Source organism: Capsicum annuum, chromosome 3, assembly GCF_002878395.1.
Source record: "Capsicum annuum cultivar UCD-10X-F1 chromosome 3, UCD10Xv1.1, whole genome shotgun sequence".
Lineage (NCBI taxonomy): Eukaryota > Viridiplantae > Streptophyta > Magnoliopsida > Solanales > Solanaceae > Capsicum > Capsicum annuum.
This window is the reverse complement of record NC_061113.1, coordinates 240,852,693-240,924,383: the sequence shown is the minus strand read 5'-3', so window position 1 is coordinate 240,924,383 and position 71,691 is coordinate 240,852,693. Positions and strand designations below refer to the sequence as shown.

General features: G+C 33.8%; 3 protein-coding genes across 5 annotated transcripts; all 3 read left to right on the top strand.

Annotated features, from left to right (window-relative positions):
- Window positions 1–15,321: 15,321 nt before the first annotated feature.
- LOC107862747 (UPF0426 protein At1g28150, chloroplastic) lies at window positions 15,322–18,455 on the top strand. 2 transcript variants are annotated; one of them, XM_047409618.1, is made up of 4 exons: window positions 15,323–15,519; window positions 15,610–15,753; window positions 17,673–17,753; window positions 18,108–18,455. In XM_047409618.1, exons 1-4 carry the CDS (start codon window positions 15,469–15,471, stop codon window positions 18,288–18,290), a joined length of 459 nt encoding a protein of 152 aa, XP_047265574.1. In that variant the 5' UTR covers window positions 15,323–15,468; the 3' UTR covers window positions 18,291–18,455. The 2 variants fall into 2 exon arrangements, with proteins under 2 accessions (XP_016563882.1, XP_047265574.1); XM_016708396.2 differs by lacking the exon at window positions 17,673–17,753 and having other exon boundaries at window positions 15,322–15,519.
- An 8,658-nt stretch (window positions 18,456–27,113) lies between these two features.
- On the top strand, window positions 27,114–40,525 carry LOC107862745 (beta-galactosidase 10). Its single transcript, XM_047409617.1, has 19 exons — window positions 27,114–27,525; window positions 27,939–28,034; window positions 28,124–28,236; window positions 28,467–28,533; window positions 28,673–28,765; window positions 29,231–29,374; window positions 29,872–29,960; window positions 30,262–30,367; window positions 30,514–30,601; window positions 30,726–30,844; window positions 31,161–31,325; window positions 31,870–32,078; window positions 32,591–32,700; window positions 32,870–32,979; window positions 33,999–34,106; window positions 38,956–39,066; window positions 39,178–39,389; window positions 39,690–40,026; window positions 40,216–40,525. Exons 1-19 carry the CDS (start codon window positions 27,310–27,312, stop codon window positions 40,324–40,326), a joined length of 2,604 nt encoding a protein of 867 aa, XP_047265573.1. The 5' UTR covers window positions 27,114–27,309; the 3' UTR covers window positions 40,327–40,525.
- Window positions 40,526–65,475: 24,950 nt separating this feature from the next.
- Window positions 65,476–68,118, top strand: LOC124897125. Of its 2 annotated transcripts, XM_047409616.1 has the most exons (4): window positions 65,476–65,635; window positions 66,912–67,127; window positions 67,208–67,351; window positions 67,446–68,118. In XM_047409616.1, exons 2-4 carry the CDS (start codon window positions 67,113–67,115, stop codon window positions 67,569–67,571), a joined length of 285 nt encoding a protein of 94 aa, XP_047265572.1. In that variant the 5' UTR covers window positions 65,476–65,635; window positions 66,912–67,112; the 3' UTR covers window positions 67,572–68,118. The 2 variants fall into 2 exon arrangements, with proteins under 2 accessions (XP_047265572.1, XP_047265571.1); XM_047409615.1 differs by having other exon boundaries at window positions 65,476–67,127; window positions 67,446–68,093.
- The last annotated feature ends 3,573 nt before the right edge of the window (window positions 68,119–71,691 follow it).

The window sequence follows — 71,691 nt, the reverse complement described above, 5'->3', positions numbered from 1 at the left end:
GCAGGTATATGAATCACCAGTCAAATGAATAACCTGTATTTCCAATTGTTTTATATAAATCATCAATATGAATCTCCATTTATATGAATATCCATTTACATGATTAATAATTAGTTATAGCCATCACCATTATGAATCACCATATATATATATATAAGCTTATTGATGACAAATACAAATATGAATCACCTGTTATTTGTAACACCAGTGACATAGAGTAACTTACAAATGTATCACTTCATCTTCCAGATATATCAAATTGCGAAATAAATCAATTATTGTTCTTAAAACTCAAAAACGAACCTCTGCTTGTCAGATCTCTCAGCTCTGAAATTGAATCTGTGCTTGATTACATAGTTACGCATTACCGAGACAAGTGTAGCTCTGTTTGTATACTTTTGGTTCACCTTTACAACACTATTTTAGCAATCACTTATCAGTTCTACACCACCCACATTACCAATTTCCAGTGATTCAACGCTATCAACTTCAGCAACTGCAAGTCCAGATGGCTCAACAAAATCATAACACTCAATCATCAAATCATCCGCGTCAACAACATCACTGTCAATTACAAAATCACTCGTTGTAATACACAGTGGATACTTCTCAAATATAAATTCAGCTTTCAAAATCTCAATAAAAAGTTTCACAGTCATATCATTATGAATCTCCAACGTTGATGAATTGCATTGAACAATGTATTTGGCATGAATTTTTTTTCTTAGATAAGTCATTTTTCAATTGAGTTGATATGGCGTCCATTAAATCGCGGTACGACATTTTTTCATGAATTACAATACCGTCTACCCGATAGTTATCGTACCTTATTTCAAAAACTCATTCCCCAGAATGACGCAACAACACAGTGACGACATCCATTGAAGTAATTCAGAAAAAAAATTGAATATCAATTTGTTTGTTTCAAAAAGTGTAAAACTTTGACCTGCTAATGTGGTTTGTTCAATGTTGAACTCTACACAAACGGAATAACGTTTTTAATGCTTGAAACTGTTTAGGCGAAATTTACGTTAATAGATTCAGAAAAATCAGTTTCTTCCAAAAATAATTACCTGATTTGTTACATATGTAACACTAATAAATATGTATCACTGCTTACTATATGTATCACCTATTTAAAATTCCGGGATAACATGTAATTAGAAAAATAAATGGAATTTTATGTAATATTGCTGAAACTATCAGGGATTTATGTAAGTTACTCTTTTTTTAACTTAAAACAAATTTTTGCACTTCAAGCTAAAATGGCTAAATTTAGGAAAATGAAAAAATTATAAAGTTAGACCGTGGATGAAATGACATCCCAAAATTGACAATCTGGGTACCTCAAAATTGGCAATCTGGGTACCTCGGCCCATGTAAAACCAACTAGAAGCAGGAGTGTATAAGCCCAAATAAATAAGCCCATTTTATTTTTGGTTATTTATGCAAACTCTATTTAAAAAACATTCTATCAGAAAACTCTATTTTTGATTATTTATGCAAACTTTATCTTTCAGAATATTGAATTTTGACTTGTTGTTTTCACTCAGTAAATTTTTAAAAAATAAATTTAACTTGAAAAAAAAATGCTTGAAGATTAAAGTAACAACTTAAAGTGTTAACGATGGCTCAATTGATGAAATAACCGGAAGAAGCCCATTTATTTTTCTTACCCATTGTATTTTTGTATTTCTCATTTTAATGTGTAAATATAAATACCTTGGACCCTTCTAGAATTTCTCTGTTGAATAAGAAATGATATTTGTTTCTCTCTCTTCGTCTCGATAGCTTCTAGGGTTTTCTGCTTACATTTCAATGGCGATCTTGAGGTATGGAGCTTTACACGAATTGATCTTGAATTAATGATGGTTATTTATGCATCAGCATAAGTATATTTCTGATCTGCTAGATGAATTTCTTTGTTCCAATTTCATTCATGTTGCTTCTCCTTTGGAACCTTCTGCGAAGCTGGTTCCAGACATAGGTGATTCATTACCTGAGCCATCTGTGTTCAGGCGCCTTGTTGGTAAACTCAATTTTTTGCAACATACTAGGCATGATATATCTTTTGTTGATAGCACATGAGTCAGTTCTTACAGTTCCATTGTGTTGCTCGTATGAAAGTTGATATTCATGTTCTCCGGTATCTGCTGAATGCTCTAGATCAGGGCATTTTTTTGCCTGCCACTCCTTTCTCATTGTCTGCTTTCTCTTTATTTGCTGACATGGGTCTCAATATTTCTTCTCTTGTTCCTATTTTTTTGGTGATAGCCAGGCTGCGTTGCACATTGCCAAGAATTCTGTTTTTCATGAACGGACTAAGAAAATTGAGATTGATTGCCACTATGCTCACGATTGCCTTGCTACTCAGCTTATTTCCCTACCTCATGTTTCTTCTGCTAATCAGCTAGCTGACATTATGACTAAATCACTGAGTGACCTACTTCATCATCACTTTCTTTCCAAGCTGGGCGTGCACACTCCCTCCAACTTGAGGGGGTATTAACGATGGCCCAATCACTTAGGCCCAATTGATGAAATAATCGGAAGAAGCCCATTTATTTTTCTTACCCATTGTATTTTTATATTTCTCATTTTAATGTGTAAATATAAATACCTTGGACCCTTCTAGAATTTCTCAGTTGAATAAGAGATGATATTAGTTTCTCTCTCCTCGTCTCCATAGTTTCTAGGGTTTTCTACTTATATTTCAATGGTGATCTTGAGGTATGGAGCTCTAACATAAACTTCATCCACAACAGTTTACATTGTATTACTAAGTTAGACTTATAATATGAGATACTATAACTTTCATTTTAGAGGAAAAATTTAGCTGAGACATTTTACAAATGAAAAAGGCTTAAAAATACTATTGAACTATCTGAAATAGTCTAAACATAGACCTCGTTAGTGTTTTGACTCAAAAATATTCCTCCATTAAATATTTGACTCAAAAATACCCCTTCCTCTAACAAAATTCCACTAAAAATGCCATCTGGATAAAAAAAGAAGTCATCTGAATATTCTACATCACTGTCCTCATGTATAATTCTTCTTAAAACTCATCAGCCCATATGCTTAACAAAGATACCTCTACGATGGAAGTTCAGAAGGAAAGCGAAAAAATGTAGGTGCTACTACTGATTGTTGAGAGATAAAATATTTGAAGGGGTTGAAATACTTTATTTTTTATTTTTGTAAATTTTTGGAGCACCCATATAATTCTAGCATAGAGTATTGTGCAATTCCTTTAAATTGTATTTTGAGTGAAGAACCTTCACTACTTTAGTCTACTACTTTTAATTTGCATGAGGAAGAAAGCAATGATGTGAATAGCTTTTATTTGCGGTCTGTGTTTTCCGAAATTTTATATGTTTTTGAATACAAATTTTAGGAGAAAAAAGTTTTTTTAAAAAAATTGGAGAAGAATAAATACAATTCTAAAAGGAATGGGAAAGTATCATTGTTTAGCTAAGTGAACTAAAAAGGAACTCTAGATTGATTTTTCAAGATTTAACGATTTCTTTGAGAAGTCAAATGAGAGATTCTAATCGATAATATCTTTTTTTATTCGCTGATTGAATTGGATCTTTTGGCTATTGGGCCCAGAAGGATCCATCTATTAAGCTAATGGGCAAATGAATTTTAAAAAGTAAAAATTACATATATATATATATATATATATATATATATATATATAACGACGTGTTTACTAGTATTTACTAAAAATTCCAACTATTTCCAAAATCTCATAAAAATTCCAACTTTTGACCGTTGATGATACATGTTAATTAACTTAGATACATACTACGGATACATGTTTTAATTAAACAAACTAGCACCTTTTAAGGAAGCTAACGGATAACATAACATTAAACAACAATTAAGCTAACAAATTATGGTAAAAATAAAATAAAATTCTACGATTTATGGTAATTAATTTTTTATTCCACTATTCTAAACAAAAACCTTTCCATAATCTGTTTTAAAATTGCAAAAGCTTCATATGGCTTGTTCAAAAAAATCATACGATCATTTTTTTGTATTTGTTAATTTTATTTGTGTATTTGAAATAAATATTTCTGTGTTGTTACATCATTCCAGTATTTGGGTTGACAAAATCAACTATGTGGGCTACAAGAGCGATGGAATCACGATCGGTGAATATGTAACTTACGAAAAATTGATTTCGACAATTGCTAGAGAACTGAAAATCGATGAAATCCAAAAAAAATTGAGGCTCGTTACATTGTTGAAGGAAATGCTTGTCCGTTGTTGATTCGTAACGAAATGAGTGTGAAACTGTATGTCAAAATTAAGAAAACTGAGCGTGGGTTGGGGACGTATCCACTTATCATCACTACATTAGATAAGTCTGCTAGTGAAATGTTGTTTGTTGGGAAAGTTGCTGCAGTAATATGTTTGGAAAGTCCATCAGCAAAGTTGCAAAATTAATTAGTTATAAATGTATTCTTCTACTCCTTTGCCTTTGTTGGATAGGAAGGGGAACAAGATCATTACTGATTGCAAACATAGTGATGTTAAGTTTAGGCAAATCTACAAGGACAAGTGTACTCTGATTTCAGTTATGGCATGGTTTGCAATTGAGCACTCCTTCAATTTCTATGTCAAACGATCGGACAAGAAAAGATATGTTATATTTTTTATGTATCAGTTGTTGTTAATTATCTGTACGTTAATTTAATTTTGTATCTAACGTTTCGTTGATTATTGTTTTACAATTTTTTTTTGTTCTAATGTTAATAAGGCTGAGATACATTTTTTTATGTTAATGATACATTTTGCTCATTTGTATATGAGTTTATATAGTTCTGCTTCATTATGTATCTCATTATGTTTTAATTTTATCTATATAAACATACGAAACAAACATAATAGTTTTGTTTTAGATACATGTTGTACAAGTTTGTGTAGCTCATGTATCTAGTAATATATTTTTTTCGAGAACGTGAAGAAAAATAAGTTGAAGTTTTGTTTTCATTGATTCAGCTATGTCATACGATGTCGTTCAAAGAATTGTGTTTGGATCTTTGAAGCATCATGTCGGCGGGAGACTGGACTTTTTAAAGTTAGATTTTTTTCAAGATGTCCATACATGCCCATTGACAGATCGAGTTTTTACTCAACTTCAAGCTACAATTGAGTTTGTTAGTGATTTTGCTACTCCAAAACTTGTCAATTATAAGAGTATACACACCCCGAATGATATAATTGAAGATATTGAAAATGCTTTCGGCATAGACATTAACTATCAGAAGGCTTGGAGGGCTAAAGAACGTGCGATTTAGATGTTAAGGGGAAATCTGCGGATGGTAATCGACAAATGGCTAGATATATATACATGTTAAATTCTGTATATCCAAGCTCACATATTAGAATGCATAAATCAAAGGATAATAAATTCATGTATTTGTTCGTTGCATTGCAACCTTTGAAGAGTGGATTCGAGTATTGCAGGCATGTAGTTGTGGTTGATGGTGTACATTTGAGTGGAGCATATAAAAGTACATTTGTTTCCGCAAGCACTCTTGATGGAGCAGGTAATTAATATTTATGACTCCTCTAGTCTGGATTTTCAGTTGATGATGGCATCGAAGATGTACCTGGATGATCAGATGCAAAACTAGCTGGCGGCAAATCAAGTTTTTCCAACTCCTCCGCAGTAGGAAAAATGTTGGAAAATGAACATTATGTACAAAAATTTTATCCATTAAAAATGATTACAATTAAAACTAAAAATAACATAACGCAATGTATGAAAAAATTTAATCAATATTGTACCTTGCTAAACATTCCGATCATAAACTGATTATACTGAGGCCAGACTACAACAACCCTGCAATTCAATATACGAGGTATGTTATTACCCTCCTTCACAGCAACTTTGGTATCAACATTTGAATAGAGTTCAAACATCTATACATTAAAAACCTGAGGGATGCCACCCAACATATAAAGCTGCTTCTCTACAAAAAATTCTTGCATAAGTGAGGTCATCAACCTGGAGAAAGAAACTTTACCTCAAGAAAAGAATTCATACTTTTCATCTTCAATCATTTTGAAATCAAAAAATGAAACGAAAGAAGCATTCAGCTGTGAGTAGATGAATGTGTGGATGAAGTATAGGATTGCCATCTGCAGGGCATCCTCTATGGTTTCAAAATTTCCATTCAAAAAGCATTCCACCAATGCCTCTTTATCAACCGCATTCATTGATTGGGGAAAATACCTTCTCGTAAGTCGATTCAGAGAAGAATCATCATATTTGAAATCTTCAACATTACCAAAACAGTTTAAGCCAGTTATCAAGGCAAATTCGTAGATGAAAAATCTAAGAATATTGTCTTTGACAAACACATGCATCTCTTCTTCATTTAGTTGCTCGATCTCGAGCATAAGAAGATATTTTGTTATTTTTCCAATGTAATTTGAAAGAGGGTTGTTCAGATAACATCCAAAAATAGTGTTTTCAAATAAGTCTAAAACTTTTTGGCCGACGACTTCTTTAATATCATCCTTAAATTTTAAATTACATGAACTTCCAAATCTAAGAGGATGAGGTGGAATTTTCTTTATAACGTAACTCAATCCCTAAAAAAAATTAAAAAATATAACAACATGAGATGCAACAAATCTAGAATAAGACAGTACAATATATACAAAAAACTGTAAAAATATCATACAATAGATACAACAACAAAAACAACAACAAACTCCGTGTATTCCCATAAAGTGAGGTCTGGAGAAGGTAAAATGTACGCATTCCATACTCCTACCTCTGAAGAAGTAGAGAGGTTATTTTCGATAGACCCCCGGTTCAGGACAAAGAATAGTAAACAAGGTCGTAATGAACATGAAGCATGATGGATGACATAACATAAATAATGAATGAAGAATAATACAAATAGAGATCAGACAAACACGAAATAAGGGAAATACGAGCATAACGCAATATGAAATAGGAAGTAAGAAAATAAGAAATAGGACTCCCACCTAGCAGTAACATACACTCACAAGCCCAATGGCACCCACCCCACCCAAACTCTCCTGGCTAGTGAGAATGCTGCGTTGGATGTGTGGGAATACTAGAGGGGATAGAGTTAGAAATTAAATTATCCGGGAGAAGGTGGGAGTGGCTTCGGTAGAAGAGAAGATGCGGGAAGGAAGGCTGGGATGGTTTGAGCCTGTGATGAAGAGGAGCACAGATGCCCCATTTCACGGTGTGAGAGGCTAGCCTTGGACAGATTCAAGAGGAGTAGAGGTAGGCCCTAAGAAATACTGGAGGGAGGTGATTAGACATGACATGGAGCAGCTTCAGCTTACTGAGGACATGACCCTAGATAGGAAGGTATGGAGGTTACGGATAAGGGTAGAAGGCTAGTGTGAATGTGTGAGTTGTAGCTAGTAGTTAGGAGAGCCCTTGTGTAGCCAGGTTAGTAACCCTTGTTGATTGGCCAACACTCCGCCCCATATAACATGGTCGGACGGACTGCCACTCTGTAGAATTTTTCTTTAAGCTTAAGGGGCACCTTCTTATCACACAACACTCCCGAGGCGAGCCTCCACTTCATCCAACCCACTCCAATACATTTAAAGACATCCTACAATAGATACAAGATAATACAAAATGTATCTTCAAGCTTAAAAACATGTATCTTTCATTTTCTTATTTCAATAAAACTAATAAAACATTAGATACATTAAAATGCATACTCATTTAAATATATATACAAGATAGTAAAATATGTATCTGGAAGAAATAACAAGTATCTTTTGTAATACGTCTTTCAATAAAATTAAAACGACACTAGATACATATCAATGCATTAACAGTCTCACGGATACAAGTTAACACAATATGTATCTATAAACTAATAAACTTGTATCTTTTGTTATGTTAATTTCAATAACACATAAAAAATACAAGATACATAGAAAACTGTAATCAATGAAACAGAAAGACAATAAATTTTAAGACATATCATGCAAGTGAAAAAATGTATCTCGGCCTAATATTCAACAAATCTGAACATGCAATTACCTTAGGAAGCTCATCTCTGGAAATAACTTCAACAACTCTTCTTCTCTTGGCGAGAGCTTTACTTGCAGAACTATTAGATCTTTTATTCTTAGAACCATGAATTACTTTTTTCTTATCCTTCTTAGCATGTTTTTGCTGCAATTTCTTCATAGTGTGTGGATCGTTTCTGTGTTTGGATCTATTTTCAGCAAAACCAACAGATTTGTAGTCAAAACTACCAGGAACGAAGTTTACAACGTCTTCATATTCTTTGATAGTTTGTAATTGAGAAAATTCAAAACTAAAAGATGGTCCCGAATCTCTATTCATACTGTTAATTCAAAATAATGTAGCCTGAAAAATGATAATAAAAGAAATTGCACAACAAGAACACTGAAAAATTACTTTATAAACCTAAGCACAAAATTATTTTTAAAAAAAGCATAAAATAAGATTAGAAGAAATTGAAGATGATTTTAAGGAAAAAATTTACTCTAATTCAAAGGTTTGAATTAGAGGAAAAAATAGGGTAGAAACTGTTGCCGGAATTAAGGCTTACAAAGAGGAGAAAATGAGTTAATTTTTGGTAAAGTAACGATTTCTGAATACGAGGTTTTAACTTGTATCTCAACTTTACCAAAAAGTTATAAATGTTGGGATTTAAGTAATATTTTAAAAGTGGAGGAATTTTTAGTAGTTTAGGAACTTAAGTTGTTCATTTAGGTAATTTTTTCTTTTAAAAAGGGATTATATAAGTGGACCAGTGATATGGAATGTCCAGGTGACTATTTTGAGAAAATGATCAAATGTCCCCCAATCTTTACCCCAAATCCCAACTACACACTTATACTTTGCGGGGGTCCTATGACCCCCCTGAACTATTTAAAAATGAAATTATTACACCTTCGAAAGCTGACCTGACAAGAAAGTGTGTTTCACTCTCTTTTAAGAGAGTGAGAACGAAAATATATATTAAAAATTTATTTTTAATATTTTCTTTACATAAATATATATAATTTTAATTATTATTTTACTTTATTCATTTTCTTTCTTCTTCTTCAAAAACTCAACAATGACATCCAATCCAAGACTAATTTATCATCTTCCTCATCTCCTCTGATACCAAACTCCCCAAGAACACAACAACATAAATACCAAAATCAGTCCATTAGTTCAAGAACTATGGACCCTTTTGATGACCTCTCTCGGATTCGCAAGAAGAACAAGAAGGGAAGTGATATCAAGAGTAAAACACACTAAAACAGCAACAACACTTGATGAACAAGATGCAATAATAACAACACACGGTTACAAGACAATCACACAAACGGATTACACTAGATATAGACAAACGATTACAAGAAAGTAAAGATAGATAGATAGACAAAGGGATGCCATAATATTAACAACCCAAAATCTTATTCCACTTTTGGACCTTTAATATCACACACAACCTAAACCTATCTCTTATGTGACCTCAAGGGAACCGGAATTACCAAGCAATTTCCGTTTCTAAGCAAATGATTAACACAAGAATTTCACCTTGCCCAAGGATTCCTCCTTGCTAAGAGGCTCTCAAAAGAGGCTACAAATATCATAAAAAATCTGGCCCAAAATGACCTAATAAGGTTATATTTATAGCTAGGACAACTTATTACAAATGACCAAAAAACCCTTGCAAAGGGGCGGATGAACAGTGATGGATGAACAATAATGGATTTGGAGTGTGGGATTTGTTCTCTACACTTCAAAGCTTGTTCCTTGAATGGGCAGACCCATAATCTCGGGTCTTTACTCACGTCTTTATGTCCTCGAGTGCTAAGATGCCTCTTTGACCCGTATCATCATCTCCTCCTTAGAAAGGATTCGTCCTCGAATCCGAACCTTGCAAAACGATAGAAAAGACAAACAAACACAAGTTTCTCAAGGTATGAGGGTTTGGGTTAGTGTAATGAATCATAGCATTACGCCAAGGTGGCTCAAACTTCACGTATACCCAAACATCCCTCGGGTTCTCAAAAATGATACACCAATTACGGGAAACCTGAATTACATACAAGACATGCTTAGCATCAACATAATCATGATCACATAATGCACACATGTCATTCCCGAATATGGTTTGAAATGAATCAATATCACACCTCAAGTAATCAATGGGATCAAAGGGGTAGGGTATCCATGGACATGGGTGGAGGACATGATTCCTTTCCCCGAGACTACCACCAATACAATCACATATCTCGTCTATGCTAGGATGATCTACAACAAAAGCAACTAGAGGGTCATGTTTAGTCAATTGTCCAACTTGTTCAACATCACTATTTTCACACATAAGTTGGTTGTCATGACTTCCATAAGACAATGTAATATCACTTGCCATAATGGATTCAACACTAGGTGGATCAACTAGTATATCGACAATTTCAAGTTGTACATTATCATCACAAAATAAAGGCACATTCGGCTCACTTAAAGACAAACTATCATTCACACTTAGTTGGCTATTATCCTCATTCACTAGAGTGCAAAAGTTAGTTTGATTACCTTGTAGATCATGTAGAGCATGACCACTCACAGAAATTTGATTAGGAAGGCTTTGATGCTCCATAAAATTATCCAACTTCTTGCAAAGAGAGCCTTCCGTCCCTTTCAGTCTGTCTATTATTTAACTATCAATGGCATCAAGCTTTACCATGATGGATTTAACCCAACTAGGCATTTCAGCTTCATTCGTCATTGTATCTATCAAGAGCTACTAAACAAACAACACAAAAACATCAAACATATTAAAGGTTAGAAAAAATCAGTCCGCACAATGTATAAAAACAGTCCGCACACTCTCAAGCTCACACTTTTGAAGTTTTCACTTTATTGGCCTCACAAGTGTTGATAACTCACTTGTACTCCAATGAGGTCACTTGGTTCCAATTGTGGCTAGAGGACGGATTAGATTCTTATTTTAAACGACTCAAAAAGTAATGTACGAACTTGAATCAAAAAGAATACTAAGACTCAAAAACTAGAAAAGCACACAACAAAAGCTAAATACGAATGAACGAACACAAAGACTAACTAACTATCTAGTAGACGAGTACTAGTTTGCCAATTAGTATTGGAACCAACGAAATTGAAAATAAGGAACAATAAAAGGAAACTACAAAATCTAAAATTTGAGCTTAAGTATGCTGCGTGAACAGTAAACGTGATGAACGTAGCAGCCACGTATTGGTCTCAGTCCCACACTACTTTTGTTGTCCAATTTCAAGTCTTGGTCAATTTTTTTTTTTCAATTTAGACTTTGGTGGACTTGGTTTTAGGAGAGAAATATAAGTCTTGTAATCCTTTTTTTTCAAATTCAAAAGTGGAAGACTTGACTTTCTTGTACCATTTTCCTAAAACATGGTCCTTAAATCATAGAAGGTTGTTGGAAAAGTGGTTGTTAAAGTCCTTTGAGTGGTTGGAATTGGTTGTAAAAGTCTTGAGAGATCTTAAATTTTGAAAATTTGTCTTTCAAGACTAACAAAATACACTCTCTCTTTCTTCAACTTCCAAGATCAAACATCCACCTTTTTCCCAACAATAGATGAAGATGTGAAGAACACAATATTTTGAATCTTGAAGTTCTAAGTTTCAATTTAGACCCCAAACATCAACAACACCTTTCCAAGCTTAAAAATACAACACAATAACCACCATACACGTTCAAACCTTGAACCAACAACACACCACATGTCCAAGCTTTGAATCTACAACAACAATACCAACAACAATCACAAGGCCAAAGTTTAGGTTCACAACAACAACATCAACAATTAAAGCTCAAATCTAGATCTAGACTTCTTTAGTGTTAGAAGTGAAGAAGCTAACACTAGAAACAATAAAACAAATAAAATGACTCCTAGATCTAGACTCAAAACAAGAAAAATCTCGATCAAGACACAACAAGAACATTGTTTCAGCCAAGACACAAAAATGGACAGATTTGCTTCTTTTTGGAATTTTCAGATTTCAACTTTTTTTTTTGAATTTTCTAACAAGCAATTCCAAGATTGATCTTGTTGGAACAAGATCTAGCCATGTTCTGATACCAAATGGTACCAAACTCCCCAAGAACACAACAACACAAACACCAAAATCAGTCCACTAGTTCAAGAACTATGGACTCTTTTGATGACCTCTCTTGGATTCGCAAGAAGAACAAGAAGGGAAGTGATATCAAGAGTAAAACAGACTAAAACAGCAACAATACTTGATGAACAAGATGCAATAATAACAACACACGGTTACAAGACAAGAACACAAACGGATTACACTAGATATAGACAAACGATTACAAGAAAGTAAAGATAGATAGATTGACAAAGGAATGGTATAATATTAACAACTCAAAAGCTTATTTCACTTTTGGACCTTTAATATCACACAAAACCTAAACCTATCTCTTATGTGACCTCAAGGGAACCGGAATTACCAAGCAATCTCAGTTTCTAAGCAAATGATCAACACAAGGATTCCACCTTGCCCAAGGATTCCACCTTGCTAAGAGGCTACAAATATCATCAAAAATTTGCCCTAAAATAACCTAATAAGGTTATATTTATAGCTAGGACAACTTATTACAAATGACCAAAAAACCCTTGTAAAGGAGCGGATGAACAGTGATGGATGAACAATAACAACTTTGGAGTGTGAGACTTGTTCTCTACACTTCAAAGCTTGTTTCTTGGATGGGCATCTCCACAAGTTCGGGTCTTCACTCACGTCTTCATGTCCTCGAGTGCTAAGATGCCTTTTTGACTCGCATCATCCTCTGATATAAATCACAGTAAACAACCAAACTACAGCGACTATCATTTCATCCAAACTAATAATCACCTCCCTAAAAACTCCATTCCTCGGAACACTTAGATTAGTCAAAATTACATACTCATTAATCGAATTACCATACCAAGACTCATCATTCTCATGAAATGAAACATAAACTTCCAACAATGCTCTATACATATTTTGTGGAATCTTGAAATCTTTTGACTTTACATCAGTTGAATTTTCAATCTCAAACCATAAACCATCATTCAAATCAACATTTTTTTAAATTGAAACAATCAAATCAGCACCAAAATCAAAATCAATACCAATTTTTTTCACAATCATAAATTCAACATCAATTTTCATAGTTGATAGATTAAAAAAAAAAACAAGATTGGAAAACGACATTTTTACTTGGCATTGTATCAAACATTTGTTGAGCATAATCTAACATCTCATTTCTTACATACCCAGAAATCATACAGTTCCTATATTCTTTTGGGGCATTTCATCGAACTATTTGCGTGCTTCCTCAACATCACCTTTCTTGAAAAAAATAGTAATTATTGAGTTTCAATTGAACATCGAATTTGCAATTGAATTCACATAACAAATACATAAATGAGAATTTTCGTTCCTGAAGCAAATGTACGAAGCCCACTTGAGTTGTTTATACATTATACTTAACAAAGGTTTATTTTTTTCTAAATTTTGGGTTTAATAGTCAACTTTGAATTTAATATTTAACAAGGGATCTCACGAGGGTTTGAGATTGAAGAAATTCAAATGAAGAGAAAGGAACACAAAAAAAAAAAAAGAATGGAGAAAAAATTATTGTGGAAGAACATGAATAAAACAAAATGAAAAAAGCAAATTAAATGAAAAAAAAGTGATAAAAACACGTGTAAAAATGTTGTTGGCGTGTGCATCACACCACATCCCAAATAACTGGTTGTCAGTTTTCGGAAGGGGAGGGGGTAATAATTCCACTTTAAAATAGTTTAGGGGGGTCCTAGTAAAGTATAAATGTGTAGTTAAAATTTGGGGTAAAGGTTTGGGGGGGGGGGGGGGGGTATTTGGCCATTTTCTCGACTATTTTTATTCAAGTGGCATCTTTGGTGGAATTCTGTTAGAGGAAGGAACATTTTTGAGCTAAATATTTAGCGGAGGGGTATTTTAGAGCCAAAAATTTAACAAGGGATATTTTTAAGCTATTTCAAATAGTTTAAGGGTATTTTTGAACCTTTTCGTTTTACAAAAGTTTACTTGGGTCTCATGAATTGTTTATACTATATAGTTAGGTCTAATTTATGAGGTACTCTATGGTATTTAATGGACAAAAGTTAAAACATACTATATGTTTTTTAGTTATAAAACAAAACTTCTGATTAATTACACAAGTTCACTATTTTGAAATAACTTAAATATGTGTTTTATGAGAAAAAGTTAAAACGTCATTCATATAAAAAGGCAAAAATATTGAGACCACCTTATAAAGGTTATTTTTGTTTTTTTTTTTTTACAATAACATAAAAATACATCTTAAATTATTATATTATATAAATCTTGGCCCTTATAAAGTAATTATAAAAATTCCAATTAATTCTGAGAAAAATGTATCTTCAATCTTCATATATCAGAAGCTAATTATGTATCTCGATAGATTCAAAATCAAAAAAAATATATCGAAAGCTAATTATGTATCTTTACAAAGGAAAAATATATTTTCATTGAATGCATTAGGAGCTAATTATATATCTCGACAGATTTAAAATGATTTTCAGTGATTATGTAAAATGACAAATTTTTTCGTAATTAAGCTTTAAACTGTGGAGATTTATATTATCTGACCTTTTTTTGGGTGGGGGTGGGGGGTGGATGGGGGCGAGGAGGGAGATACCACATGACCAATTTTAAAACAAATAGCTCAAGTTTGACATTTTACCAAAAAATAGTCAGTCAACTAGTTTATTTTCACATTATAGCCATCCTAATTTGGAACATTTTGGCCTATATAGTTCAGATACAGTTTATATACCATATTGATATAGTCCATATACAATACTGATACAGTTTCCAACTTGAGTCATTTAGTCTTTTTCTAAAAATATTCAATTTTTTTTGCTATAATTTTTTTAACTGAAAAACATTCTATTTTTTTCTTTTAAATAATTATTAAATATAATTATATAAAAATAGTATAATTGTTATAAAAATATGTATGTATATGAGATATATGTATAGAAATTGTATAATTCTATCAAATATGTATATATATTAAATATGTATAGAAAGTGTATACAAATTATATAATTCTAATATAAAATATGTAAAAACTCTATAATTATTGTATAAATTATGTATTAAAACTATATAATTTTCATATAAAATATTTATATGTATAATATATGTATTAAAATTGTATAGAATAAGCCAATAAATTAAAATGTCTGGAAAATGAAATTTGAATTTAGACATTTTCGTGTAATTAATTGTCTTATTTTTTATTTTTTTTTGGAGAAACAAGCTAGTCCGTTACATCCATTATAGGCGGACATCTAGTTGGCTTTTGGGCTCGGTCGAGCCGGATTTGAGCCAATAGTTGGAAGAAGATGTCGTCTATGGTTCTGATTTCTGCAGCGGCAGCAGCTTCTTGTTCTACAGTTACTTAATTTCATTGTCACTCTCCACTGTACTGTTACTGTTTGCTTCTTGTTAATTCTGCTGACTCATATTCATTTTTCCGTCTACAGACGAAATGGAAAGCTGCCGTATTTGGTAAACGATTACCTTGTCGAACATCACCGTTATCAGCAACTGCTAAGCCTTTTGGTTTTCGTGTCAATGCGTTTTTCTTCAATCCCTTCCAAGAACCCATTCTCAAACAAGCTGTCAAGGTAATTTCTATAAACCTATAAATCTAAAGGTAATTCCTGTAGTGTTCTTTCTGTTATCATGAAGATTCCAGTTCCGCCAGGAGTACGAAATGGTGCTGTATGTTCACAACCAAAAAAAGGGGGATTTTTGCAATTGTTTAGAGAAGTTCTTAGTTAATTCGTTTCATACAAGATGCTATCATATCTGCTTCTTAGAAAATTGTAATTAAAGCTAGTTAATTTGTTTGTGTTGTTTTAACTTGACTTGGATTTTAAGAAAATAGTGAGACTTTTGAATCTTGTAGTCTTAAACTAAAGATATGCGAAATGTATCAAAATGTTCTTTAATCTTATGGTATTAAACATGTCATGTGGGAAGTTAGAATTAGATAGTTGCCAAAATGGACATTCTTTTTTAAACAGATTAAAAAAGAAAGTAAGGCAAACAAATTGAAAATGAGGGAAAATTGTTTTGAGCCTTACACGACGGTTAGTATTACTGGTGAGTGGTGGGCATTACTTGTGTAGGTCAATATTTTTGGTGCCCGGATTGGAGTGGAGGAAGGGTGTTCCTACTGTTAATATCTTCTGTAGTGAAAGATATAGGAGCTCATCCTGGTTGGTTAGCTTTATGTAATTCTTAATGGAACATCCTAGAAGTTCCAAGCGTACTCGTGGGTATCAGAATTCCGAGTGAGCTGCTTAACTTATGTTCATTTCTACTCGGAACTCCAGAATACCAAGGTTGTTCACTTTTATTATATAGTTCTCCAGTTTAGCAGTATTTGACATGGTGTAGTATGTGGTTGCTACCAAGATGAGGTGTATGCTGCCGAGCTAGTTTATTGCTTAGCTCCTCTGAACAACAAAGAAACCTAAGGCTCGGTGTGCTTGGTTACTGGATTGAAATCCTTAACCAGAAAGTAAGAACACAATGCAGAGTGCATACACCGAAATCCATGACAGAAGCTGTTGAACTCTTCAGCTCTGCTGGGAAAGTTAGAAACTCTAGAAAGACAATTCTGATGGACATATCGCCTCATTAAGGAACTCTAATCATAATAAGCAGAAGTTAGATTAATTCCGAAATGTTGATTTTCAGGCTTAATTTTTTCCTTAAAGCTCAACATGATTGGAAAAATTTGAGACATTTGATTAGTAGTTATGCTTAAGTATTTCTTCTGCTACTAGAGCCTTTTTTTTTATGTGAGATGATGCAGTTCTTATTGAGTTGTTATTGTTCCCATCTCATGTTGTTCTCTTCTTAGTGCCCTTCAAAATCTGACAGGTGCATCTGCTGGGAAGTTGAGATAATGACATCGTGCTGATTTTCATTAGTATTATAAAAATTCTAGAAGTCCAGTCCCACAATGACTTTTCTAAAGTTATGCCCATGTTACTTTATTGAAGAGTTCCACACTGCCTTGTAACTAAATCATCTGATGTCACTAGTTTGTGCCAGTGGTGTCACTGTTAAGCTTTTGTGTTGTTCTCATATCTAGAAGGCTCTGAATCATACTATTTTGATAGCTAATGACATCTGTGCTTATTGATACAAGTAGATTTTGCATCATATGATATCACACAAACAATATGAATGGCATTTTACATTATTATCACAGTTTCAAATTAAGTTAAAAAGCTTGCGTGTTCTTGCTGATGGTTGGTAGTTTGTATGGCATCTCTGTGTGTGTGTGTGTGTGTGGGGGGGGGGGGGGGGGGGAAGCGAAGAGAGAAGGAAAAACTGTAACAGAATAAAATCGTAAGAGCAAAAGTAGAGGAGGAAAGGTTCTTTTGTATTACTTGGCCATCTAAACATGGTAGCAAACTACTATATCTCCCCAGACCATTCAAGAAATAAAAGTTCTCTGTCTTCAATATTTTCTTTGAGCCAATATCAAATCTAATGTTTCTGCTATTCTAATACTAAAATTCAATAGGGCTCGGTAGTGGAAGAAAAGCTAGAGCATGGTGAGGAAACTCGAGTCAACTTTGTGAAAATCATCTCTTTGGAGGAGAAGGTTATCTTTTGGAGGCTTAGATCATTTCTCCGTGTTCATTGTGGGACTAAATAGCCTACTACCTAGTTGAATTTACTGTCATTTTCCTACATCAAAGGTAGTTGCACAAATCCATGTATACACTCTTTCACAGAAGGGGATGCCAGTAAAGAGTGGGGAAGCTGGACTGTATGATGTTACGAAAAATAAAAAACAAAAAGAAGATTATGCATTTAAGATTTGATGCTCTAAATTTATGTCTGTTTCTACATTACGGATGATGATCAGGTCTTTAATTGCCTGGAAAATCCCATGTGTTAGACACTTGTTCTGTCGAGCTTTCTCATTTGGGAACTTTTCCCCCAAAATATGCAGGAACCTGTTGCCTTTGCGGGAGGGATATTTGCTGGGCTTCTAAGACTTGATTTGAATGAAGATCCTCTGAAGGAATGGGTTGCTAGAACAGTTGAGGCCTCAGGAGTTACAGCTGAAGAAATTGAGGCCAGTGATGACCAAGCAGAGGAGGACACCACCCCACAACAGATAGAAATTGAATGACTCGTCTTTTCCTTCTTCCCGCATTGACACTACTCTTGTAAAAATACAATATTTAAGGAAATTACGAAATCTACTGAAACATGAACATACATTTCTATTGTTCTGCTGCTCCTTTCCACGAACACTGGAATCTGGAGCTAGAAAGGAGATTATCTCTTCAATTTATCTCTCTTCCCTGTAGCAGATGAGGCGAAGAACACCGTAAACGCCTTGCATTTTTCATACTTGCTTCACTTTCTGTAACTTTAACCACACAACAAATTTATTCCACTCTGCTGTAGTAGATTTATTAGAAAAATTAAATGATTTTGCACCCTTAATAGCTAGTGGAAAATGCTCTGAGAAATAAGGGATCCACAGCACTGGCCTCTATTTGTGCCATTTTGGGATAATCCACTCCCTATTTGTCCAAGTATACCTAACTCCCTGTTGTTTTAAGTTGAGCCATATTTGTATTTACCATCAAATTATTAAAACTGCTTCTTGGACTACATTCCCATTGATTCTGTCATTTCTTGCCCTTAGTTTCTTCATTATCTTTTTGGAGGCAAGCATAAATGTCCTTTTTTTCCTTGCTGAAACTGGACAGAATCCACTGACAGTATTCATGATCTTAATTTCCTAGAGAATAATATAAAATTTGTAACAATGTTCTGTCATCCTAAAGAAAAGAAAGGATAAATAATGAAAGTCGATGACATATCGGAATAGTCTCGACACTTAAAATGAGAGGCGGAACCACAATTTCTACTGGTAGAGTTTAAAATCTAAAGAAAAACTTACCAAGCGAGGGAGGTTTAACATCTATAATATATACATAAAAATCATTTTAATCATGTATTAATAGCATAACAAACCTTCTATTACTAAGTTGGCTCCGCCTCTATATAAAAAGTGGGATTGCTCTATTTTTAATTAGAGATATTGTGTTCACGCATTGTGTATAAAAATTTTATTTTTTTCGTCGGGAATGAAGCCCCTAAATGGCCGCATAGTACGCTATTTAAATTAGTTAGAACTTTAATTTGAATGCCAAATACTGAATAGGAACCCATCACCTAAAAGGAAAAAAAAGAAAGAAATAGTAGTCTGCATGCACTTGCGCTATTATTTGTCTAGTGAATTGTGGCATTTAAGGTGTGCATCGGTCAGTTCAATTTGATTTTATGTGTTATTGATTCAATTTATCAATTTTCGATTTTTAAATATGTAAAATCAATAACCAATCAATAAGATATTTTCTTATCGGTTTTGATTTATCGATTTTTGGTCCTCAACAGCTCGATTTTCATTTTAACCAATAAGAAAATATTTATAGAATAGAAATAGTAACAACTAACATAAAAAACGAAACCTTAGTTACCACCAAAATCTTACGCAATGCATTTTAGTTTACAAAAATCTTCAAACTTGAACTGAATGTTAGTTTGGAAAAAAATTGAATCCTAATTGTTGGAAGCTATAAATGCTTCAAGCTTTTCAATACGATAATAACCGAGTTTTATATTGTGCATTTATTGCCCTGAATAGGTTAATACTTTATGATTCACTGAATTATGAATAAGTAGTGCATATAATATATATATAGAGAGAAAGATATATATATATAACATAAAAGATTTATATATATAACATAAATAGGGATATAAAACAATAATTTAGTGTATCTCCAATCGATAACCCAGTAAGCTAAAACCATAACCGAACTATTTACCCAATAATTTTTTTTATAAAACCAATAAGAAACCGTTAATCCAATTACCCAATAACATTTTTATCGATTCGATTTATCGGTTGGTTCGATTTTTGCACACCCCTAATCTTAATTGAATGAACATAAAATAACTTGTCCCACGAACCCAAATTCTACTCTTTCTCCTGAAGCGACTGTTCAATGTTTCAAGTTGAGATTTTAAAGATGTTAGTAATACAATATTTTTCTATAGAAGGTTCCATATATCAAAAAATATACTCCCTTCCTCTCATTTTACTTGTCTCAAATTGGATGGTACAACAATTAAGAAGAATAATAAATAATATGGCTAGTTTATCAAAGTACTCTTATTAAATGATACTTATATTTTAATTTAAAAAAAAAAAGTAATTAACGTAAAGGGTAAAACATGGAAAGAAAAATTTGTCTTATCTTGATAAGTAAAATGAGATAAGTAAAATGAGACATCAACTTAACCAATTTGAGACAGGTAAAATGGGACGGAGGGAGTATAAACCTACTTTAACGTAAAAAAAAAAAATTTAACTTAAAAAATGAGAAGTGTCCAAATCGCACGTACTCTTTATGTTGTTAGCTGGCGAATAAAAATGCGTAACCATTGTAGTATAGGATTTGACAAAGGCAATTTCTTTGAGGTTCCGATGAAAACAAGATACTATTATGGAACCAATCTTAAATAACAGGTGGCTAGCAATCACCAAAAGTTTTGTAAAGTGATTAATTTTTATTCTTCATTCTTAATTAAAGATAATAAGTTCTATGAAAATATCTTTGACTAAAAATATTTTAGCTCTCACAGTAAAACTTTTTTGATGTTAATGTACATTAGTCAAATTCAAGTGCAGTATACCAAACTAAAAACAAGAAGAAACAGGTGGCAAGGTGGTAGGAGGTAAAAATAGAAAAAGACAGGGAGTTGAAGTGTCACATACAGAGAACAATTCATAGCCCATGGGGTTTTGTAGTAAACCAGATCAGTCTTAGCTGTGCTTGGGAAACAAATCAATAATCTCCTGTGGGCCTCTCCTAGCCCCCACCCCACTTCCCAATGCCATCTTAAATGCTGTAGTAATTTCAGTACTATCATGTGCTGTCTTACAGCTTGTGCTTGCATGATTTCTTACTAGAGAACTTGTTACCTATTGTATATTGCATCATATTTAGTACTACTCCCTCCTCCGTTCCACAATAATTATTGAATTTTCACACATATGTTAAAGAAAAAAAGTAAAGATATAAAACTATTATATTTTTTTATTTTTATTCTTTTTAAATTTCAAAACTTTAATAATGATACATCACTCACAATGCATATTTAATATAGGATAAATTTAAAAAAAAAAATCAACATTTACCTTAAATTGGGAATCATTCACTTATTTTAAACATTAAAAAATACTTCAATAATTCACTTATTGTGAAACGGAAGAAGTATTATTTTGAATATAATAATATTTATTTCAAATATTATTTAAATTTTCTTATATCGCATTGTTAAATTTATTGTCATATAATGGTGAAATATTTTATATTTGGCATTATATAATAGTATTAGAAAATGACACATCTATAATGTCATATTTGTGTATATTGGAGTTTGAAATTAGTTTAGAATGGAAAAGAGAAATGTGAAGAGAATTTGGATAATTATAATAATTGGCCAACGGTATTCAAGATTTATCATGATAGTTAACTTTTCATTCAGAGAGTAACGCTTCTTTCTCGCCAACCGAACACCATCTTGACATCAACATGTTTTCTTATTTAATCATTCCCATCTTCTTTTGTTATTACTACCAACTTCGCTTATAATTTCTTTTATAATTAAATCAACTCAATATCTTATGATATTGATCGGAGCTTGAAATGTTAATAAAGTTGTAGTTATATAATCAAGGGATTAGAATTTAACTAGTGAAATTAAACCTTCATAAAAATGCAAAATAAATTATGTATAATAAATCTTTATGGTTGAATACTTTTTCGAATATAATGAAAGTTTTAGTACACTAAACTATTTTTGCTCCCCTCAATATCTTATGGTTTAAATATAGGTTTCAAAAATTATAGAAAAAAAAATACTACTACATCTGTTTCAAAAAGAATGACTTAGTTTAACTTGACACGGAGTTTAAGAAAATAAAGAAGACTTTTAAATTTTTGGTCTTAAATTAAAAATATAACAAATGTATCAAAATATTCTTCAATCCTGTGGTCTTAAGCATGCATGTGGAAAATTAAAAGTAAAAAATTGCTAAAAAGGAAAAGAAGTCATTCTTTTTTAAACAAACTAAATAGAAAAGTAGATTTTTTTTTAAAAAAACAATTTTATTGATAAACGAGGTGGTTACAAATCAGTTCCCCCTTAATTCTTCTCTCGATTTTCGATCTCTTTACGAATATTCCATGATTTTGTGGAATCTCATTTTTCGATCTCTTTACGAAATCTCGTTTTTCGATCTCTCTATGAATATCCCATGATTTTGTGAGATATTGGAGATCCCGATCTTTTTAATATTTATGGAATATTCAAGATGTCTGTTTCAGGAATATGTTACCCTTTAAATAGTGGGATATGCCTGTTTCAGGGAATATGTTATCCAGACAAAATTTAGGGTAGGGTAAAGTAGTTTCCTAAAATTCTAACAGAATTTGGATTCTTGTTGAAAAGTCCACAAATTTTAGATGTCTACATCTACATTTCAAAAAATTAATCAAAATTTATATTTTAGAATATCACATAAATAAAAACAAAAAAGATAAGTATTATAAATGTATTTATATTATAGTGAATATCTATCAAGATCTAATAAGATCTAGTTGATATCTGTTAGGATTTGAAGTATCTGACTTTTAGTCAGAAACTAGGAGTATTTTTCCCTATAAATAAAGGAGTTTTGTTCATTGTATTCTCAATCTGAGGATCTCTCATCCCCGAGAGAAGAAATAAGAATCACTCTCTCTCTATTTTCTCTACTCTTCTTCTTTATTCTTTATTAGTTTATAGCACGTTATCAGCCCGAGACTCTGCCAAACAAGGTGAGATTATAAATCTGAAGGATTTTAAGGTTAGTAATTCTTTATGTTATATTTCTTTTGCTACTATTAATATAATTATTATTGGATTTGAGGAAAAATAATTGGTTTGAAACCATTTATATTTTAAATTTATTCTTCAAGAACAATATTATCAAAAATGATGATAATATGTTGGGTTCAAGTCCCATCGATTCATGTTTAAGACACTTTTATATGGATAAGATGTTGAGTTTGAATCGTAATACGTCATATTGATAATATTAAGATGGTTAAGACAAAATAATTGGTGTTTAATGAAAAATCATGAAATTCGATCTATTGAATATGCTCCATTCCATGAAGTGAATATGGTAGTAATATATGATAAGTCTGAAATATGACAACTTATTTCATTCTTGAGGTGTATGTGGTAGCAGTGCATAATATGTCTGAAAGAAGACGAAGCGATTGAATGCACGAATATATGCGTGGAGGGACAATATGATAATGATCATAAAAAATGATGATATTTTCACATGCTTATATGATTATAAGATATATTAGAGAAAAATTCCCTACGTCATATGTATGCCTCGATTTGCTTCTGAAGTAGCAAAATCTTGAAAGAGGTTATAATCTATCATAATTTGATAGGCTTAAGGCACGATTATATTCCATTCCTGGGGAATGAGAAACTTATTAATGCAAATGTGTACTTGATTGTGATTGTATCACAACTCACCTCCAAAAGAGGTTGAATAATTTTGAAATCTACTTCTGAAGTAGTAAATCTGAAATTTATTTATATACTAGTAAATCTGAAATTTACTAAAGCAAAAACACATATCATGGTAAACTTGGAGTTTACTAGATTAAAAGTTCATAAGTTTACATGAACGATTGCGATATTACGAAGATGTGCATACTGAGTATTGAACATATATTGAAGAATTAGAAACTTCTTCATGAACTTTAATGTTGCTTGTTCTCATGATAAATTGGTTGGACCAACTAATTTTGGGATTGGATCCCTCAAAATCTGAAAAAGAATAAAAGGTGAATAAGGGCGCATTCACCTATCACATGATATGTTGAAAAGATGCATCAATAAGCTGATCACATGTACATCCATGGTCAACCTACGTTTGACATTCATAAAGTTACTTGTTCAATATAAATTGAGCATAATTTTCAGAATGTGTAATCAAGATAATTCATCTTGATGATGATGGTTTAGCATTAAATGTCTTCCATAAATAGTTGAACCATTACTAATGAGAACGAAGTTTCATGTATTGGTATGAAATATGATATATGCATACAATAGCACTTGTATGCATTAGACCAGTATATTATGATTATTTTTTCCCTATCAATTGGTTCAAGGTCAGGAACCAACTATTTCATCTAATAATTTTGATGTGCGGTATGCGATTAATAAATATATCATGATGCACAAAGATGGATTTCTCAAAGAAGATGGAGGATGTATATTAGTTTTCCTAACATAAGGGAAAGATTATAAGCAGTTATAAAATATGTTAGGAATTATCATCAGATCCTCATTCAAAAGATAATTCAAGTCAAATGCCAAAAGCATCTCATATTTAGCTGCAAGTGCTCATATTTTATGTCCTTAAAGGATAAAGTCTATGCATGCTTGAAGTATGATAGATCAATCGATTCCAAGAAATAATCCTTGAAAAAGATAAGGAGCAAATAATCATGATAAGAAGGCAATGTGCTCTTGAAGAGCTTACAACATAACACTTCATGAAACCTTATGAGAGGTTTAAGTATCTGAAAATAATGAAGTGATGAGATCTCAAAATGTTATGTCACATTGTGAATCGATACAACACAATAAATCGTCGACGGTATCTTTGACATAATATTGGCGCAATATTGTAACAGATTATGAGGATCTGAATTCTACGTTAATTTAAGCATGCCGACGTAGAAATATTTATCAAGTGACCTGAAAGGATGCATTTTGGTAAGCGTAAAACTTATTTAATTTGCAGTCCAGACACTTGAAGATGTCACACTTGACATGTTGGATATTGTTACTTGACAAATATCCATATGAAAATCCCTAAAGGATTCAAAATGCATGAAACATATAAAGTTTCTGGGAAACTTTTTATTATCCTCATAAGATGTAATTTGATGATTTGAGTATCATTGAAACTTTTGGAGAGTTTTCAAAAGCAATAGAATATTTGCTTAAATGAGAAACATGCAAAAATTGAATAAGGATCCATTCCGACCTCAAGAAAAGAATGAGGAACTCCTTGGTTATGAAGTACCACATCTTAGTGCAGTTGATGCACTAATGTATCTTGCAAATACTACAAGGCCTGATATAACATTTTTTTTAGTTAATTTGTTAGCAAGTTTACAGTTCCGATCTTATTGGTCATGTTGATTTTGGGTACTTATATGACCTACATAAATCTCGATCTCAATATAGGTTGTGTGTTCATATGTGGTGGTACTGTAATATCTTGGAGATATACAAAGCAGTCTATCGTAGCCATTTCATCGAATCATGCTGAGATAATAGCTATTCACGAAGCAAGCCGAGAATGTGTATGGTTGAGGTCCATGATATATCTCATTCGAGAACAATATGGTGTGAAATATGACAATCTACCCATAATTTTATATGGAGATAATGCATCTTGCATAGCACATCTTAATGGAGGATTCATAAAAGGAGATAGAACGAAGTACACTTCATTAAAGCTTTTCTACATACATGAGCTACAAAGGAATGGTGATGTCAACGTGCAACAGATTCGTTATAGTGAAAATGTGGCTGATTTATTCACCAAGTCTTATCCAATTACAACTTTTAAGAAGATGGTGCATAAAATCAGGATCCAACGGTTCAAGGATGTTCTCATTAGGGAAAGTTAATACGTGTTGTACTCCTTGTCCCTTATGAGGCTTTGTCCCACTGGATTTTACTTGTAAGATTTTTAATGAGGCAGCCAATATATATTTATTAGAGATGTGTACTCTTTTTCCTTCACTTGATTTTTTTCCTACTATTTTTTTTCTAGTAAGGTATTAACGAGACATATAATCTATCTAGACATTCAAGGGAGAATATTATAAATGTATTTACATTATAGTGAATGTCTATCGATCTAGTTGATATCTATCAAGATTAGAAGTATGAGTATTTTTTCCTATAAATAAAAGGAGTATTTTTTCCTATAAATAAAAGGACTTTATTCATTATATTCTCAATCTGATAATCTCTCATCCCTCAAGAAAAGAAATAAATATCACTCTCTTTATTCTCTCTACTCTTCTTTTATATTCTTTCTTGTTTTATAATAATACGAAAGTTGACCTTTATATTTCCAACTCGATCACATAAAATGCACATGAGTTATTACTCATTATAAGAGCGTCCTTTAGCGACATTAGGAGAAATTAGCGGGCAAAATGACGGTTAATGTTTGTTAATCACACCTTGGGAAACTTAATAAACATTCATCGGGGAGCTTGTACATTGTGCATATGAGATTGTACGTATATTGATACTCCATTGTTTCTAAATAATTGTCAGCTTTTTGGTCGGCACTCCTTTAAGAAAAACATTAATTAGAAAATAATTTGATCAATTTATCCAATATAGTTGTATAGTACATTTATTTAATATTTTTTGCACTATATAAATATATTTCCATATTTATGATTAAAGATAAAGATTAAAGTACTCTTATTTATCACTCATTTTTATTTAATAATTTTCTTTTTTCACTATATTTGTTTGTTTTCTAAAACAACCAGTAGATACCGCACTCATATCTATTTAATAATGTCTTTACCATATTAATTTATTAATTATTTTATCATAGTATTCATATTTACATTGTATATTAAAATTAATTTATAGAAAAAATAATTAATATTAAAAATAAATTTTAAAAAATTATTTTTTCTTGATATATCAAAAATAATAAGTAAAAATAAAAATATAATTAAGAAATTAATGACCGGAAACTGGAGTATTATTTTTGTAATAATAAAGAGGAGAAGTAATAAGAACTGAGGGAGCATAAAGATATCCTACACTGCTGCAGTTCTGAAAGCTAATCACAGTAGATTTCACACGCTTATATATAAACGCCATTTAAGCTTCTTTTTTCCGCATTTCCCTTTCACTTTTCTCCGGTGAACAACACCGGCTACCTACTCCGTCGATGCCAAGTGTCGCCGGCGTTTAAGCTAGCTTTTTCCGTTGCAATAATGAAGATAATGAGTTGTTTCTACTGTAATTTCAAGTTCATTTTCCTTGCTTTTACGGCGATATGGATCACTGCAATGTCGTCGTCGTTAACCGCTGTTGATGCTATTAATGTTAGTACTGGTAGTGTGACGTATGATCGACGGTCGTTGATCATTAATGGTCAGAGGAAGCTGCTCATCTCCGCTTCCATTCATTATCCTCGCAGTGTCCCTGCCGTGAGTCTCTACTGTGTTTTTGTGCTCTGTTTCTGTTCTAATGTATTCCGTGTTCCTTTTTACTTGTCGTGGTTTCCTTTTTGAGAGTCAAACGATATTGACATGAGAAAAATTGGAAGTTATAGTACTTGAACTAGTTAAATTGACTGTTGAAAAGCCAAATATGACAACTATTTTTGGAACGGAGGGAGGATTTGAGTTAGTTACGCTACTGATTATTGCAAAGTTAGCATTGTTCTGGTTTTCAATTTCTGTAAACAGTGTCCCTGTAGTGAGTCTCAACTGTAACTTTGTGCTTTGTTTCTGTTGTTATGTTTTTTGAGTTAGCTACTCTACTGATCAATGCGTGGTTAATGTTCTTGTTTTCGACTTTTGTGTTTTGTAACTGCTCTAATGGTGTGGGAATTGAATAGATGTGGCCTGGTCTAGTTCAATTGGCGAAGGAAGGAGGCGTGGATGTTATTGAAACATATGTTTTTTGGAATGGCCATGAAATTTCTCCGGACAATGTAAGATAAGTTCAATTAAAATTCGAAGCTTTCTTAGTGATTCGTACAAATAGAACTGATATTGATTCTTTCTGCGAGAACAATTTTAGTATTACTTTGGAGGAAGGTACGATCTAGTCAAATTCTGCAAGATCGTTCAGCAGGCTGGAATGTATATGATTCTTCGGATTGGACCATTTGTTGCTGCAGAGTGGAACTTTGGGTATGTTTTGATACATTATGATTTATATGGATCTTTAGATTCCAATTAGTTTAGTAACATGCAATCCTGCTGAAGAGCTTGATAGTAAAAAGTAAATAGTGGACTTTCCAGGCTCTGCATACAAACATTTTGTGAAGTTTTAGAAACATTGTTACCAGATTTTTTTTTGTACATCTCTGTAAAGTATTAAAGAGCAGGAATTAAATCCTAACAAATCATTAATCATGCAGTGGACTTCCTGTATGGCTGCATTATGTGCCAGGTACCACTTTTCGGACTGATAGCGAACCATTCAAGGTTAGTGTATAACAAAACCATCTCATGAATGTCGACTTTGTTTAACCATTTTGAACTATTGTCCTAAAATGGTCTATTTTTGATGAAAGATCACTGTCCTAAAAATATTTCTTTGACCAATTGTTACTTGATATTTCAGCATCACATGCAGAAGTTCATGACATATGTAGTGAACTTAATGAAGAAAGAGAGGCTTTTTGCATCTCAAGGAGGTCCAATCATCTTGTCACAGGCAAGTTAGGAACATGAAAGTTCCTCTTGGGCAAAAACCCTTCATCAATAAGCTTTGGTTTTGCTTCTTGCAACATTCTAATGGAAGTTTCGATCCTTGAATTCAAATATGTAGCTTTATTTATCTTAGAATCATCATAACAGTTTGTTGGTTCATCTTCTAATCTTATGTGCTTCCAAAACATTGAAAAACTGGAATTTTCCCGACTTTCAAATCAACTTAGCTCCGTTCTCTGAAATTCCATTTAGAGAATTATTAGGAAACATAAGAAAGATATGCAAGCTGCAGATCCCCTCACCGCATCAAGCATTTGTTCTTATCTTGTACCTTGCTAGCGGAACTTTCACGAAAGACTCTATTGCAATTAGTTTTAGGCTTTTGATGAGATTATGCTTGTTGTCCTTCCTTTTTGTCACTGTATCTTGTTGATGGAAGTTTTGACTTGCTCAGAATCTTTTGTTGCAGGTGGAAAATGAGTATGGCTACTATGAAAATGCATATGGAGAAGGAGGGAAGAGGTATGCCTTATGGGCTGCTAAAATGGCCCTTTCTCAAAATACTGGTGTACCTTGGATAATGTGCCAGCAGTATGATGCTCCTGATCCTGTGGTGAGAACTTGTTTTCATGTTCTAGGATGGGCCATGTTTACTCTTTACTGTGACATCTTAGGTTTTGCTGAATAAGTTTTGATGCTTCTTGTCCATATGCATTTTTGTAAAAGAGTCCAGAGAAGCTTTTATCCAGATATTATAGATAGGATGTCTAGATAAATGTTTCATTATCGGGACACGAGGAATAGTTTTCCTTGTCAAGTTCAAACTTTCTTTGGTTGGTGCAATCTCGTAATCTAGTGTTACATTTTCTTTACTTTTGATCTTAGCCATCCACACATTCCAATGAGAAGAGTGCTTGTGCGATAGCTGGCAGCAAGGAAAGCAAATGCATAAAAAAAAGAACTTTATAGCTTCAAGTTTTTCACTCAATTAAACACTTATTCACCTTCTTTTTGAGTAGATTGCATCGTTAATTAAATTTTATAGGCTAACATGTCCTTTTCGGAATTCTGTTTCTACTCAGGTCATCAATACTTATTTTTCCTTTGCAGATTGACACATGCAATTCGTTTTACTGTGATAAATTTAAACCAATCAATCCAAACAAGCCCAAAATTTGGACAGAGAACTGGCCAGGATGGTACGATTTCACATTCTCTATTTCTCTGTTTTGAATTTATAAGCTTATATGCCTTTATGTGGGTTTCTTTTACAGAATGTGTATTTACATTTGATGATACTGTGCCATGAAAAATGCGCTTATGTTTTCATTGCTGGGACTACCATCTCATAATATCTTCCTTTCAAAATATATGTATTTCAATAATACTTGTATAGTAAAAGCATCTCGTTGATGAGTTCCTGGCCATCTGAGAGTCAGTTATGAAGTCTTCTAGTCAACTCTGAAGTTGGTAATACCAAAAAGAACATAAATTTTTCAGGTTCAAGACATTTGGGGCCAGAGATCCTCACAGGCCTGCGGAAGATGTTGCTTATTCTGTGGCTCGTTTTTTCCAGAAAGGAGGAAGCGTGCAGAATTATTACATGGTATTCTGTTATATTTGTTTTTGTAACCCGTCATCAGCTATAAGTAAATCATTCCTCTTTTAGTTTGATATAGCTTATACAAGTGGCTACCAACATTTTGTTAAGGGATTTCTGTATCTTACCCTTTTACATTTTTTTCTTCATAGTACCATGGTGGGACAAACTTTGGCAGGACGGCCGGTGGCCCTTTCATTACCACAAGTTACGACTATGACGCCCCAATTGACGAATATGGTTAGCCTATCTATTCTGTTGCTATAATAATAAGTTGTGTAAATTAAATTAATTGCTTAGTAAACATAAGTTCTAACATGTTTCATTGAAACATAGCATCAATCTTGTGTAATATGGCTTCCAGGTCTAGCAAGGTTTCCAAAGTGGGGTCACCTTAAAGAACTTCATAAAGTCATAAAATTGTGTGAGCATGCTCTGCTGAACAATGATCCTACTCTTCTTTCTCTAGGCCCTCTACAAGAGGTAACTTCTCTTCCAATTCTGATGATACTCCATCAGCTTCAGAGTATATAGCAGTTACTAATTTTATTTTCATTTGCTGCTACATTTGCTTCTATTTCTGTTGCACATACGTTTTTCTGCAAGTAGAAATTGACTTATGTCTTTTCCTCTGACTTAGCTATCCTGAGCATGTCCTGTTTTTCTTTATCCTCTTCCAAACTTGTGTTTTGAAGAAGGACCATGATACTAATGGCAGCGTGTGCTAGTTGTTTTTCTAGGATAAGTCTAATTGCTGAGCACTCTATCTGAATCTGTTCTTTATTCATTGGTTCTTTAGGCTGATGTTTATCAAGATGCTTCAGGAGCTTGTGCTGCCTTTCTTGCCAATTTGGATGATAAAAATGACAAGGTGGTACAGTTCCGAAATTCATCGTACCACCTGCCAGCATGGTCTGTTAGCATTTTGCCAGACTGCCAAAATGTAGTATTCAACACAGCAAAGGTATAGTGTCTGTTTTGATAAAATATCAGTTAAAAAAAGTAGTGATTGTAATTATTTGTCTATGAAGTGTTGGAAGGTAAAAGTCATTATTTTATAACATTGTAGTTAATGTTACGAAGCTCCAACTATCAACAACTTTAACAAACTATTGTCACCTTGAGGTTCCTTATTTATCTTCCTATCGTAAATAAAGAATAGCTAAATGAACTTGGAGTAGAGGTTATAACGATACAGATAATTCTCATTTGTCATGGTGGTCCTAAGGCCTTCCTGCAGTCGCTGCAAGAGACCAACTTACTGAAATAACTGCTGATGAATCTTTTCTGCAAAAAGAGACTTTCAAGGTTACAATTGGGCAGGGTTAAAGTAAAACAAATGAATATATAGGATTTTCTAATAATATATTTTTGATAACCTTTTCTAAGCCAGTAAATCCAGACAAAAGTTTAAAATTATTTTTTAGTTTTAAGATAGCTCACATTTCAGAATGTATTTGCTTGCTTCATAATAAATCTACGCCTTGTGCAATTTCTCCTGTTTGCAGGTTGGATGTCAAACATCTGTAGTCAATATGGCACCCGTAGATTTGCATCCTACCGCAAGCTCACCAAAGAGAGACATCAAATCTCTTCAGTGGGAAATCTTCAAGGAAAGAGCTGGAGTATGGGGAGTTGCTGATTTCACTAATAACGGCTTTGTAGATCACATTAACACCACAAAAGACACTACAGACTACCTCTGGTACACAACAAGGTTGGTCTCACTCTTGGTTGATAACATTGTTGTCATTATACCTTGACACTGTCTACATGGATGAACTACAGCTATATGAGTGTATGGATGCCATTTTCCTCCCTCTTTGGTTTCTGAAACACAGAATCACTAGCAATTGCTCAATCATCTCTTTTTTTATTTTGGAGGGCAGGGGGCAGGCAGGTGTTAAAACTTAAATGTGAAGGCTGAAATACAGTATTTTTCTTAAACTTTTTTCTGAATGATTAACCAATTATAGCCTGTGTTTTAGAGTATTTATACTCGAACCAGTTTAAGAATTCACTTAATGGTCTATAAATTTTGTGTAAGCATTTGGAGCATCATTCAGTTTTGTAATAACCAATGGGATGAAAGGCGATGATGAACTTTCATGAGGGAAAAGAATCTAGCTTACTTTCTAACTGCAGTAGAGAAATGGTGACATTGCCTTTTGTAATCTTTCTTCTTAACCTGTCTATAAACATACACTCATAATTTTTTGTTGTTGGCAGTATTTCTGTTGATAAGGAGGAAGATTTATTAAGAAACAGTGGCACTGCAATGCTTTTGGTTGAATCAAAGGGTCATGCTATGCATGTCTTCATCAATCAAAAGCTTCAAGGTCTGTACTTTATATGCTTACTTTCATGCCAAGGAAATACACCCAAAAACATATGGGAGACCCCTTTTTATATGCATTTATTTTGCCTCGAATGGAAATGTATCCCTTTTTGTATAAAGTGCATGTGACCCTTAAGTAATTTTGTTTACTTGTGCATATTTCTCCATAGCCAGTGCATCTGGAAATGGCACAGTGCCACAATTCAAGTTTAGAACTCCTATTACACTCAAGGCAGGGAAGAATGAAATTGCCTTGTTGAGCATGACTGTGGGCCTACAAGTAAGTGGCTACTACTTCCTTCATCTAAAATAATCATCAAATCACAGAGTTATGATCTGCTAGTTACTAGTTACTGCTCTGCTCCAGATTATGGAGTTACGATCTAACCATTTGTCAAAAAAAAAAAAAGGAAGTGGTCGCAGAGAGTTTTGTGTGTGTGAAGTTTACAGTAGTTACTGTTAAGTGTTATCTAAGAAGAAATAAAACCAGAATGAATAATAAGAGACTTATTTCTAGTTATTTTATGATAAGAATAGACTATTTAGTTCTCATGCTCCCTCAATCCCTATCTCTATCTTCTTCTTTTTTTTTTTAAAAAAAAAAAAAAAAAACTGTGTCCTGTCCCCTTTTGTTTGGACGATATTATAAAGGAAGGAGTTGCGGTTTCATTGTTTCAAATGGAAGTGGGTTGAATAATGTCAAGAAATTTGATGTTTTGAAGCATTAACCTTTTTTAGTTTTATAAATGTGTCCGATAACACCTTTTCTACAATAGAATACTGAAAAAGTATTGTGCTTTGAGAATGAATTTTCTTTTTAAGAAAGTAAGACAGTTTTGAACAACCCAAAATACGATATAAGATTGTTCATTTGGAATTGCTGCGTTTGTTAGTTCCATAGATGTGTACTCATCATGTTTCCATTTGTTATTGTTTCTTTTGTGCATCATCTGTTAGTTCTTATGACTCGTGACATGAAGATTTATTATGTAAGCATTAGGCACTTCCAACATTTACTTTGGTGGAGAGTGAAAATGAAGCATCTCTACTCTTTCCAATAGAAGTCTAAACAAGAAGACATAGATTATTTAAATATTATGATGATGAATAGTGTTCTGCAATTGTCTGCAAAAAAGAGATATCATAACTTGTGCACTTTTGTACTCCGCAAAAGTTTACACAGTATTCTAGCTGCATTTTTAAAATGATTGGGATGCTAAAAGAGACCAATACTCTTCAAATATTCCAAATGCTTTTCTGTAGTCTAACAGTCCTAGTAACATGATTTTCTCTTTGAAGACTGCTGGATCGTTCTATGAATGGATTGGAGCTGGTCCGACAAGTGTCAAAGTTGAAGGTTTCAAGAGTGGGACTCTGGACTTGTCTGCATGTACTTGGACCTATAAGGTATTGTCTTTTCTATTGTCTTTTCTCTTGAGTTAAGTTTGTCCTCCAGCTAGTGTCGTTGTCTATCTTGGAAGCATGTATTCCTCCTTTTAAAGGTCTTCCCAGAGTTAAAACAATTTGGACCCCCTCTTCAAATATTTGGGAAATCCATTTATTGATCATGTGGCAAGGCAATGAAAATATGACATCATCAAAATGGGCGCTTGTGCTGTCATCTTTTTTTCTTTTGGGAGGAGAAGAGGTTTGTGCTGAGGTAGCACGGAATGTGTTTGGATGAGAAAATACATTAGTTCTATTTAGTTGTATTTCCATTTGTGTATTAATAGCATGAACCTTAAGACAGAAACACCTCACTGAAGAATAGAAGAAAAAATATGGGCATGCACTGATCTAACACCATCTCTTCAGAACTTAGACAATTTTATTTGTAATTGAGCCTGATGAGAATGCCAAAGCTTTGGTTTTAGGACAACGTAGCTTTATCCCAGATATGTAGAATATTTTCCTCATTATCTTCAAGTCTCACCTGCCAAAAATTTAGGATCCGGTTCTTGAGTGAGATAGACCTGACATATACCTGACTAAAAGTTAGAACTCTTTGGTGTTGCAAAAGTCTGGAAAAGTTTTTCTACGTTGTCTGCAGAGAGGAGCCCCTTCTTTCCTCTCTACTCAACTGGCTAACAGATCAGTTTAACATTGCTGCTGTGTGAGCCTTCAATTAGAGGGGACGTGTGATTTCTTCTAATGTGTATAAGTCCCATGTGTTGTTAGGCCTCATTTGTTTGCACTTAATGGAGGTCTGAATCTGAATAGTTAAGACTTGAGACCATTAAATGTATTTGTTTTTTTTATTAAGGTTTTAACTCTTAATAGGTTTGAATAGGTTTTAATTATTCAGATTTAGAACCAAGTCTTAATAGGTCTGAAGGGTATTCTGCTGTTGGATAATATTCACCACTCTACTCATAATGAGCAGTCACCACCACTAACCATCTCTGCTACTGTAATCATTGTCAACCATCACCCACCACCACCATCCACCTCCACCATCACAACCACAATCGACTAGGGGTATGCATTGGTCAGTTCGGTTCGGTTTAATGTATTATTGGTTCGGTTTATCGGTTTTTTAAATACGTAAAACCAATAACCAACCAATAAGATATTTTCTTATCGGTTTCGGTTTATCGGTTTTGGTCCTTAACGGTTCGGTTTTCGGTTTAACCAATAAAAAAATACTTAAAAAATAGAAATAGTAACAACTAACATAAAAAAATAAAATTTTTGATGCCGCCAAAATCGTCAGCAATGCATTTTAATTTATAAGAATCTTCAAAATTAAACTGAATGTTAGTTCGAAAAAAAACTGAATCCTAATTATTGGAAGCTACTAAATGCTTCAAGCTTTCCAATACGATAATATTTGTACTTTATATTGTGCCTTTATTTTCCTGAATAGGTTAATACTTTGAGAATCACTAAATTGTGAATAAGTAGTATATATATATATATAAAAGTCTTCCAATACGATGATATTCGTACTTTATATTGTACCTTTGTTGCCCTGAATAGGTTAATACTTTGTGAATCACTGAATTGTGAATAAGTAGTATATATATAAATATTTATATATATAAAATAAATAGGGGTAAAACAGTAACTTAGTGTATCCTTATTACCGATAACCCAATAAACTAAAACTGAAATCGAACCTTTAACCCAATAAATTTTTTTATAAAACCATTAAAAAACTGTTAACTCAATAATCCAATACCAATAACCCAATAATATTTTTATCGGTTCGGTTTTTGCACACCCCTACAATAGACAATAAATATCGCTACCAACCACAATTTTCAACCGCTATACCACACCTACTACCTCTTTTATTCTAATTATATTCATCGCCATCACTGCCGTCAATAGCACCACAATCAACAACCACTACCGGCCAATCCCTACTACCAATCAACTCATCTATCACAACTAACACCACCACTAACTACCACTAATACATCACATCTCTGCACATTCTTTGGCTGCCACCACCATTGTTACTAGAACGCCATCTCTACCACTTCAATCAGTATCATCGCTACAATTTATCTCTACTAACAACCATCTCCACCATCACAACAAATAGCATCTCCAACTAGCACCAACACATCGTCAATCATCATGCATTCATGTTTCAGTCAACACAATCAACACCTTAAACTATTAACATCAAGCAACGTTACATCACAACAACCACCACCATAATCAATCGTCAATACCAACCATCACAATTATCACCACCACTATTATTAATCACTAACATCAATATTGTCACCATAACCGCCATTATAAACCATCTCCACTATCACTAACAAACATAAATATTTTTTCTCAATCAAATACTAATAATTTTGTTGTATTAAATTACGTAATTTTTTAATATATAATTAATTTTTTATTTGAATAGTATTTTTTTATTTTATTATGTATACAAAATTTTTTTTTTTTACATATTCAAATGTTGAAAAACAAACAGTTATAATCATTCAGTTTTCAGATCTAGAGACAAAATCTTAATCATTCAAATGTACATTCAGATTCAGACGTCTAAATTAAAAAAAAGACAAATGGAGCCTTAGTCTTGCGTGATGATTCTTTAATTGTCTCTGTATTTGGCCGAATCCATGTCTTCTTCTAAAATTTGTGAATCCCTAACGCAATCGTGTCCTAGTGAATTCACTATTCTGACAAATGAAAATTGCAACGGTAGCTTAGTTTTAGAACTCGGAACCAAAATGAGCCATGAAATTAAAAAAATGACCAAAATAGGCCACTTATTTAAAAAGTTATCAAAATAGGCTAAACATAATAATTTATTAGTTTTTTTCACTTTTTTCTTAACGGTCAACTAACGGAGCTGACTTTAATAAAAACGTAAGAATTTCTTACGTTTTTACACTATTTTTTGTAAAACGTAAGAAATTCTTACGTTTTATAAAAAAAAAATGTAAAACGTAAGAATTTCTTACGTTTTACACGATGATCGAGGAAAAAAATACAGTGAATTATCAAATCAATTAAAAGTTACTTTTAAAAATTTTTTTCTTGCACGTAATAAAATGTTAGGTATTTCACTTTTTTCAAAAACTTAATGTGGTCCCCCACAATTAAAAATTGTCCACTTTTTCTTTTCCACTATATAGAAGAACTTGAATTGTTTGAAAAGATAACAACTATTATTTCCTATATAATTCTATTTTTTATTCATTTGATATTTTCCCGGTAAACTACGTTTTTACACTGTGGTCCCTAATCATTTATACATACATTTACACAACTCAATAATACCAATATATTCAGAAGATCTGTTTCTCTAAACATTGTGTCGATGAAGTTAGATTATCAAATTGGTATGGTAGATGAGTAGAACATAATGTAATTTTCTTTGGGCTACCATTAAAAAGACTATTGGACTTAGTAATGTTCTAAAATTTATATAATAAACAAAACCATTTTAAGTTTATAAAACATCTAGAGCAAGAAAGCTACCTGTAGCCTTTCATAATATAGCTTAGGAATGCCAATATTCAAGAAATACCCAATTTTTTTTTTGAAAAAGTGGAAAATTTTTAATTGTGGGGACCACATTAACTTTTTGAAAATTGTGAAACACGTAACATTTTATTACGTGGAAGGAATTTTTTTGTGAAAAATGACTTTTAATTGATTTGACAATTCACTATATTTTTTTCATCGATCGTAGTGTAAAACGTAAGAAACTCTTACGTTTTTATAAAAGTCAACTCCGTTAGTTGACTGTTAAGAAAAAAGTAAAAAACGTAATATAGATTATTACGTTTAGCCTATTTTGGTATCTTTTTAAATAGATAGTCTATTTTGGTCATTTTTTTAATTCTGTGGTTTATTTTGGTTCCGAGTTCTTAGTGTTACATGCAGCTATGGCCTGTGGGTATGCACGTTTCATTGAAGGATATAGAGATTTTAAAATATAAGACAATCATTACTATCATCAAGTATTTTCATATATCATAATAAAGGACAGCCCGATGCACTAAAGCTACTGCTATGCGCGGTATCCAGGAAGGACCCCACCACAAGGGTGTATCGTATGCAGTCTTACCTTGCAATTCTGCCAGAGGCTGTTTCCAAGGCTTGAACCCGTGACCTCCTGGTCACATGACGACAACTTTACTAGTTACTCCAAAGTTGGCAAATCTAGATGTCCCTTTACATGACTTTAGTTGCCCCTGTTTGATAACTGCATAAATTAAGAGAAGAATTATTTTATGTAGATTGCGGTTGTTGGATCTGTAAATCCAAGGTTCATCTGCTAATAAAGATCACCTGGGAAAAATTAATGAATTTGTATTTTGCCTTATAATTTGAATTCATGAATAAAGAACGAAACTTTTGCCATCAAGAGAAAGGCGCCTAACAAATTGTGAATTAAAATGAGAAGCAGTCATGGAAAGTTGCAAAAGATGGAATATATCTTGTGTTATATTGTCAATTTGATACACTCAATGGGTCTGCAATGGTTTGATATCAAGTTTTGTTTGTCTTTACTAATAATAATTCTTATCTGGAGATCTCCTCCTGAAGTGTCTCAACTGCTTCTCAGTCGATGATGCATGTGATGATGCATTGCCCCCTCTCAAATTTTCTCTCCATGTATTGCTTCATGTTTGATAAATCTTGGTGTTGCTCATGCGCAGTTCGTTAACCCTAAATCAATACGTGTTGTTCCAAAAGGTTTCATTCACTAATGTATTTTGTTTGTAGTATTGCGAACCTTGATTGCTCATTGTAACAGTTATTACTTTACTTCTAGATTGGATTACAAGGAGAACATTTGAGGATACATAAGTCATATAACTTGAACAGTAAAATCTGGGCACCGACTTCAGAGCCACCAAAGCAACAACCCCTGACATGGTATAAGGTAAGGAGGAATTAACGCGCCCCAACATTGAGCCTATATATGGTTGCTTCTGAATTTGTTTATCCCTTCCAACTTTCTCACCACCACTGATACTTTTCTGCGATTTTCCAGGCAGTTGTAGATGCGCCTCCTGGTAATGAACCCGTTGCACTTGATATGATTCATATGGGAAAAGGAATGGCTTGGTTGAATGGACAAGAAATTGGAAGATATTGGCCCAGGAAAAGTTCTAAATACGAGAAGTGTGTTACTCGATGTGACTACAGAGGCAAATTTAACCCTGATAAATGTTTCACTGGCTGTGGCGAACCTACACAGAGATGGTAAGAATAGATGCATGCCTGAAAAGCATCAGTAGTATGAGTGTGTACCTTTTTCACACTGTCCACAATAGCTTTTTGCATGAATTCCTAAAATTTAAACTCCTATTTACTTTCTAATGGAGCATTTCTTTGTTGAATTCTTACAATTTTTGAAACTCCTATTTTCTTTTGATAGGAGCCTTTCTTTGTTTCTAGCTATTGATGGAAGTCCAGTAGTTTTCGAAGTAGTAAATCACCAATTTGCATCCTTACTGATAGTTGTTAATCTTAAAATTCTCATATTTCGCTTGTTAATTTTAGGTATCATGTGCCACGATCTTGGTTCAAGCCTTCAGGAAATGTCTTGATTATCTTTGAGGAGACAGGTGGAGATCCTTCTCAAATTAGATTCTCAATGCGAAAGGTCTCTGGAGCTTGTGGTCATCTTTCAGAGGACCATCCATACTTTGATGTTGAAAATCTGCAAGGAAGTGAAATTGTGAACGATAAAAACAGGGCAACTCTAAGTTTGAAATGCCCCACAAATACTACCATTTCTGCTGTCAAATTTGCCAGCTTTGGAAATCCTACTGGTACATGTGGCTCCTACGTGCAAGGAGACTGCCATGATTCAAATTCTGCATCGCTGGTCGAAAAGGTAACATAATATCTGATGGAACCCCTTTTCATGAATTTAGGTTGAACAAAGTCCTTGAGTAATAAATTGTACCAGAAAGTAACTTGATAGCTTAAGTTAGTCCTGAGCGATTTCTATGCTCAACTAGCATGTGACCAACTCGTTTTCCTCTTCTGTAATAACCTGAGGTTGCTATTTATTGTTTCGCAGGTTTGCCTGAACCAAAATGAGTGTGAGTTAGAAATGTCCAGCGTAAACTTTAACATGAAATTGTGTCCAAGTACAGTAAAGAAACTTGCTGTTGAAGTGAATTGCAGCTAAGCACCATTGCCCAAAAATGAAAGATTCTAATCCATCTATTTTGCTACAGTGATGCTCATTCTTAAACCTCTCTTACATAGCAGAAAAATCTGCTATTTGTTCTTTTGTCTATGATTTGAAGTTTAAGATATGGTGACTGATGTCTTGTACAACGAAATATTCATATTTATTCAGTCGAAATGCAAGATTTATTTGTGAATTCTGAGATTCAAAATTAAACAAAAACCACTCTTATGAGAAGAAATTATGTGTTCTACAGGGAATTGTTGTTTTCATAATATATTAGTGCATGTAATTTCCTTCTAAGATTTACTTTTTAGCTGGTACATTGGAACTATTATGAAGCTCCCGAATATGTATTAAAATCATACAGCATGAAAGAAATTTACTACATGGCAGTAGGTTGTCTTTGAATATCCAGAAGTTTACAGTTAAATAACATAGTTCTAGTAATTTTCGACGGTGTCGTAAAAAATGGTCAAATGAAGTATACACAGCTTTCTGTCAAGTTTACTTGTATGTTGTATGCAAGAAGCTTTAGAGCTGCTGATGAATCTTGGTGCATTTATATGAGTTGGTGGTGCATTTCAATATTAGTAGTTTCATAATATTAAAGTACAATATGTGCAGCTGACCGTTGCACTTCTCCTTTGCATGCATTTTGGTGGATTTTTAATATAAAGAATGTGAATTTATATTTGTGCAACTCTTATAATCACTACTAACACATTATTTCACTCATTATCCTTCTCATTATGCCTTTTATCTCATATGAATTTAGTGCATCGAGCTGCCTTTTTTTTTTTTTTTTTAGATATTCCATTGCAACATCAAAACAAAACAAGAATAGAGATATCTTTGTAAAAAATCAAATTGTCAGTGCCAGTATCAAATTTCTCAGAATATGGATGCCATGTACTGGCGGAGCTACACTATGGTCAGGGGTTCATCCGAACCCCTTTCGACGGAAAATTATGTTATATATACATGATTAAAAATATTTTTTATGTATATATATCAGATGTTGAACCCTCTTCGATTAATTTTTATATTCACTTATGAACCCCTTAGTGAGAATTTTGACTCCGCCATTGCATGTGGCATAGGGCAGGCATCGTTACTGAAGCATTAGCACGCAAATAGATTTTGAATTTTAGAAGGACGATTATAACTATCTGCTTAACAAACATGAAGAAGAGAGATCCCAGATTATATGACACGTGCAAAGTACACTTGCGGAGACTGCTATTACAAAGTCAACGGCAAATGGTTCTTTAGGACACCCAATAGAATGGAAACGGTACTTAGGTTCGTTTGGTTGGGAATATAGTTATGACGAAATTAGTTAGAGTTAATATATATAAAAATGATCCTAAATTTGATATTAAATTATAACTTTGACCTAATTTTGATAGTGCACAAATAGGACCTTTAACTATTTAAAACCTGAACAAATATGATCTCCGATTTTGCAACCCCATGCGTGAGTCTCACTCGTGTCTACGTGGAAAGGTAATCTAATCACACGGTGCCACGTCGTTAAAAGGGCTGACTTGGAGAGAGGTCATATTGGTGCAGTTTTGAATAGTTAAAGGTCATATTTGTGCACTGTCAAAGTTTTGCTTTTTGTGTTAAAATGCTGTCGTTTTTTTTTTTTAATTATTTTATTTATTTCTATAGCAGTACCACCTAACTTTTTTTCAATTAAAAAAAAATAGAATAGTTAAAGGTCATATTTGTGCACTGTCAAAGTTTTTAAAACTTCTTTTTTTTATTATTATTATTTTATTTATTTCTATAGCAGCATCACCTAACTTTTTTTTAATTAAAAAAAAAATAGCCTCTAGCAGGGATAGAACCCTCACAGTTCAATTAAAAAAAAAATAGAATAGTTAAAGGTCATATTTGTGCACTGTCAAAGTTTTTAAAACGACGTCTTTTTTTTATTATTATTATTTTATTTATTTCTATAGCAGCATCACCTAACTTTTTTTTAATTAAAAAAAAAATAGCCTCTAGCAGGGATAGCCTCACAGTAGGCTGAAGGAAGCACCCAAGAAGAGCAAATAACACCACTAGGCTATCTAAGTGCCTTGTTTCATGTGGTTCAACATTAATATACGTACATAAATATACATTTTCTATCTTATACATATACAACATAATTTTTTTACCGAAGGGGTTCGGGTGAACCCATGGCAACCACGTTGTAACACCCCGTACTTAATTACGTGCATTAGTCATTGTTATATGTGTTGGAGTATATGTATTGATACTAAGTTAGGTATATATGAGTTTAAGTATGAGTATTGATTATTTTGAGATGGTTTCAAGTGTATAGTTTGATTATAGGTGTATAGGAATCGACTTTATTTATACCGGAATTTTCCCGTCGATGTTCCATACGAAGGTTATTGAATAAGCTTTCCAACGATATAAAGATTTCCAAAAACGGATAAGTTTCGGATATAAGCGAGCTCGTTCGAAACTTTAAAACGGTGGCCGGGATGTGAACAGTAAATGTGCAGGAAAACTACTGAGGCCTGCCAGTTTTTTGGGTCAACTTTGAACGATCATAACTCCCTCAATATAATGAACTGGGAGAGCTACCACATATCAAAAGAAAGATCTATGAGTCTTTTTTCCAATTCAATTGGTTTCATCCAAATCCAACATCTAAGTAAGGAGTTATACTCGTTTTACTTCAGCCTCTCAAAACAGATTTTTAGGGTCAACTTCAAACGATCATAACTACTTGTACAGGACGAACTGGGTGGCTTAATTTATATGAAATGAAATACCTTTGAATTATCTTTCTAACGATACCAATTTCACCCAAATCCGATATCGGAGCAAAGAGTTATGGCCGATTTACTTTAGCCTATCAAAACAGTCCACCATGGACAAATTCGGATTTACTTAAATTTTTAAGGGCAATATGGTCATTTTCCATCACCTCATGGACGAAAATTGGTCATTATATACATATAATTAGTCTCATATCCATCAATTATCATCAAGTTATTGAAACTAAGAAACCCTAGCCAAATTTCAACTCCAATTATCTTGTGATTCAACCGTAGAAAATCCAAATTGATTCCGTAGTTGTGTTCACCGTCTCAAGGGCTTCGAGAAGCACCCCTTATTTGTGCCAAAAGGACTTCGAAATCAAAAGGGCCATTTTTTGGTAAGGATGTAAATTATATTGGTGTTATTTATATGTATATGTATATATATATATGCATGTGAGCATAAGAAGTATGTTATTTGATTGTTGTTGAAAGATGATTGGAAATGATGTTGGATTATTCTTGTGCATGGTTGGATTATGTTAAATTGTGAAGGAATTTGGGGTGATGATGTGGTATTGATGATGTGGTATTGAAATGATGATTATATATCTATACACACATAAACCTATTGTTCAAGTTGGTTTTTGGAATGTTTTGCAAATATTGGTAGTATGGAATTATGGAAGAGAATTGTGGTGTTGGGTTGCTAATACTAGATGCCAAACATTTCATTGTAGATAAGTGATTTGTAAAGGCGGGAAGTTGTGTTGAATTGGTATCTGAATCTACAACGAGGTATGTAAAGCATACTCTAACAATGTTCTTTGGCATGAAAACACCAATGTTCCATCAAGTAAGATTCCGAGGTTGTCCAAAAACATGTATTGTTCTACGTTACCAACGAAGTTGTTTCCATTCTATAAAGTGTCAAAATGTTTCATTGATATACCAAAAGGCTCTTATTTCATTGTTGTGATATTGATGATTCTGAAACACATTGTTGATGTACCAATGAGTCTTTATTACATCGTTATTGTATAGAAGGTCTATTACTTGGTTCCTATTGATGTATCATTGTTTCAAAGTATTAAAAATGTGGAGGCGACCGAAATAACAATCTCAAAGATTAATTGAACTAAGTGATGGGAGTTCTCTCTTATCGGGTGGTATCCCAGGGGCATAAGCCTAGCATGAGTCGATCCCTATTTCATGTGTTTATGGGTGGTATCCCAGGGGCATAAGCCTAGCATGGGTCGATCCCAGTTGATATGTACTGGAGGCGTCCTAATGGTCACAGTACAGTACAGTAATGATTACAAAGACGATAAGAACGAAGGTAAAGTGATTGAATAAATACAATGTACAGGTTGTCACAAGTTCTAGTAAGTGTGGTCCACTCCTATTACGACTTATTCACTTGTTTCTGATTTCTATTAAGCTCATATATCATATGTGATTATTTATAGCTTTACATACTCAGTACATATTTCGTACTGACGTCCCTCACGGGGGACCTGCATTTCATGCTGCAGGCACAGGTACCTCAGCTCATACACCGCACAAGTAGGAGCCAGGTCATACAACTATTGTTGGTGAGCTCCAGTTTGCTTCGGAGCTTTCCGAGTCGGTTCCTTATGTTTTGTTATTGTACATGAGTCATGTGTGGGCAGGGGTTTGTCCCGACCCTAGTTATGTCATGTATATCCTAGAGGCTTTGTAGACATAAGTAAGGGTAAAGTCATGGAAGTTTATATAGTGATGTTATATCTGTATATGTGGTGGCCCCGATGGCCAAGTATTATATATATATATATATATTTGCGCGTGTTGTGCTGATACAGGTAATTAGACCTTTCTATATGCAACGAAGTGCTGTCCAATTTTTTGGTGACATGTAAGTGAAAGTACAGGTATTTGAACGGGTTCTCCCGGGCCTTCTCGGCTTTGGGTGCCAGTCCGGCCCGATGGAATTTTGGGGCGTGACACACGTAGGTCCGCCCCTCATTAATTTAATAATGTTTTAATAACGTTAATTTAATAACATCTTTTAGTTACGTTAATTTGATAACGTTAATTTAATATACTACTACTACTATCCTTAATAACATTAATTTAATAACATTTTATTAAAACTATAATTTTTTTTTTATTAGTATAGTTTCATCTTTAATTTAATATTTAAATAAATAATATTTAGATATATTATATAACTTAAATTCGTCCTCTGCTTTATAATATATATACATACCCGCTCGATTTTTTCGTATGAGGCTGACCCGCCTAATTAATAAATCTTCAGTATTGCTCTTTTTCCGCAATAACAAAAGAAATTAGATGCCATTTTCATCTTTGAGCCGAAAATAATGAAAAAATAATAGTGAAGAGTCATTTAAAAGTCATATTTATGTAGTTTTGAATAGTTAAAAGTCATATTTGTGCACTGTCAAAGTTTAAAGTCAGATTTATATATTATGCCCTTAGATTTTAAGCTGAACGCGCCCAATTTTGCGTGTTGAACACGCGTTTTGCCACGTAGGATTGGAGGTCATATTTGTGCAGTTCTGAATAGTTAAAGTTCATATTTGTGCACTGTCAAAGTTTAAGGTCAAAGTTATAATTTTAGGGTCATTTTTATGTATTAATTCAATTAGTTATGTTGGGATAAATTATAATGAGATAAGTTATAATGAGATTAGTTATGCTGAAATTAATTTTGGTTGAGTGTTTGGTTTGTTGTATTCAAAATAATATGCATGATATAATTTCTAAGAATAAATTAATTGATTACCAAAATACCCTCCATCTTTCTAAGAATATATATATATATATATTTCTTTTCAAACTTTAAATATTTATTTTTAAAAATAAAACTTTTATCTTATTTAGCTTAAATATTTGTGTGTGTGCATTTTCATGATTATATCATGTGTATTTTAAAAATAAAACTTTCATCTTATTTAACTTTAATTTTTTTTGCGTGTGCCTTCCCATGAGTATGCCGTGTGTGTTTTAAAAAAAAATCTTACTACATCTTATTTAGTTTGAAATAAAAACTTCCAACTTAAGTTTGTTTAAAGTAAAAGAGAATTTGTTGTTTATATCACTTCATTTAAACACATATCACTCATGTAAATGATTATTAAAATTCATTTTAATTGATATATACAATATCAATTTTCAAGTGATTAAAAAACTATTTAATTTAAAATATGTAATTCAACAATGGAGTCAATATTTTATTATTTTTTAGAGAAAATAAAATATATAAATAAGCATAATAATTATTCAAATAAATTTAACGTATAATATATTCATAAATAATATATATATATATATATATGTGTGTGTGTGTGTGTGTGTGCTCGCGCGCTCGCACGCTCGTCTGTGAAATGAAGATCATAGGGTTTGAGGGTATTTTTGTCATTTTATAATTTTATACAAAGGAAAAATTAAGTTGGGATAGTAATCCAGTAATCCCACCATATCTATGGATAACTTATCTCGGGACTAATTATTAATCCCGAAATAAGTTATCCCAAATATTGACAACCAAACGAGTGATTAAAATTTTTGTCCCAGGATTATTATTTTATCCCGAGATTATTTACTTTAATACTGCACACCAAATGACCCCTTAAAGTTAATAGAACCTTGCAAGATTGATTCTTAGCATCAAACTAACTCAAAAAAAGTTGTAAATAAGAGTGTAAGACTAATGGGAAAGTAACATGCCAAACATCAAGATTATTGTTATTATTATTATAAGCGCAGTTCATTATCCTAACACACTCTATTTGAAACAATCTGCATTTTCGGGCTAAAACTTAAATCATTATTTCAACGCGTATAGGTCCGAACCCTTGTTAATATAGGTGTGATGATCAATCCTATAGTGTGGGAATACCATTGAATATGAATTGAGGTCACAAAAATCTCCTAACTCAAAGTCGAGTTAAAATTTTTTCTATCGATTAAGTTTTAGTGAATGTTTCAATTTCGGTCAACTTCCATCGACTATTACTCCTAGAATATAACGATTTAGAGGGCCTACTATATATCAAATGAAAGGCCTTCGAGTCTTCTTTCCAACGCCATTGGTTTCGCCTTAATCTGATAGCAAGATAAAAAGTTATGCTAAGTGCGACGGCCAGGGTGATGGCCCGTCAAGCCAAACCGTCAACCCTAAATAGTAAGGTCGACTTCTGGTCATAAACTGACGGTTGGAGTGACGGTCAGCCACCAGAGTGTCGGTTCGTCACCCAAATCGTCAGTCGAGTTCGAGCTGCACAAAAATATCATTTTTTCAAGGGATATTTTGGTACTTTCCTCTCCCAGAAACTTCCCCCACGAATTAAATCATACCATAAACGTTATTAGTCATCTTTTATCTATTTTAAAACATCTCAAATCCTCTCTACTCTCAAGAACAAGAGAAATTAGGGTTTCCTTCAAGGCAAGAATTTAAGCCTTTTAATCCAATATTTCCCAAAGAAAAGTGTCAAGATTAAGGTTCTATTCCTCATCTAAGGAACATAAGGTATGTGGGATTTTCCTAAACTACACGGGCATGGTGAAATCATTTTAATAATGTTTTGAATGTTGAGAAATTATATATTTTCGAAGGGTTCTTGAATTTCATTAAAAAACATGCATTGTGAACTCTTGCAATGATATAATATTTTGGTCTTGATGAGGCCTTCCCCTAAATTTGATTCGTACTCGTATATAAGTATGTATGCATTTGAGTTTGAATGTTGAATTGAGAGCATGAACATATATAACCCCCCTCTTGTTATAAAGCATCTTATTTTCATATGTCATGAATTATTCAATTGCATATTAAGAAGCATAATGTAAATGTCTTTATTATTGTTTAAGACTTGATTTTGGCTATGAACTGAAGAAAGAGTATTTCTCGTCAATATAAATGAAAAGTGATGAATTAAAGAGTTGCATGCCTTGCCACAAAGTAATGGACCACCACATGTTTTAGGAGTTGAAAGAGATGATCTTTGCATAAGTTTCATCTAATTCGATATACAAATCCTATTGTACTGTTTGAATGATTTGCTGGTCTAAACATTGTTTTGAATGAAAGAGTTGTAACATGATAATGTATGGCTTAGAGATATGACTTGCAAGTATTGGTATGACGATGCCAAACTGAAGAGTTCCATAACAGAATCAGATTTCTTTCAGATTTTGATTTCAAAGAATGCATGTCTTAAAAAGATGAAAATGGGCTTAAAGAGAGTTAGGTGGTTAACCGAAGAAGGCATTTGAGTGTAAGGGCTCATTGCTAGGAATCGTGTTTTGCCGATACGGGTTTATTATGTCCCCAAGAAGGACCGTACGTTGGCCTAGTGCCCCTTGGTGTATTAGAGATAGAGACTCCAACTTTTGCAACAAACTTGGGTTGGGGGCTTGGCCGCCGAGTTAAGGGTGGATTCCATATATCCCGTGGAATTTTAGAGTTGTAGGGTGTACCACCTAGCTCAGAAGTAAAACAAAGTGTGAGTCATGGTTTCAAAGAAATGTTTCAAAATCTTTTAAGTATGCCCATGCATTTTTACATATCATATGTAAAGTGTTTTATGAAATGATCTCATTTATGTTGTATAAATGTACCTTGTTTTGGATTGCTCTGCGTACCAGTTTATCTGTATAGGCCCCCTATATTTCAGGATCTGAGGCACAATCCTAAGGTCTCGCTAAGCAGTAGATTGGTGTGTCTGAGATTTGTAGTTGGTGAGCCTTCCCTTTTTCAGAAGGCCTGGTTATTAGACATTGTTATTTTATTTTGATTTATGGTCTGACTGGGGGCCTTGTCCTAGTTTTAAATGTATGTTGATTCTTGTAATCTTAGAGATTTCACAGACGGGTATTAGATGTTTTGAGTGTTAAGAGTTTCCTTTGTATTGTCCAGTTGAATTATGAAATTAACTATGTTTTTGTATGTTAAAACTTTCGTATTTATTTGTATTATTTGAATATTATGTATGATTTCCAGGGAGTAAAAGGGCACTCGAGCCTTCATGGTTCGGGATGCTCATCGCATCCAGAGTCTCGGTTTGGGTCGTGACAAATTTACTATCAAAGCACGGTTTATGGTTCCAGGGTGTCTGCAAAATCGCGTTGGGTAGAGTCCTATTTATAGGTGTGTAGCGCGCCACACTTATAAGCAGGAGGCTACAAGACATTTAGGAATGTCTCTCTTTCTTTCATGATTAGTCCGTGGTGTAGAATCTGAATGTTCTCTAACCAATAATTCCCTGTGTTTCAGAAAAATTAATCATGCCTCCTCGTAGAACGAACGAATAAAACACCCAAGATGAGGATGTCCGTCCTACTCGTTGGATGCAGACCCGTAATAGAGCTCGTACCCCAGAGTTTGTTGCTACTCCGAGAGTTCTTCCAGTTCTGACTAGTCCACTTTGGTCTCCACGAACTGGTGTTAACTGTCCCCAGCCTCTTTAGAGGGAAGTTTCGAATGCTGAGTTCTGACAGTCCATCCATATGATAGCTTAACTGGTAGCCTCTCAGAGTTGTCGGTCTGAAGATATGGGTTTTGTGTTTGGTTCATCTGAGGTTACATGGGTTGATCAATTCATGAGGCTGAACCCACCTATGTTTACTAGTATGAAGGTTGAGGATGACCCCCAAGGGTTCATTGATGAACTGGGAAAATTTTTTCAGAGTTATGCATGCAAATGAGGTTGAAAGGGTTGAGTTGGCAGCCTATCATTTGAAGAATGTGGCCAATTAGTGGCATAATGAATGGGAGGACTCGAAGGGTAGTGATGTTGAGCTTTCTCTGTGGGGTGAGTTTGTGGAAGCTTTTCTGGACCATTTCTTTCCCTAGGAATTAAAGGAGTCAAAGGCTAAAGAATTTATGAATTTAAAGCAAGAAAAAATGAGTGTTAAGGAGTATACATTGAAGTTCACTCAACTGTTCAGGTATTCTCCAGAATTGATAGGTAACATGAGAGCTCACATGAGAAAGTTTGCATCGGGTCTCTCAGATAATTTGGTGCTGGAATGCAAGGGAGCTGAATAGAGATATGAAGTTCTCCAGGTTGTTCGTTCATATGCAACAGGTTGAAGAGCAGAAGAAAAGGCTGGCAGAGGCCAGGGAGAAAGACAGGCAGACCAAGAAGGCCAGATCTACAGACCAGTATAACAGTCAGCACCAAGGTGGCAACAATTGGGGTTATACGTGGTCGAAGAAAAATTTTTGGAGTAATGCTCAATCATCGACTAGCGCCCAATGCCCAGACCTCTAGTTGATCGATGGTTCCAGAATTTTCAGCCTAAGAGTGAACCGAGAGTATAGGGTACTTAGTCCCAAGGAAGTATGGCCAGGCCATTCAGGCAATACCCTTCGTGTAATTCATGAGGGAAGAACCACCCAGGAAGATGTCAGTTTGGCACAATGGTGTACTATGCTTGCAGCCAGCCAGGCCATATTCAAAGAGATTGTCTGACAGTTATAGGTAATATTGGGGGTGCTAAGTCTCAAGCTAATTTCACAGCCCCACCACCACCCAAGGTTACTAATTCAGCTACTGGAGACGATCGAAACCGGCTATATGCTCTATCTAACTGCCAGGATACAGAGGCTTCGCCAGATATTGTTATAGGTACGTTACAAATTTTCTCCTGTGATGTGTACGTACTACTTGACCTTGGGTATACCTTGTCTTATGTAACCCCTTATGTGTCTGTGAGTTTTGGTTTTAAGCCTAAAAATATTCCAGAACCTTTATCTGTTTCCACCCTTGTTGGTGACTCTATTTTGGCTATGAGGGTGTATAAAAATTATATTATATCTGTCTGTCATTGTGATATTGTGGCAGATCTTATAGAGCTTGATATAATTGTCTTTGATGCCATTTTAGGAATGGACTGGCTCCATTCGTGTTATGCCCAATTACTGTAGAACCCGAAAGGTTACTTTCTCCTTTTCGAATGAACCCGTGATAGTGTGGAAGGGGTATTGTTTAGTACCTAGGTAAAAGTTCGTATCTTATCACAGATCCCACAAATTTATATCTAAAGGCTATTTGTATCATCTTGTTCGGGTTAAATATTCTAGTACTGAAAGTCCTTCCCTCCAATCCGTCCCTGTAGTTAATGAATTTTTGAAAGTTTTTTCGATGATCTCCCAGGGATACCACCTAATAGGGAGATAGATTTTGGCATTGACTTGTTCTCCCGATACTCGTCCTATTTCTATTCCTCCATACAGAATGGCTCATGCAGAATTGAAAGAGTTGAAAGAACAGTTAAAAGACCTTTTTGATAAAGGCTTTATTTGTCCAAGTGTTTCTCCCTGGGGCCCCGGTTCTCTTCATGCGTAAGAAAGACGATTCCTCCGTATTTGTATAAATTACCTTCAGCTCAATAAGGTCACTATCAAAAATAAATATCCTCTCCTCAGAATCGATGATTTATTTGATCAACTCTAAGGTGCCAAATATTTCTCTAAGATAGATCTTCATTCAGGGTATCATCAATTGAAGGTTAGAGAGATTGATATTCTCAGAATAACTTTTCGAACCTGATACAGCTATTATGAATTCTTTGTTATGTCCTTCAGATTGACTAATTCCCCTACAACCTTCATGGACCTAATGAATAGGGTGTTTCATCAGTTTCTAGATCTGTTTGTCATAGTCTTTATAAACGATATTTTGGTCTACTACAAAAGTGAGAAAGAGCATGCCAATCACCTCTGAATCATCCTTCAGACCCTCAAATATTATGAATTATATGCAAAGTTTTCCAAATGTGAATTGTAGCTTAGTGCTATTGCTTTCCCGAGGCATATTATTTCTAGTGAAGGGATTAAAGTTGACCCCCAAAAGGTTGAGGTAGTGAGAAAATGGCTCGGATCCATGACTCCAACTGATATTCAAAGCTTCTTGGGTTTGGCCGGGTATTACAGAAGATTTGTAGAGAATTTTTCCTCCATAGCTACTCTACTTACTAAGTTGACGTAGAAGAAAGTGAAATTCTTGTGGTCCAACTCCTATTAGAATAACTTTGAGAAACTGAAAGACAAATTGACTACCATGCCAGTTTTAACCCTTCCCAAGGGTTCAAAGGGTTTTGTTGTGTATTTTGATGAGTCCCAGGTGGGACTTGGGTGTATACTTATGCAAGATAGTAACGTGGTGGCTTATGCTTCTAGGCATCTAAAGATGAATGAAAAGAATTACCCCACCTATGACCTAGAGTTAGCGGCTGTGGTGTTTGCACTTAAGATCTGGTGGCATTATCTTTATGGGGTGCATGTAGATATATTCACTTTGTCTACTGCTGAAGTTGAATATGTTGCTGTAGGTTCCTGTTGTACTCAATTGCTATGGACGAAGCAATAACTCATGGACTTTGGTATAGATGTTGGTTGTGTTCCTATTTTTTATGATAATACAAGTGCTATTAACATAGCTAAAAATCTTGTTCAACATAAGAGAACCAAACATATTGATATTAGGTATCACTTTCTTAGAGATAATATTGAAAAATATCATATATCCATTATGTTTTGTTCTACTGAGGAACAGATTACTGACATTTTCACTAAGGCCTTGAGTAGAGAACACTTTGAAAATAATAGGTTAGGCTTGGGGATGATTAAAATTGCATAAGTCCCCCTCAATTCTTGACTAGAATAAGTTGATTTTACAAGTGATTGTTGGTTAATTCAATCTCATACATTAAGTTGTGTATCCTAAGTCCAAGATTTTAGAGTATGTTGACTCATATGTGTGTTGATTTTGCAGAAATCCTTGATTATAGAAACAATTTTGTCTATTTGTCACTCAGGTATAATTATTATTACTTCAAAGTAGCTTAAAGAGAAACAAGTTGTTTTCCTGGTTCCTCTTGGTCCATTTACACCGCCAAAATATAAAGAGTCCATTCCCTTTCAAAAAGCTGCCACTTCTTTTCCCATCAAGACTGAAACACTCATCATTACTCCTCTGCCAAATACAGTCCCTCACATTTTCAACTTCCTCACCCTTCCCTCTTAAATATGTTTTCTTTTGTTTTGATTCTACACTAAAAATTCTCTTCAACCTCCTCACACTCAAGAACACTTTCCTGGTTCAAAAATGGCATCACTCTCATCATCTTCCTCCTCTTCTTCTTCTTCCTCTACTAACTTTGTTCTAAATCCCCTCATCGTACTTATTCTTCATCCAAACATCACCTTACCTCCCTTAATTCCTCTTCTAATCTCCCAGAAATTCACAAATTTCTCAGTATTCAGAAATTTCCCAAACCCTTTTACCCAAATTTCCTCACCTACTTCATCCTTCTCGCGACCCCTTTCTCTTCCTTCTATCCTGCTCAAAATTATTGATGAGGATGATCTTTCTATTAATAGAGACGATATTTATATTGTAGACTTAATCCCAAGAAGGTCGAGATCTCAGTTTAAGAAAAAACCCTCTGTCCATGTCGAAGACACTGTGCCTTCAAAACCCTCTCTAGTTGTCTCTAATCCTTAAACCCCACATACTTGAGGAAACAAGCAAAACGAAGATGCTACATTGGCTGAAGCTCTTAGAGCCAACAAGAGGATATGTGTAGTAATTTCTGATCCTACTCCTCCTCCTGTCTCTTCTCCTGCATCCTCTCCTGATCTTCTTCTTCGATCAGTTAGGCAAAATAATACTGTCAGGGCACACTAGCAGAAATTATATCTATGGTGACGGTTGCAAAACTGTTGCAATAGGCCAAATAACCGTTTCCATAGACCTATCACAATGGTTCAACAAGCGTCCCATAGGTGGCCGTTGAGATAGGTCTATGGCAACGGTTTTTGCGACGGTAACTGTCGCCATAGGTAGAGCTATAGTGATGATTTCTTACAACCGTTGCCATATATAGGCCTATTGCGATGGTTATTTTTTGACCAATTGAAACACCTATTTTCATCTATTGCAACGGTTACGAACCGTCGCAATAAATTCTATTGTGACGGCTTTGTTATTCTGTTGCAACGCTTTTTGAATACCTATTACAAATATTTCATCACTTGTTGGGACGCCTATTTTCATCTATTGTAACGGTTATGAACCGTTGCAATAGATTCTATTGCAACCACGTTAAACCGTTGCAATAGATTCTATTGCAACGACATTAAACCGTTGTAATAACATCTATTGCGACGCTTTTGTTATTAAATTAAAACGATTTATATAAAGTCATATTAATGTAAATTTTATTTATATACATAATAAATTATAACACAATTACAAATCACACAACAAAATCATTAATTAATAATCTCATAATTCAAAATATGCAACAAACTAGTAATTTAAACCCAAAAGTAAAATGTAATCAAGTCCAACTGATTTGTTAAGTTTTTACATACTAGCAAGTTCAAGTCGCGATAAGTTTAAAAAAATTCAACACAAAACTATTGATATTAGAGCATTTATCCACAACCCAAAAATCTTCTCAAGTATGGTCAATGTTTTCATCATTTTCTTCATCTCTTTCTTCATTTTGGACACCTATAAATAGAGAACAAATAATATAAATTAGCCCTTAAATGACAACATAAAAAGGACAATTCCACAACAAAATAAGTACATAAACCACATATAAGTTAGCTAGTGAAGAGGCAAATGAACCAATCATGGTTAGAAAGAAATACAAACATCCAAATGTGGAGATGATATAACTTAAAGAACAATGCTTATTTTCTTTATGAATATGTTTCTTCTTACTTAGTTTCTTCTTAAAGAACCTTTTTTTGAGAAAAAATAATTGTCTGAATTGGCAGCAAACTTAGAAATGTTTTTCCCTTATGAATGTTTCTTCTTAACTTTGTTTAATTTAATGTGAAGAAAGGTACAAAACTTCGAATTGCTGATTTTGTTCATGACAGGGATGGAAAGCCTATTGAACAGAATGCTGTTGACTTTATCGTTCAACAAGCCAGTCTACACCCAGGAAAGGCTACTGTTGTAGTTTTGGGTCCCCTATCAAATATAGCACTAGTAAGTATGTACCAATTAAATATTACTAGATCCATTCTAGTTGATGTGGCAGCATATCCTTTTTAGTGTATTTCGAGAAGAATGTAGTTTCTGAATTCGGGAATTAGTCCTTTTTAAGTTATATCTATAAAATAAACCTTAAGCAAGCATGATTCATCCCTCTCAAAGTAGTTCTCTTTCCTAGTTCAGTCTGTAATTTTTTTTTGCCACAAAAAGCAGCAGGACAGCTGGCACCCAATCAGCGTAGTTGATTAATTGAACTTAATCACACATATTTAACAAGTCTGAGCGCAAACATCACACTCGCCACACAAACTAAGCTAACCTGATCCAATTATAATGTACTATTAAATGCAATAACACACATCCACAAATAAAAATCAAAAAGAATAATATAGTCAACCATTGTCATTTTCAATTATCATATTGCTGCACTCTCAGCATCCAACAACATTTCATTAAAACTGAAGAAAATAGTAAGCTCAAACATCAAGTCTACGTTTAAAAGTCACAACATTTATTTTACAAACTTACTAAAAAACACAAACTACAAACCAAAAAAATTATCCCATTTTTATACGTCTTCAGGTGCTTTTGCTGGTACAGAGTTGGGAAGTTAAGGGGTCACTGAAAAATTAACTAGATCTTTCAGGAAACCAGCTTTCACTATGTTGGTTAGCTGATAACAGCCTAAAGGTCCAATCCTGGGATCATTTGGTTATATTGATCGATAAGCTTAGTGTTTTTTGGATCTCTTTCTTGAAGAACAATCTTTCTAGTGAAGACATCTAATTCTGCCATATCAATAAATAAGATAAAACTATAGCTTCACATCTAATCCAGTTAGCACGCAGTCCCACAGTTCAAATAATTGCCTCTAAAGTTTCAAATCACTTTTTGAGGTAGTCAGCCTCAGAATCAAAATTTGATATGTACAGCATAGCATCTACCCTTTTGAAATGGAATCATCTTTATATTCTTTCAGGACACAATATCAAAACTAATAATACCAGGCCACAATATCAAACTACTAATACCAAATTTTCACCAGCAGACACACACCAAAAATAAGAGAAGTTCACCAACAAATTGTTACTACCAACAAATCAAGAAACGGAAACTGACCTTGATTGTTACTACCACAAGATGGACGGTTTCCTGGTTGATTATCAAATGCTTCTCCTGACGAATGAACATTGAATCCTAGCATATTAGGATCAAGTGTAAATCCTGGATTTAGATGCTGAAGTTGTGAAATGATGTTCATTGTAACTTCTCGCTCAATGACATCTCTTTGAGCATTCATTCTTTGTTGCATCCTCCCTTCTAGCTCATCCAATCTCTTCTCCACCAGTTTATCAGATTTTGAAGAGGATCCAGAATCACTTGCTTTCTGTTTTAAAAGAGTCTTGATAACATCGTGTTCGAGTAGTCTTACTCAACCATGATGATCAGGCCCCATAAATTTTGTGAATGCATCAGTTGATTGAGTACCAACTTCACTTTCTTGAGTATTTACTCTCTCCAATATACATCATGTTCAAGAGCAAGTAAATTTAGTTGATTCAATATTTAAGAAAACAATGATCTTGATCAATTTTGAAATAGAAAATTTCATACTATTTTGTTTGTGATCTCTTCAGATGTGTCCTTATATATTCAATCAGGTTTCCTTGTTCTAGTAGCCACAAAGAACTCCTTATTCGACAAAGCACCAAAATTTTTCGTCATTTTTTCCTAGTTACATGCAACACACCAAACCTAGTTATATTATGAAATAAACTCAACAAGTTCATAGTAACAATATGAGAAAACACCAAATCTCGCGGATTAAAGCAAAAATTGTTTTGTCCATAGTGTGCGGATACTTAAACTTTTTCCTATTTTCTTTGTTAGTCTTGGAAGTAACCTGCAAATCAATATTTATGAATAAGTTTTTAATAAAAAGATCGAGGCAGTGAAGATTTAAACACACAGAATTTGATGCCTTTTATTGAAAGAAAGAACAACGTAAAAAGGAAGGTCAGGCATGATGAATTCAATAATAAATGCATGCTAACAATAATATAACAGTTCTTCATATTGATATCATACCTCAGCTTCTTTTGAATTCCAATACACAAGGAGATCCTCAAATATAGGTTCTGGAACAGAGGTAGGGCTTTTTTCCCTTCGAATTTCATCGTTGGGGTAGGCATAAAAGTGATTTTTCTTGAGTCTGGACTTATACCCTCTAAACGCAACATCAATTGATCTCATAGACCAATCTTTCCCGTTGTTGGAAATGTCATATTTCTCCTATAATTTGGTTGAATTGGGTTAGTGTAATTCACTCCACGCTCGAACTCATCAGACCATATTAAACAATTTATCCAACTTTTATCGTCAACATCCATTTAAATCCTAGATAACACACCGAAATCACCAAAATTCTGATTCATGATAAACTAAAATATTAATATAATATTTAAAAAATAATGAAAAAAACTTCAAATGTAAAGTTTAAATGAGATTCTGACAATTGTTTCTATGCGTTCAGTTGATCACAAATTTGAGTATAGTTTAAAGGAGATTCTGACAATTTAAATGAAAGACCTTTTCAATCCATTGGGAGACAAGTAACATGATTGCTTAAATGTGTGGAATCACCAGTAAAATAATAGGCATGCATTCAAATTTAAAATATAACACATCGTTAATTAAGTCAAAAAGCTATGAATGGTTAACATTCTCTATTGTTGGTTGTGTAAATAAGTGTAAAAGCTTTTCAAAAAAATATTTTCCAGAAGATAATCGTCCTCTTTTACAACAATAACAGAACCTCAGTACCAAGCAGGGTCGAGTATTGTACTACATTAGCCTCAATAACTTCAAACATTTGCAGATATAAGTGTCAGCAACAAGTGAGCTATAATTTTTGGAAAACCAAGCTTAGGCAGCCAATAAACAGGTGACTTCTTCTCTTTTTTCTTTTCAATAACATAGGAGAAAGTGAGTAATCAGAGACGAGTAAAAGGCATCCCATATTAAATATGACTACATTGAAAACCAAAAATCATCAAAGAAGAGATAGAAAACAGCTTATCATGCATACATATCTACATGCTAAAAGTCAAGTGAATAGAAATAGATCTATCAGCATCACATGTGAAGAGGATCAGTGCAAGAGCAAGTCAAATAATGAACAGATACGCAAGCTCTTACTACATATCCCTCTGAGGCACTGACAGAAACAAACAAACAAACAACATACCCAGTTTTTCCCTTTTCAGTCTTTAAGTATGTTGTTCAGTATCTAGTTCAGTTTATAACACTAGAGAAACAAGTAGTTTAAGAGCTACCACAATGTAAAAAAATTACAAGAGTGTGTTGTTCAGTGTCTAGTTCAGTTCATAACACTAGAGAAACAAGTAGTTTAAGAGCTACCACAATGTAAAAAAATTACAAGCATACTTGTAGCTATTGTCAACATAGTACACTCAACTAGATACTCACAATAGGCATAGCATAAGCTACAAGTATGTTTGTAATTTGTTTACTCAGCTCTTGCCATTCTAAATCAACAAAACAGCAGTAAATTAACAGACCCATAAATTAAACCCAAACTCAACTTTATCACTCAAATCAAATATTCAAAAAAAAAGAATCAAAGCTATTTTCAAAACAAATCAATAACAGCTACAGAAAAATCCCTAAAAATCAGTAACATCTAACTCGACCAACTACCACAGGTTTTTTTGAAAGAAGAAAAAAGAAAAGGTTGACAACTTACTGATAATGAATGCAGAAATTCCTTGGAAGAATACTTTAGTTACAGCTACAACAAAATCCCTAAAAATCCCAGAGTTACAGCAAAATCTCCAAAATTCATCTCCTTCCGATCTCACATAGATCGTACATATCCTTTCATGGAGTTATGCGGATCAAAGCCAACCTTCCCTAAATCAAAGCTAAGCTCAGTATTGGCTATGCGAAAACAAACATAAATCTACAACAGAGTTGCGCAAACAAAAGCACAAAAATAATCTTTTTTACAACAAAAATCATACCTTTTTTCTTCCACAGAGTTACGCAGAGGAATCCTTGTATCTCCTATAGAGTTGCGCAGTAAACTAAGCGATTAGGAAAATCTCAATTTAGGATTTTTTAGCGTCCATAGAAATTGTTTAAGCTTAACATAGGCTTTTGTTAAAGTGTTAATTTGTTTAGGCTTCAGATAGGGTTTTGTTAAAGTATGTTTTTGTTTTGGCGGACTTAACAAAATATAGCATGAAAAAATGGAGGAAATAAAATAAGTGTTGCAATAGCCTTTTTTATTTATCTATTGCAACGCTTAATATCAAAAGTGATGGTTATAGTGTTAAATTATAGCTAATAGAACAATTATTTTTGGCGACGCTTAAAAGCGTTGCAATAGACCATATTGTAATGCTTTTACAACCGTCGCCAAAAAGTCCGTTGCTATAGGCCCAATTTTTGGTAGTGGCAAAAGCTTCCAAATCCTCTGTGTCTTGAAAGACTTCCTCTAAACCTACTTCAAAGGCTTCCTCCTCTTCAAAACCCTCCCCCAATGTCAAATTTTCCCCATCCTGAGTTTCTTCCAAATTGTCTACCCGTTAAAAGAAACAGGTAAGGAAATATGTTCTTTCTGACTAATCAAACTCTGACTTCCATCTGGACACTACTGCTGAAGTGGATCCCAATTTTGAGGTTCCTGAATCATCCTCTCATCAAGATACTCCTGAGGCTCATCTTCTTCACTTTTAAAATCTCAAATTAGCTAGAAGGAGAGTAGTTAATGGATCTGGGGGTATTGCTATGCAGACTTTATTGGAAAAATTAGAGTTTCAGGGATGGTCTCATATCTTTCTACAGGGAGACCTTTAGCAAAGATTTGTTCGACCTAAAGTGTATGAGTGTTATACGAATGGGGTGGGTATTGGTGAGTTGTTTTCTACTACAGTTAGAAAGGTTACACTAAACCTTTACATTGCTGATATTGCTAGGATTCTGCATATTCCTTATGAGGGGTGGGGTCACTATGTCAAAGGCAGTTGGCCACCTCTTGATAATATTGCCTCAACTCTTGACATATATAGAAATTTCTTTGGGAATCCCCACTTGGTCAATCATAGAAGAGTGTTTAAGAGGGAGATGTCTCCTCTTCACCAACTGTACTTTGATGTAGTGCATAAGATGATTCTTCCTAGGAAGGAAAAGTGGACTGTGGCTAGATTTTTCGATCTCACTCTCATGGAATATTAGATACTGAAGTAAGAATTGATCTGCCTCGACTCGTACTAAAGCATATGCAAAGGGTTCTACTCAAGAAAGTAAATGGACATGCTCTACCTTATCAATTCTGGCTCACCCTCATATTTGAGGACCTTGGTGTTTCTGTTCAAGTGTGGTTTTCACAGACTACTAAGGATATCATAGGGCATGTGAACCATATGATGCTACATGTTTTCACGAGGAGTGCTGATAATTTGATGCAAAAATTGAGAAATTCATTGGCTGGAAAACAAGCTGAAGTGGAAGTTGCTCAGGCAGCTTTGGAGGCTGCACAGGCTTCTCATTAAGAAGAAAAAAAGATCCTATATGCTCAAATTGCTTCCCTTAATTCCTTGTTGGAAAAAGAGAGATCTGAAAATGCAAATGTTATTAGAAAACTTACCTCTCTTATTTCCTCCTCTTCTTCTACTTAGCCTCTTGACTGATATCTTAAGCCTATCTCCTTTAGCTCCTTTCCCTAATAGCTTGTTCTCTCTTAGTTTAATTTTTGGTATATGTAGTCATCTCTGCTAATGAATGAAATGGGCAATGAAATGGGCTTAGTTGTTTTACTATTTTCTGCTCCTGTTTTCTCATATTGCATTTATGTTCTTTTATTCTAAATTTTGATTGTCTTAGTGATAGCCTCAATGGCCATGAATTATTAGACGTTTTTCACTTGTTGACCAGCTTTTTGATGATGTAAAAAGGGAGAAGAGTAGGCTATGCAATGCTTATAACTCAATTGGACTAACCTGTTTCATTCTGTGTTATTCTTTTATTCAAATTGCTTATTGAGTATGTCAGGGGTCTGTGACGTTATGCTGCTATGTTTGTCATCATCAAAAAGGGAGAATTTGTTAAGTCATGTGGAGTTTTAATGATAATACATATGAATGAAACATGTTGTGAAAGCTGATCCATTTAATTGTACTAAGAAAAGCTGCAGGTAAGACTGTTGATAAGATGATATTGTGCATAGACAGGAGTGGATAAGCAAGAATATTCAGGAACCTTCTAAAAAACTTATCACTTTAGTAAAGTGGAAGAAAAATGCAATACTCAGAAGTTGAGTTGATCTAAAAGTCCAACAATGAGAAGAGTTCTGCAAGGATAAAGGATAAAGCAAAAGAGTCCTATTCAACCAGGGAAGGAGAAACGGCTACAACAAGGAGTGAAGTTACTTGATAGAGTTGAAAGAAGAAAGAAGCATAAATCAACTAGGACTCCATCACAGGTGAATTATAAGTGTGCATATATACAACAAAGCACGATCAAGTAACTTACTCAATGCACTGAAAAGAAAATCAACAATCAGCAAAACAGTTCTCATACTTGAAGAAGAACTTGGTTCCTTACCTAAGTCGTAGACTGTGTGTAGTAGGTAGGTTCTTTGTAATGAGTCATTGTTCTAGTCTCAGTGATCTATAAACTGAGTTAGGAGTTGTGTCTTCAAGTTAGGGAACTCGAAGACTTGGGAACACTTATCTTGGGAAGATTTGTGTTTTTGTAGTGATAGGAGTTAGAAGTTTTAATTCCTAGTTTACAAGAAGTTTTCCAACTTTGTTGATTGTTGAGGCTCAAGTATTATAGTGAAGTTGGGGTTAAATCCTGTAGAGGTACAGGTCGTGGTTTTTTACACCTTTCTTGAGCCGGGTGTTTTCCACGTAAAAATACTGTGTTCAGCTTTTACTTCTGTGAACCACGTTTACTTACCTGTTCCACTGATAGACAATTAGTAGGACTCGTACTCAAACATGATATTAATGAAAATGTCTGAAAAAGAAAGATTTTGATAGACAAACTAAGGTGCCAAACTGACATGAACCCTGCATGATTGATTTCATGGGAAGAAGAAGAACAACTGGCCAGATTTTTGTCTTGAAGTTGAATGTCTCAGGCCAATACGGAGAATTGGACATGTCACATGGCAAATTGCCTTGTGCAAGGACTTTAAAAATCCACTTTCAGATGGAAGCTACAAACGTGAAAATTGGGATCTGGAATTGAAGGAATAGTCATGAGACCTAGCTAATCATGACCTTCTCTATTATATATTCCTGTTTATTCCAGTAGTAGCAACATGGTTGAGGCCATGGCAGCCGAGTTTGGCGTAAAATGATGCGATCAATTCGGACATATCAAATTCTACTCTAGAACTCGAGTCTATGGCCTTACTTAGCATGCTCAACAACAACGGGGTGACCAATATGAAGCTCATACCGATGATAGACTCTATCAACAATATCAAATGCAAGTTCAACACTGCTATAGGGAAGAAAATCAAGTTGCATACTTCTTAGCAAAACTAGCTTCCAACTCAAACCAAATTCGCATCACTCGCTCTTACAACAATCTTTCGAGACAAACTAGAGAAGCTTTCTTGCTAGATAAATGACAATTGTCAAGCATTAGGTGCAAATATGATAGAGCTAATTTTTTTGTAAGTTCGTTTGATTTTTGTTTCATCATCTCCACTAACAGATGATTTTGTAAGCCTTCTGATCTTTTGTAAAAAGTCAGTATAGAAGAAATTCAACATACTCTTGTAGAAAAAAGTAGAAACTGAGTGCAAGACCGAATGGGACACAAGCTAAGGAGATAATGAGGTTAATAAAGATAAATCTACTGATTTAGTTTTTAAGAAATACTAATAAAATAGGCCGCACACCAGCAAAGCCTAGACTAGGCTAAGCATCAGGGATAAGCCAACTACGAAGCAGCGAAATGCTGTTTATCTTGTCCATAATGCTATCTTCTTTGTAGTCATAAATTACCAAATCCTGATAACGCCAATCGGAATCAGTGTCATAACAACACGGCCGGTTATCAGCAAAGTAAATAGAACTTGGCCTCAATTCAGGAAATTCTGTAGTTGATAGAGTAAAACCCCCATAGCCGCCGTTAAGGAAGATTGCAAGATTGCCAATGCTATTCTTTTTCAAGGGTTGAAGCTTCACAAGATGATCGTCTATGAAAACAGCCTTGAAAATACCAAAAGTTGTAGTCTTGTTGTTGGGAAGGAGATCAGGTTCATCATAAGCGTGGCGCGTAACAACAAAAAGCTCCTCGCTTTGGTGGTCGTACACCAAGTAATCCTTTCTCTCTGGCCGTCTTCCGAGTGTTGACTTAACCTTATCCCTCTTATAAATAGGAAAGGGCTCACCACCCAAGACATCAGTCTGATGCTCCTCAAAGTGAAACCTCTTAATTGGATCGTTATGAAGATCCCAAGCTTCGATTTTGCTACTACAGTCGCTGAGTGCGTAAAATAGTTTCTTTCCACTGTGGTAAACAATCTGACCGCATGTTGTAGAGGGCGAATCGAGGAGAGTCCAGCAGTTGGGATCATCTCTTATTCTGCAGAAGGCGACTTCAGTATCGCGGCCGTAAGTGACCACCGCTATGCAGTCATCGTCCATAGGAGATGATGAGAGAACAACATCTGAGATGACTCTTTCAGAAAATATTTTTGGGGAAATGGGACGCAGGTGAGGGCCGAAAACTGACATATAGCTTTCAACCAAACCAGATTGGCTGTTCCGATTGACGCCCTTAACAGTGGGAAGGGTTTCAATGGATGGAAGGATGATTTTTTGGCTAGAGAGTGGGTTAAATAGAAATACTTGACAGTCTTTTTTTTCCGTATATAAGCCATCCATCCCTGACACGCTGATCCCAAACAACGGGAATCAGCATCAGGAGGTGGATCACTTTCGACTACAACTTCTTTCACATCCTTTTCCAACAGCCTGTAGAATTTATAGACATTGCTCTTCTTCTGAGTTCTGATAATCCGGAGGCGGCTGCAACAACCAAGGTACTCTTCTTCTTTCTGTAGGAATAGGAAGAGTAGTAGTCGAATAAGTCGAAGACAAAATTGGTAACGCATAGCAATTCTTTGAGAAGCGAAAACCAATTGAATGAATTCTTCGACAAGTATTAGCAATAGCTAAGAATGACAAATTAGATTCGCAATTGCCAAAGATATTATTCACTGCCAATGAAAAAGTGGCCATGCTTTAATGAGAGATAATTAAAAAAATTCAAATTACTTTAGCCTTGTCTATACAGTACTCCTAATAATTAACTGTTATTATAGTTCAAACATAATACTTTCTCCGTTTCACAATAAGTTAATTGTTGGGAGCATTTATTGGTGTTTCAAAATAAGTGAATCATTAAATTTTTTTTCAAATTTATCCTTATGATTTGACAACCAATTAACTTTTGAAATGGTATTTCAAGGTCAACTTTTTCCTTTTTTTTGGGTAAAAATAGAAAGTTATGTTAATTTTATGTTTTTAATATTTTGTTAATCTATGCGTCAAAATCCAATAATTCATTTATTATGAAACGGAGAGAATATAAAATTGATCACAGTATGTAACTTGCACGGGAAGAAGGACTTCCTTCGTTTTAGGGCGGTGTCCCCAGTATAAAGGACTCAAATGACTTGTGCACAACCTAAAAATAAATGAGGATTAATTATGTCGGCTTCAATTATATGCAGAAAATGACCGAGGTTTAAAGTCATCGATAGGCATTTAAATTTGCTGCCAAAATTCACTTAGACATCTAAACTAAGGTCTGTTCCTATCAGACCCTTAAATCCCCCACATTTGATTCCAATTGGACATTTTTTTTCGCTATTCTCATCAGCTTGTTCGCGCGTGTCTCCAAACGCAGTTGATGTGGAAAGTTGTCCACGTAAAACTCTCCACGTGGATAAACTAAATCCACATGTACTTATTACATTTTAAATGAAAAAGAAATCATTTTGGCCGTTTTTCTCTCTCCCTGTTAATTCTCTCTCAGATAACCCTAAAATTAACCCTAATTTAACGAAAATTCCACTCAAATCGAAGAAGAAATTTGGGAATTTTCCACAGATCTTCCTCGTGTAAGTGTTATTATGATTTATATTTGTTAAATTTTGTTGAATTTTAGCATATTTCAGTTTTTAGGGTTTTGAAATTTCACTGTTAAGGCTGTGATTTTGGGAATATTTCGTCTCTTTCTTAATATGCATTAAAAGTTGTAGCTTTTAACTTATTGGTGTGTACTTTGAGTATATTCCGTTAACTAACTTTGAATTCTTACCCTTTTGTTGCAGGTGACGTAACAAATGGAGATAATATTCACAAAATTTCACCATGGGGGATCTTTTTTCAACAAGGGTATCCCTACATATGCTGCAAGTTGTGTACCAGAGCTAAGGTATATTGACAAGGACCACTTTTGCATGCTGGAATTGTTATTTTATACTAAAGAATTAGGGTATGACACTATTAGGGGGTTTTATTATCAAGATGCAGTAACTAAGCAGTTCAACTTGGTGAAGAGTGACAGACATCTCGTTGAACTAGTTAAAGACTTAAAACATGAGGACTCTATTGATTTTTATGTCTATCATGTTTCAGATGAACCAATTCTTGACCCTGATGGTCCCACTGATTTTTTTACCTGCACCTGATATTATTGAGTGTGCAGACCTAAAAAGAGAAAGTGTTGGTGTTGATGATAGTGCTAACATAGAGAGGAAATCTACTGGAGTAGAGGAAGTGAGGGAGGCTGATATAGAAGATTTTAACCTAGAAGATATTGAGATAGAGAATGTTAACTTAGGTAAAGAGAGGGAGACTTATGTAGAAGATGTTGGTGTAGAAAAAGGTGATGAGGCTAATATAGAAGATATCCATGTAGAAGATGTTAACCTAGAAGATTTTGGTGTAGAAGGAGGTGATGAGGCTGATGTACAAGATATTCATGTAGAAGATGTTAATAGGCTAGCAAATAAGTTGTCAGATTACTTGAGTAGTGATTCAGATCTTGGAGATATTCCTTCAGAAGATGGCTCAGATGTTGATGAGGAGTTGAGGGCATTTAGACAAGAAAGAATAAAAAACAAAGCCAACAATAAACAAAGAAATCAAAAAGCAAGAAAAAAGGTTGTTGAAACTGAACAAGTACCTGTGAGAGTTGCTGGTTGTGTAGATAGAGACTTTGGGGATATTGGTAAAAATAAGGCTAGCAAATATTCTGAAAAGTTGGGTGGAGATGAGGAATATCTTGATAGTTTTGATTGTTGGAGTGAAGATGGTAAAGATATAGATGTGGATGCTGTTAGAAGAGTAGATCTACCTAGATGAAGAAGAAGTAAGAAAACTAGGTATGATGAAAATTGTGAGTATTTTATGTTTGAGCTTGGGATGATTTTTGAGGGTGTAAAACAGTTTAGAAAAGCCGATGCAGATTATGCTGTAGAGTATAGAAGGCAGTTATAGTTAAAACCTAACGAAAAAATAGAATAAGGGCGATGTACATTGCAGCCAATTGCAACTAGTTGCTGTTTGCTTTTACTGATTGGGATTCGGGTGATTTTATTGTGAAGAACTATAACCTTATTCACAAGTGTATACCTCTAAACAAGAACAAGATGTGTGATTCAAAGCTGATTGCTAGAAACCTTTCTTAAGTCTTATAGTCATTTCAGGCAACCAATTACCAACATGAGAATGTGGCCGGAAACCCCAAACCCATCAATTGAACCTCCAAAACCAAGAAAGATGCCAGGAAGACCTGGCAAGAACAGAAGAAAGAGTAAGGATGAGCCAAAAAAGTGGGGCAAACTCTCAAAAAAAAAGGTGTCAAGATCACCTGTTCAAGGTGTAAGCAAGTTGGCCATAACAAGACTATGTGTGCCAAAATGGTAAGCCTTAAATGAATTTTCATAATACTTTGTAAAGTTAACACATTTCTTAACTTTTTATATTTATGTTTGTATGTTAGAATGGTATGGGAAACAGTAATAGTAGTCAACCTAGCACTCAGCCTTCAGCTTCATGGAATCCACCACCACCACAATCAAGTTCTATTTGTAGTGACACCAATGCAATGGCAAGAGATACCTCCACTCAAAGTCAGATAGCAAGAGTAAGTTATATATGTTCTGCTACCTTAATATTCCCCTCCTTCTTAATATTATTATTAAAAACTGTTGAAAATCTTGTGTTGCATTTATTCACAGTCAAGCTACGCCTTTCATTCATATGCAACTACACAATCCAATCAATCAGGATCTATTTGTGCTGACACAGCTGTTGTGCCAAGACCACCTCAAAGAAAGGTGTCAAGTGCTGCTGGTAGAGGTTAATGTGCTGCTGGTAGAGGTAAATAGGGTTCTGGTAGGGGTCAATGTGGTGCTGATAGAGGAGGTGGTTCTGGTAGGGGTTAATGTGGTGTTAACGGGGGAGGTGATTCTGGTAGGGGTCAATGTAGTGTTGATAGGGGAGGTGGTTCTAGTCGGGTTCAATGTGGTGTTGATAGGGGAGGTGGTTCTGGTCGGGGTCAATGTGGTGCTGATAGGGGAGGTGGTTCTGGTAGGGTTCAATATGGTGTTGAGAGGCGGGTGGTTCTGATAGAGGTCAAGGAGGGATTGGTAAAGGATTGGCAAGAAAAATAGCCAATGCAAAAGGCACCCCATTTGAAAGTGGAAGAAATACTTTTTCTAGTCAAGTACCACCTTTGCCAACCAACAAGAGGCCATACAATGCTACCTCATTTGCTGCTGCTACTGCATACAAAAGGCCTGCAACTGGTTTTGGTGTTTACTCTGATCCAATAACTGAAACCCAAGTGTACAATGTATTTCTCTATGTCTCATTATTTATCTATAACAATGTTTTCATTCAAGTTTTCAATGTTCATTGTCTTACAATTATTTCTAATTTTGCATCCTGGTACATCAACTGAGAGGGTTCTTTCTGAGGGTATAAATTTAAAGAGTACCTCACCAACCAATATAGATATTGGTTTTAAACCTAGTAGCCTAAAATGGAATGGAAAAGATGCAGTCACCAATACACAATTGCAACAATGAAAGCAAATAAGAGAAAAAAAGTGGATGCAGCCAAGTCTTCTTCATCAGTTGGATCTTCAAAGAAGTAGTTCATTTAGAAATGATTTGTACTGTAATTAGGGTTAATGACTTTGAACAAATTGTTTTACTAGTTTTTGAACAACTTTTTCTTAGGCAGCAATTAATGATTTTGGTGTATGCTGCAGTTGAACACTATTATGCTCAATGTTGAGCTTTATTTGAACACCTTGATTACTGTATGCAGTTTTAGCTCAATTTTGAGTTGTATAAATATGATATCCAGCTGCTTGCACTTTTAGTTCAATCTTGAGCTATTTTAATAAGATGGATGTGATGCTTCTAATATAGTTCATTTTTATCAATACCTTCAGTAGTTACAAATAGGCTATATGGTTAAGTAGCTACACAACTAGACACAAAGTAGCCAATTGACAATAAGATTGTATATAAAACATGTGGATTCATTTAAATAACTACTACAAACTAATACTACTACATACTAACCAAACAACTACAACAAACTACTACTACTACTACAAACTAACCAAGCAACTACAACAAACTACTACTACAAACTAACCAAGCAACTACAACAAACTACTACTACAAACTACAAACTAGCCAAGCAACTACAACAAACTACTACTACTACAAACTAACCATTACAAATCCATTACAAACTAAACTAACCAAACAACTACAACAAACTAACCATTACACCATAGTAAAGAACCACTTTACAGTAAGAACAATGAGAAGAAGTAGAACAAGTCTATTCAATTTGAGCTTAGCACATTCCCTTTCAAGTTTAACTTTTTTGAGTTTTTGCCTCAATGAAATCAACTTCTCTTCACCATCTTTCAATTTCTCACACAAAGTGTCCCTCTCTTGTTCAACATCTTTGAGCTTTTGCTTCAATCGATCACTCGAATTTTCACCACCTTTGCACTTTATCATTAAGCTCGATTCTACCTCAGGATATTGATGCACAAAAATTGAAGGTTTTGAATCAATTCATCTAAAGTACCCACATCCACCATTTTCCTAAAATGCAAAAACTGAAGAATAATTAAAAAATTATCAAAAAATAAAATTAAAATCTGTCAAAATGATACAAATATTTGGAACTTTACATCCAAAAAACTACGACCAGGATTTGATGAAGTTCTTAATGGACAAAATTCGTAACAATAACACAAATCGGGAACCTCAATGTTAACGGAATTCCGACAATCTCATGGAAAATGAAAAAAAAATTGATTTAAGAGAAATTATGATATAAATTTGATAGTGAGATGAGAGAAGTTGAGAGGAAAATCAGCTATGGAGGAGAGAATAAAGAAAGAAGAAGATGAAATTAGGTAAAAATAGAGGGAAATTGAAGGGGATGACAAAAGTAACGTTAAATAACGTTAACGTTTGCCACATAGACAACTTTTTCACAAGTCACGCGCCACCCGCGACTAAACAACATGCGCAGTGCCACGTAGGCCAAATATGCCCAATTGGAACAAAATGTGGGGTGTTTAGGGATCTGATAGGAACAGGTCTTAGTTTAGGTGTATCTAAGTAAATTTTGGCAACAAGTTTGAGTGCCTATCGATGACTTTGTCCTTTTATAAATTACTTAATTTAGCTATCTAACATATGAGTGAAAATATACACGTACAAAAAAAATTAAAATTAAAACTAAAAGTGGTTAATTGAAATTTTATTAGGAATTGAGGTGTGTAATCGGAACGTGGCTTAGTTTGAGTGGCTAAATAAATATTTTGATGAGTAATTGAGCTCGTTGTGTATTAAGTTAACTAGTTTAAACACACTGTCTCATACTTGTAACGTTTGACTATTTTAAATTAAATAATTTTATCTATTGCGAAGACTTTTACTGAAGTGTAAAAAGTTCAATAATTGATCGTGACTTTTTACTATTTTTATTTTTAAATTTGTTTTCTAAAATTATTTATTTATTATATAATAAAAAAGAAATCACAATATTGGATTAATTAATTAACTTAACTTATATGATGATTGTTAAGAAAAAAGTCACGATTATTCACCTTTTTTTTAACAATCATCATATAAGTTAATTAATTAATCCAATATTGTGACTTTTTTTATTATATAATAAATAAATAATTTTGAAAAAATAAATTTAAAAACAAAAATGGTGAAAATTCACGATTACTTATTAAAGTCAAAGTGACATTTTGTCTAAAACACATTCAACAATGTTGCTGATGCATCAAATTCCCCATCTGTTGTGACTGATGTATTAGTTTTTAGAAGAAATAAAAAAAACTATTAAAACAGATCGTCCATTTGTTGCAACAGATCGTATATCTGTTGCAACTAATGGTTTATCTTATTCAACAGATATACAATCTGTTACCAGAACTCAATAAAAATGGTTATTATTATATCTGTTGCAACTGATGGTTTATTTGATTCAACAGATATACAATCTGTTACTAGAATTCAATAAAAATTGTTATTATTTTATTAAAGAAACGGTTATTCAAAGGTATGTTTTTAATTTATATAATAAAAAAGTCAGCAAATTTGAATTAATGATATGATGATATTTTTTTTAAAAGATAGATTATATGTTGCAACAGATAAATTATCTGATGCAATAAGTTCTCTATTTGTTGCAACAGATGGTATATCTGTTGTCACAGATGAGTTATCTGATGCAACAGATATAGAATCTGTTGTCACAACTCAATAAAAATGGTTCTTGGAAAGAACTAATTAATAATAATAATTTGAAAAGTCATGACTTATCACAATATTTCTTAATTTAATTAAAGTTATAACTTTTCACAGTAATAAAAAATATAATTAATAAATCGAGATGAACAGTTAGATTAAATATTGCAACAGATAGATTATCTGATGCAACAGGTTCTCTATTTGTTGCAACAGATGATATATCTGTTGTCACAACTTAATAAAAATGGTTCTTGAAAGAACTAATTAATAATAATAATAATCTGAAAAGTCATGACTTATCACAATATTTCTTAATTTAATTGAAGTTATAACTTTTCGCAGTAATAAAAAATATAATTAATAAATAGAGGTGAATAGTTGCGCCTTTTTGTCACTTATTCAAATTCAATTCTCTATAAATAGGTCTCTCTTTACTCATTCGTTCATTCAGCTACACTCCATTTATTTATTGCATCTTGTCTTTCGTATTACACCTTCCACCTTTTTCCCTTTCCTGACTCAGGTAAGTTTTTTTCTTGCCAATTTGTAGTATATGCGTTGTATTACATTCGAATATTCTTTTCTTTACTGTTATTTTTACATTTTTTGTCAATTCATATGTATTCTAGATATGGATGATCCAGTGTAGGACATGGCTATTCTACAAGACACCATGAAA

What these genes read in the sequence shown, in the direction of transcription:
- LOC107862747 (XM_047409618.1), top strand. Translation starts at nt 15,469, where the DNA reads ATGTCGTCTATGGTTCTGATTTCTGCAGCGGCAGCAGCTTCTTGTTCT. An exon ending in CAGCAGCTTCTTGTTCTACA is followed by an intron (nt 15,520 to 15,609) that starts GTTACTTAATTT and finishes TTCCGTCTACAG; the next exon opens with ACGAAATGGAAAGCTGCCGT. An exon ending in TTCTCAAACAAGCTGTCAAG is followed by an intron (nt 15,754 to 17,672) that starts GTAATTTCTATA and finishes AAAATTCAATAG; the next exon opens with GGCTCGGTAGTGGAAGAAAA.
- LOC107862745 (XM_047409617.1), top strand. Translation starts at nt 27,310, where the DNA reads ATGAAGATAATGAGTTGTTTCTACTGTAATTTCAAGTTCATTTTCCTT. An exon ending in GTCCAATCATCTTGTCACAG is followed by an intron (nt 28,766 to 29,230) that starts GCAAGTTAGGAA and finishes CTTTTGTTGCAG; the next exon opens with GTGGAAAATGAGTATGGCTA. An exon ending in CATGTACTTGGACCTATAAG is followed by an intron (nt 34,107 to 38,955) that starts GTATTGTCTTTT and finishes CTTTACTTCTAG; the next exon opens with ATTGGATTACAAGGAGAACA.
- LOC124897125 (XM_047409615.1), top strand. Translation starts at nt 65,800, where the DNA reads ATGAGGACTCTATTGATTTTTATGTCTATCATGTTTCAGATGAACCAA.